We start from the raw sequence: 72089 nt of genomic DNA, 5'->3' as shown, positions 1-72089 counted from the left end.
AAGTATCATCATCTATAACGTTCTATCCATGTTATGTCTCTATATTCAGGATTATTAATGTGATATTTAATTGCCTTTAAACGCTGTCATTTAACCCACTTCCGGAAATTTGCCTATAAGCTTAATTAAAAGAACTCTGCACTTTTGAAGTTGCAAAAGTGCTGACAGTAATATGTAGGGGGCAAGGGAGCAGGGCTAAAAGATAACAGAGAGCACTTCGGGAAGAAAACCCATCTTCAGGGCACTGGTGGTGATGTGAGCCAGGGAATAAACCTTTATTTTAGCAACTTTGACAATGGCCAAATTCTGATGGCTAGACAACTGGTTGAGAGCATTTCCAATATGTCATAAGTGTTGCTGGTATGCAGTTGTTATCATCTACTAAAAGAAGTTCAAGTAAGAACTAGCAGTCAACCAGCATTGGGAATATAAGCACTCAAAGCTCACTAATACTTGTGAGTATCTGAGGCCAGCCTCAGGAAGAGCCTTAAATACGTTTGAAAGCTCACTATAAAATCATATCTTTTTGTTAGCCATTAAAAAGTATCATATTTACAAGATTACTTGGTATGAAACATATCACAACACACAGCTTATTGCAGCTTATTGCGTATTGAGGTGTGTAGACGCAAACTACTCAAGAGTGCCTATTCTAATTCCATCCGTCACTGAAAATGGTCTACACTGTACCACTGGGGCAACAGGAGAAAGTGGCCTGATCTAATGAATTATATTTCCTCTTACATTATGTGGATAGCTGGGTGAGTCTGCATCACTTACCTGGAGAAGAAATGGCACCAGGATGCAACAAGGGAAGAGGCAAGCTGGCAGTGTGATGCTCTAGGCAATGGTCAGCTAGATCCTAAGAATGTTTAGTATATTCACACACCCATAATGGAAAAAAATGTAACTACATTTACTTAAAAAAATGGATGTGCTAAAATGGCAAATGTGCGTGCCTTTTTAGCCCTCCTCTGATGTCATAACGACCCATCGGTACCCCGTTTCTGCAAATGGGGTAACAGTGCCTTTGTCGAAACCTTAGCTGTTGCAGTCAATAGCAACTGCAGCATATAGGCTGAAACCCACTGATGATAATGTGGGTTCAGCTCCTGAGTCATCACTGTACCATAAATGTATCGCAGGTGGAGCGATAACGATGCTAGATTCGGGATACCAAACAGCTGTTGTATTAAGCAAAGTGTACAGTATTTGTTTTAACACAAAAATAGAAATGAACAGGGCATAAAAATAATGATTAAGCAATTAAACTTTTTTTGTTTAAGTACCTAGGCACTATCTACCATTTGCTAAAACACAGGAATAATAATACCTTGTGAGCAATCTGTAATCACAGTAATTCTTTGTTAACAATATCAAGAACACTCAACCAATATCAGTACAATTTCACATAAAGACAGGTTACAGAATACAATGTACAGCTCCCCCTTTGGGCTCAGTCAGACGGGCGTTTTTTCACGCGTTTTGCGCATGCGCATGCGTTTCGCGCATATATGGAACCAATGGTTCACTATGGCATCGGTCACATGTCCGCTTTTGCGAAAAATTATAGGACACGGCGATTCGCAAATCGCGCCTATCGGCGTTTTGCGATTAATGTGCGCACCAAAATCATTTTTTTCGCCGGTCAGACGAAGTTTCATGCGCATTTTGATGCGCACGGCGATTTTTCTCCGGTCAGACGGGCGTTTTGCAGCGACGATAAACGCGGGTAGGTGCAGATTTTTCCCACGATTTTTCGCCTCCGGTCACGCGATTTGCGCATGCGCATCTGACATGCGATGCGCAAAACGCACGAAAAAACGCCCGTATGACTGAGGCCTTTTAGGGTAGTGTTTCCCAACTCTAGTCTTCAAGGCACCCCAACTGGTCATGTTTTCTGGATTTCCTCAGTATTAGACAGGTGATGTAATTATTTTCAGTGCCTCAGATATTGCCGCAGGTGTTCTTACGTTAGGATATCGTGTCTTTCAATGAGCTGTCTTTCGATATGCGTTTTCTGAGCCTTAGACATAGTGTTATATGATACCTACCATTTGTAATTTGATGATTTTTTTGGAATAAAGGAAGTGTTTTTAGGGGGCCGGCTTCTCTCATTTTTAGTTGACCTTTGACTCTTCCCTTGCCCTTAAATAATATGAATAGAGGCTTGAGCACCAGAAACTTGCCTACAGTTCAGTGTCCTTGCTATGAACCCTCTTTCCTACAGTAGGCCTGCTGACTTTCCACCACTAGTTTTGTTGATGTGCACACCTATGGTTTTAACGAGGCTGGTCTCATGATCTGATGTGCGGGAGTTGCAGCTTCAATTGACCTCAAGTTTTGGGTTGGTAGTTATTCTCTGCTCCTTGCTTGGGTCCTTTGTCAGTCTGTCCTGGCCAGTTAGATGTCCTTTCTCTAGGCCTCCCTTCCAGCACAGCCAGATATTTGTCACCTTCTCCTCTAACGTCCATGCAGCCCCTCCAGCTCTACTTTCAGGCCATGTGTTCTTCCTCTCTGTTGTAGTGTAGTTCTTAGTATTTATACAGGTCATTCTTAGCATCTGGTGATGAAGTACGTGTGCATTAAAATAAAGAATCTGTCTCAAAATGGACGCTAGATACAAAATGGAGCATTATAAGATATGAATAGGCTTGTGTGTAGTAGAACAATAATACAAAGCAGAGATAAGCTTAAGGCAGGATGTGCGGTACAGTGTCTCATAATTTGTTTCTCTTTTTCCGAGAACCATATCTGGATGCCTGATGTGCAACTGTTATCAGAAGAAGCTCACCACGCCTTGAGGTTTGGACAAGGAACTGACTGTACCAACAACAAGGACTGTCTAAATCACAAGGGAGGAACCAGACCACGCCGGATAAACAGATACTTGAAGGACATTTCATAGACTCTCACGCTATGTGGTTGCCGAACAATGCATAATTCATAACAACTGGCCTAATCCAATGAGATGTATGCTGTGACTAACAAGACATTCCTTTCCTGTATTCTTAAAAGCTATAAAAGGAGAATAAACGCTCAGTACATATCGCCTCCCTACAGAGAGAACTACCTGTCACCTGCCGTGGTTCCTCTCTACGTATCTGAGGAAACTGATAACTGTCTCAGTGTTTAGTTCGTGGTTTCTGGGATGCATCCAGATACGGTTCTAATTTGGACCTCTTGACCTGAAAGGTTATGTGACCGGGAGCGGTCCTTAACACTGGAAAGTTCGGACTAATTCTTTTGGTGGTCGGGGCTTAGCTCCATTCTATTCTATGTGGGGGCTGATCTTTATATCGGTGACATGCTAGTTATGTCACTGCTACATCATTGAGGAAACACAAACTTCTTTCCTGGTGCTGTGAGCACTCTAGTCTGATATTGTTGTGCATTTATTTTCTGGTGCACTGCTCAGCCTCTGCTCCCCTTGCCCTGTTTTACAGAGGGTGGAGTGAACCATGGAACTCTGTATGGAGTCCACAATCACTGTAATAAGATGGGACCTAGGCACAGCCCACCCCTCTAACAAATGTACAGCACAGTGTGCTAAACACCATGGGATGAGATGGAGTTAAAGCAGTTGCCCCCCCAATGGGGGTCCTGAGTGTGAATGGAGTGGTGGTCAAGCATTCGCACAACTGTTCCAACTACTAGAGATCATACAATTACTACCTATGCTGTATGCAGGTGATAAACATTGTTGATGGGCCAACCCCTTTAACAAAGGCAAGGAGAGTCGTTGCTGTATTTTTTTGTGGAAAATCTTCATCTGCATGCCATACATTACTACATCCAGAATTACTACTACATAGACTATTACTACATAAATGTGCTCAAGCACTTATCAGCAAGTTCTGCATAGGGGCCTTAGTCTGCCACTTTTTCTAAATCCCACAAATGGGATGAGATCACATGACTAGTTTACATGACTACTAGACATAATGCTACAATGTACAACTTGCCACCAAAAATGACATTGTTTTTATGTGTCCATGGGGTTTAACTCATTAAGGACCTGGCACAGTATATTTACGGCGCCTGGTCCTGGGCTTAAAGCACCACCGATGCTTTAAAGTCACGGTGATGCTTTAAGCCTCCTGCTCTGCAATCAATCAGAGGCAGGAACCGGTTATCAGCTGTTAGTAACAGCTGATAACCTGGAGAAGAAGGCAGGAGGAATTTTTAACCTTCCTGCCTTCTGCTTCCCCGAGTACACAGTGCTCAATGAGCACTGTGTACTAGAAAGTGAAAGTAAACCGTAACTTTCGCATCGGGAGCCCGGGGGGTCATGTGACTGCCTGGGTTCCCTGCTATAGCAGAGCTGCAGGGTCACACTAGACCCTGGATAGCTCTGCCAGTGACTATTGTCACTACGTGGGTTGTTTTCCCTGTAACTGGGGCTCCTATGGATGCTCCAGCTACAGTGGGAAAGTGTCAGATAAAAAAATATATATATATGAATGTGCCCCAGAGGTCTTACATGACGCCATGGGGGATATAGATAGTAAAAAAACATAATTACATAAATTTGTAAAATAAAATTACAGAATAAAACAACAATACATACATAAGAAACAAAATAACACGAAGCCGACGCCAACAAAAACCGTCGCCGTATGTGCCCTGTAAACCAAAACCATACATACTACGGTATATATCAAAATGTCCGAAACAAATAGAGGAACCCATTCCCATACTTTATTTTAGCATAAATATACTAAATAAAAAAATTTATATAAATGTTAAAAAAATTCTTTTTATTGCATTTACCCCTAATAAAACAAAAAAACGGGAAACTAAAAAATCGCCCTATATGTCACGGAAAAAAAAACGCTGTAAAAATAATTTTGATAGCTAAAGGAAACAAAATAGTGCAGTAAAACTGCCACATGGGTAAAATCCCTAAAAAGTGTCTGGTCTTTAAGGTACAAAACAGCTTCGTCCTTAAGGGGTTAAGGAGCATGGCAGACTGAGAGTCCAGGGCAAAGCTTCTTAATGTTTAATTAAAATATTTTACTGATTAATTTGTCTTTGGGAAGACATTCTATGATCTATTGTAAAATGTTATGCACTGTTTCACCTGTGCAAATAAAAATGTACAGTTAAAATATACTAAGCATTTTTTTATATCTGCAACTGATTTTGTAATAACTTTCCTACTGCGGAGGATTTGTATTTTGCTTTGATTACAGACGACTGACTGTTCATACCAAAGCTGAAAATTGCAGATAAATAATATAAAAGGTGATACATTAAAAGTGCACAATTACTGTTACTGTGAATACTGTGACAATGATTTACCTACAGCACTGCACACTCTAATTTTTACCAGTAGTTATCTATTGTTTGTCTGCAAATCACTGTCATCCATGCATCTACTAGTTTCAACAATGCCTAACTTTAAATTATATTGTGGCTATAGGTTTAAAACCTTTTAGATGTTATTTCTTCAGTTATTCGATGTTAAGTTAATGTCAAGCGCACACTTACTACACTTTTTTTTATTGCTTACATTTGTACTTGTAGTTGAATTTTCCATTTATCTCCAATGCTTTAACATGAAACAATTTTTTTCCTGCTTTTATAAGTATGGCCCACATAAATTGAAATAAGTTATACAATGAGTAGAGATAAGCGAGCACCCAAGTGCTCGGGTCCGCGTTATTCGAGTCGAGCTTTTCGTAAAATTCGAGAGCTCTACTCGAGTAACGAACCCCATTGACTACAATGGGAGACCCAAGTATTTTTGTATGTGGGACTCCGGGTCCCAAGCTTTTTTCTCCCGCTCTCCCTCTCTTGACAAAAATTTGCCATTGACACACGCTGCATCGCGGTGGGGAGGGGCCAAAACAGGCACATCACAGCAGGGAGGAGCCAAAAACTGGGGCGGGGTTGAACTCGGCTTGATGCTCGTTCGAGTAACGAGCACCATTAAGTATGCTAATACTCAAACGAGCATCAAGCTCAGCAGAGTATGTTCGCTCAACTCTAGCAATGAGTATTTTGTGATTTCTGTGTATTGAGGTTCCACTCTACTTATCTAAGTGCTCATCCATTCCCTTTCCTTTGGAAACTTAGCTACCAAAAATAAGGTCTGAATATCTTATTAAAAGGTTCAAATTTAAAGGTGAAAATTGTGAAAGCTAAAGAGGTGCCGAATTGCTGTAGAAATATAATAGCAATATTAAACTTATTTCTATTTTCCAGTTCTCTCAAAGCAGCCAGGAATTTAAACAATGGAATTATCATGGTTTTCATCATAGTTGCTATTTCCAGAAACATTTGTACAGTTTTAATCAAAATTATCCAACCCCCATTCAGAACCAGATTAAGGCTGGCCAGAGTATGAAGTAGTCGATATGATGGAGCTTCCCATGTTGCCTCTTTTTGACCCATGGTAACAGTTGTAAGCGGGGTTTTTTCCCCCTGAAGGTAATAATGCCACCTTTTCAGCCCCCATTATTAATAATGCCACCTTTTCTGCCCCTGTAGGTAATAATGTAACCTTTTCTGCCCTGTTATTAATAATTCTGCCTTTTCTGTCCCTGTTGGTAATCATGTTGCCCTTTCTGTGCATGTTACTAATAATACCACCTTTTCTGCTCCTATAAATAACCAAGCCCCCTTTTTATGTCCCCGTAATTATTAATGCAGCAGTTTCTGTCCCCTTTTTAACAATGCCACCGCTTCTGCCCCCTTTTCTGCTAGTATAAAAAAAATCCACCTGTATGCTCAGCTTGCACAGTGCCCCCAAGCCATTCCCGACTACTCTTTATGATCCTCCTTTCTTCTAGGGTCAATACCAGTACATGTCATGACATACGACCAGTGCTTACTCTAGCCTTTGTCTGGCCTCGCAGGAATTGGCCAGTGTCAGTAACATGCCATGGCACATACCGGTATCTGAGCTGACCCCGGAAGAAAGGAGGACAATGAAAACCAGCCAAGGTGGTTTGGGGCGTTGTGCAAGATGAGAATATAGGTGGGTTTTTTATACCACTACAAAATTAGGCCTAACTGCTTCTCAGGCAGTATGCCAAACCAGTAAAAAAAACTGTGTTTGGGGCCACCTCAGCCCTCTGAAGAGCAGACAGCCATGGGCCCCCCTAGGCGTAGGAAAATGTGAGGCCTGCAGCTAGTACTCCATTGGCACCATTGTTCATCTGGCTCTGCCCCTCAAAAAAAACTATCAAACAAGAACACCTTAAACAGCTCAATGCAACTAATATGACAAGTGGTGTCCCCAAATTCAACACAAAATGCCAATTTTAGTACTGCAGACTCAGAATTATTCAACCTCTTCATAACAAGCGTCTTTACTACTTTGTAGAGTACCCTATTACTGTTATGACCTGCTGCAAACATGATACATAACCAGACATCAGCTTTTGACAATGTTATTAAAATATTCTTGGGTTTGTGTGTTTAAACCACAATTCTCAAATTCCACCAAAGATTTTCTATGGGGTTCAAGTCAGGTGACTGTGACAGCCACTCCAGAATTTTCTGGAACCTCTTCTGAAACCAAGCATTAGTCGATTTTGAGGTATGCTTGGATCATTGTCCAGTTGGAAAGTCCAATAACTGCCAAGCTTTAGCTTCCTCACAGAAGGCGTAGCGTTTCAGTTTTCTCCTAGGATTTCCTGATACTTTATTGAATCCATCTTGCCCTCCGGAAGAAGTAAAGTAGCCCTAGAACATCACGAAACCAACTCCATGCTTCACTGTAGGCAGACTGTTCTTTTTAGCGTTTGCTTCATTCTTCCTTCTCCAGACATACCGCTGATCCATAGTCCCAAAAAGTTTGCTTCACCGCTGCACACAAAAGAATCTCAAAACTTCTGCAGATTATTTATATGCTTTGGAGCATGTAGGAGCTGACTTTTTTTGTGCTTTTGGGTCAGTAGAGGTGTAAGTCTTTGGGCATGAAAAGCGTCAGTGTTTAGTATGTGCCTTACTATGCAAACATAAACCACAGTGTCTGCTCCCACTAAATCTTACTGCAGGTCTTTTGCAGTCACTTCTCAGCAATCTGGTGGAAGCCAGTGATAGCTTTCTCTTTCTGCAGCAGAACAGTGCTCTTTTAACTCTGAACTTGTTAACTATGCTTCCAACTGTATCTCTAGGAACATTTAGTGACCTTGCTATCATTTTTGTATCCTCTCCCTTGATTGTGCAAGGCAATGATCTCTTCTCGTAACTATTTGGACTAATGTCTTGGCTCAGCCATATTTCTAACATGCAATCAAATGTCACAATCAACAAAGCCCTAGCCAGTCCAGGTACTTGATGCTTTATCTCGAGCACTCCAGATGCATTTATTAAAGTCATTGATTAGCTGCATCAGGTGTGGTATGATAAAGAATAATATGGGAATAACATACAACAGTATTATTTGGATATAATGCAAACACTTTACTAACATTCAATTAATACTATAGGGCCATATGAATTGCAGATTGCGGGCATTGAAAGGCATGCATTTTCGAATTTTCTTTCCCACTCACAGATAAGAATTGCACATTTCACTAGTTTTAAATTACGAAATGCTTGATTTTACCGCAAAATCTGCGCAGATGGCTTCCATTGATGTAACATAATGAATGGGCTATGGGTAACTGCATCATCACTAAGTGATGATGCAGGAAATATAGACAAGCAAATAAAAAAACTGTACTGCGCACGACCGCCTGACAGCCTCTGCAGTCCTACGCAATACGGTAAGGTGCCGTATGCAGGGTCACCGGCCGGGGTCACAGCCAGAATCTGCTACAGGCCTCCCACATGCGGAATCAGATCCGCTCATGTGAGCCCGGCCTAACTAAATCCTTATCCCATGAATAGGGTGTCCTTAATATTACGTGTACACTATCAGCGGGCAGCTCACTCCCTGCAACAGCAAAGTTAGAGTAAAAAATACAGTCATGTGACCTCTCTGAAAGTTCTAGAAGGAACATAAGTAAAGTCACGCAATTATATACACAGATATATATATACATGAGTATTTAATGCTTTACAATTGCACAAGCACAGAATACGTTCCACATACTATATACAATTACTATCAGATATATTTGCGTTAGGATGCAGAATGCATAAACATGATCTCCATTGTCAGTTCCAGGTGTGGAATGTCAGCAGAAGTCAGCAGGGGATGGCGCACCATTACATCTACCAGTGAACAATACAGGAGGTGAGTATGGATTGTTGTTTTTACATGGGGCTAATGGGGACAGTATTTCTGAAAAAGGCAAATGGGGCATAATCACTAAAATAAGTAATTATTACTTTTTTTTGTTGAGGAGCTCTATGAAAATATTAGTGAGACATTATTTAGTGGTCATGGTGTGGCAGTATCATTTGGACCATTTATAGTGGTAATATTGGTCTATGTATATTGCACTTTGTTCAATAGACAGTATACAATGTTATCATATAGTGTCTCACCCTCCGCCTTGCATATTTGCATACCTCCTATAGACTTCTACGGGGTCATTGCTGTGCAAAACCCAAGAAAATAGAGCAAGTCCTATTTTTTTGCACCCGTACGAAATGAGTGATCTGGGATGGTCAGTGGGCTGGCCGTCATATGCAAAGGGCTGTGTACTGAACATATCTATTTATTATAAGGTCCTCTTTGCCTGTCAGAAAGAAGGAAGAGGGGTAGTGTAGGTTGTCATCTCCAGGCGAGAGACTGTAAGCTCAAGAATGGGCAGAGGAAGAGAGTACATTAGGCTGTGTGGGAGGAACATTAGGGGAACACCTACATGCGGCAGTGCTGTCCTGCATGCCAACCTGCAAGGAGAAGGTATGAGCTGCTGCAGGGAGTAGATAGAAAAACCTGTTGCTGTCAGTCGGGGGCACCAAAATGAATAACTTCTAAGTGTTTATCAGTTCCCTCTGTCACTCATCAAACCCACAACATGATTACAAGGGACTCTGGGTCAGGTATCAATAGTGGCGTATTAGGTTCTACCAAAGGGTAGGGCTAATAGACTTGTAGAATACACGACAATACTGAAGTATTGTAGTGCACTCTATCAGCAATCAAAGTAAATTTAGCTCAGGTACCCTAGTAGTGAAAAGATAAAAAATAAAAGGCTAAACCACCTTTCCCTCCTTATTATGCCCCCCCCCCCCCAAAAAAAAAATAAAAAAATAAAAATCAGTGTGTAATAAGTGAAAGTTATTCTGTTACTTTGTGCCATTCCAGCTTTTTCCCCAATTTTGTCAGATCTCAGACAACCCCTGTAAAATACCAGCTCTCAGCAGGATACAGACAAGCCATAATACTACAAAAAGGTGGTCGCACAACTGCAAAAAAAAATGTAGATACTGATATTCGTCAATGGTGCATTGTTATGGGGCATCTGTGGCTGGCACACTCTGGTAGAAACATCTATGGTTGGTAAGCTGCCATGCGGGTGATCTGTGATTGATACACTGCTATGGAGACATCTATGGCTGGTAAACTGTTGGGATATGTGAGACTGGGGGACTTTTAAGAGGGCATGTTAAACTTGCAAACTATTGATCTCTGGATGCTAAGTATGCGCGTCCAGTCAACGGGTACCTGCAATGTTACATGCATGCCTCCCATGCCGTTGTACAGCGCCTGCACCAACAACAACAACGCCATTACTCTATTCCACGATCTCTGTGGCCTACACAGTGCTACCTCCACAAGCTGGACAATTCCCGGACAGGGGACAGGACTCTCTATCCAGGGCTCAGCTCTGTTAATTAATCCTGATGTGGAGCCGCACACTTATGACCAAGCACAGTGACATCACGACACCAAACTTGTATTTCCAGGGATTCACTGAAGACTTCCTAGAACAACGGAACAGCAGCCAACATCCACTAACATGTCTATGTAAAACTTTTCGAAGCCTTATATATGTGCAATTAATATACTAAGCATGCACCCTGTTATGAATGAAGTAAGGCATATAAGTAGATGTTCAATGGGATATCTGTGGCTAAAGGTTTTGAACGGAACACCTTAGTTGACTTTCAGACTTTCCCAAGAATGTTTTTTCTAAACCAGAGAATCCCTCTAATATAAGTATATAGATTTTTTTAAGCTGGTTTGGTTGACTGTTATCAGCCACTGCTATTCCTTTGCACTAGTTTTTACCATTCTCCTGTGATATATTTAATGCATAGAGCTGGGAAAGAACTAGTAGCAATTGTGTCCATATTCATTAAGAGGAGTTTATTTCCCTCTAAATGAAATAGCCTGTCTCACTGTTACTGTATTAGTTCTTCTCTTTCTACATTACAGTTCTTCTGGGAAGTAGCCAGACTATGTCAATTAACAGTAAGCCTATCCCCTAAGAACAGAAGCAAGTCCTGTGATCATGTTCAGCTAAGATCAAGGATTAGTAAATCAGCATGGCACCAGATTGCAGACAGTATTTAAACTCCACATGCCTACAAGCTAACGAAGCTGTATTAAATGCCGATTAGATGTGTAGGGAACAGAATCTCATAGCTATACGGAAGCTTACTATACCACTACTTTACAATCAATTACAAGTCTACTTACACAAGCACTGATTTAATCACTGGTCCCTGATTAAATACCCAAGAGCCAATAGAAGAATCCACCACCATTAATATCTCATCACAGACTTTGTAGCCTATTAGACATATTGTATCATACATCAACACATTATGGAATGCACCTATTTACTATTGTATCAAACAATGCCAGTCTATTTTTATAGTATGTTGTTGGATTTGCCATTTGGTCCTAGAATTTCCTGACAAACCTTTAAATTGTTTTCCAAAGAGAATTTGTTAACGTCACTTAATTTGGGGTAAGGAAGAGACATGCATGCAATAGAAAGACTAACTATTTTTGCAAAACCCGAATTCTAGAACTGAATAATTAAACATTACAGACATCTTTATTGTTTTTGAAGAATAATATCAAGTTGAACTTTAGCCCTTTCAGATTACTGTCTGTAAGGTGATATTATGATAGTTAATGCAGTTAAAGGGACTTCCCAGTAGGAAAACATTGATGGCTTATCTCTAGGACAGGCCATCAGTGCTTGATCTGTGGGGTCCGATCACTAAGACCCTCACCTATCAACAGTATGAAAGTGGCAGTCGAATGGGAAAGTGCTCCAGTATGATGATGGGACCTCTTTATTTAAATCTATAGGGAGTCCTAGAAGTTAGACCCCAACAATCAAGTATTAATGACCTTGAATATTTTACTCATGGCAGAGTTATACATTATCATCAAGCTCTGGTGATTGGAAAGGCTGCTGAATACTTTAACATGAAATTTAGCTTTGTACACTTTTATAACTAAACCATGAACAAATGAATGTAGTCCAGTAAATACAGCATTTGAGACACATTTAAAGGTCACATTAGGAAGCTGTACCAAATAGGAGTTTCCTGATATAATTTTGTTTTCACAATTGTTCTTCCTATACAAAGGAGCATGCCAAAAATAACCCACCGGGCAGCAGGAAATAAATCCTTCTTGGGCTTCAGAACCACACAAAGGTTTTGATTATTCATCTCAGCATCTCGGACCTAATAATTTTACCTTACGCTAACAGCATTACAGTCCATCTTTAGTTTTCTGCTGCCATTAAAATGCAGCTGCAAGAACTGGACGTATTGTGGAATGGATGGACTGAAAACTCCATTATTAGACACTTTGCTCACTTGGCTAACAAATAAGTAACTTTATCATAATAGGATATGTGCACACTGCTTGCAATACCTAATGTGCGCAGGGCAGCACTACTGCCAGAAGCATATAAGTTGGGCTGCCCATTATAAATAAGTCTTACATGCACATGGTAGTATATATTTTCCTTTGCACATACAGAAAATTGCCTTAGTCATACAAAATCATCAGAGTATTCATGATTTTAAAAGCCTTATAATATGCAGATCACCTGAATTTGTGTTTTTCCATCTGAAATACTAGAGTAAAATAGTGTTGCAAAGTAAGCGTAATATATAACTTTCTATCTGAAACTGAATTCATAGTAATCAAAGAAAACAAATGGTAGCTACACAAGGCAAGAGTGAAAGCAAAAAGTCAAAATAAGCATATATATATATATATATATATATATATATATATATATATATATGTGTGTGTATATTTATATATATATGCTTGGCCTAAAAGAAATACATAAAAATTAAATAATGGTGTTATCTATGTCCTTTTTAAAATCTGAATTGAATTATTGCACTAATATGTGGTATTATCTTGTCTCTAAGGCCCAATGTCCACGGGCACATCTGATTTGCGGAATCCGTGCAGGTAGGGAAGCATGAGCATCCGCACATGAATTAAAGGGGTTGTCCCGCGGCGAAATCGAAAAAAAAAATTTTCTACCTACCCCCACATTGTGCCCCGTTAAAAACAATCCCTTTGTTATTTTTTTTTTTTAAATCGCTTACCTGCATCCCCATTCAAGCAGTTTCTTCTTTTCTTCTTTTAAAGATGGCCGCCGGTCCTTTCCCAATGATGCACCGCGGTTTTCTCCCATGGTGCACCGCGGGTCTTCTCCCATGGTGCACCGTGGATGTCTTGCGTTCCACTGCCAATTACAGCCACCTAATTGGCTGATCGGCACCACGTGACGGAGGCGGAGCTACGATGACGCGGAGAAGACCAGCTCTCCGGCGCGAGCACGCCAGAGCGGCCCCATTCAACAGAGCAGAAGACCGGACAGCGCAAGCGCGTCTAAAGAAGACAGAAGATGCAGAAATTAGTCGGAGCCATGGAAACGGGGACGCCAGCAAAGGAGTGGGTAAGTGAATAACTTCTGTATGGCTCATATTTAATGCACGATGTATATTACAAAGTGCATTAATATGGCCATACAGAAGTGTATAACCCCACTTGCTATCGCGGGACAACCCCTTTGTTTTGCGGACATACTCCAGCTCAGTGCTGGAAAGCAGGAGGTTTAAAAAAAACTCCACTATGCACTTGCGGTGGCACGCCAGCCGGCGCTTCCACACACATCTGCAGTGAAGAAAATAGAAGACCCGGACAGCACGCAGAAGACCCGGATGGGTAAGCAGTGTCATCAGGCACAGGCAGGGTCAGATTCCGCTGCGGGCTCCCGTATACTGAATCTGATCCACCCGTGGATATTGGGCCTAACAATGTCAGTAGTCATACAATTGCTAAAGCCACCATGTGGTCGTCAAGAGTATAGAATTACTTTGAGATGTTTTCATGTTGAAGTGTGCATGCATTTTTTCGGCCACAGTGTACATATGTTTTTGTTCTGAGAAGTCTAAAAGTTTATAGATGCAGATACCAACTCTGGGACCCACAACTATCTTCAGCTAATCCCCCACAACCCCCGACTGCGGTGGTTAGGATTATGAAGGCAGCAGAGTGGGCTGTCTTACGCAGTTTTCGGAACTCTCATAGGAGGGAATAGGTGTTACAGAAACAGCATAGCTCAGGGGGCTTCATTGTTTCCACAGCTCCCCAGTTACAGATACTGCATAGTTCACTGTATTACGTTGTTTTCGTAGCTCCCATTCACTTCCATGGAAGTTACAGAAACAGCATAGCTCAGCCCAGTTGATGGTTACTGTATACTCGGCCACAGCAACCGTCACATATAGAGGGCTATTCTCATGAGAATACACCTTTAAGTAATACACTCAAAGTGGCTACATCTTTTAAAATCTTATGAATCCTCTTCTATTATAGCTGTTATTGAATGGTTTTAGCGTTGCTATTATATACTAAGTATGTTAATTTGCTAATATGTACAGCTGTCTATAAGATGTGGTTTGCCTCACTCCAGGCATGGTGAATTACACTCTTTGTAGAAAAAAGGCAAGCACCTAGAAGTTTTCATTTTTCTGCAAAACATGGCATGCAGTTACATCTCAGGCAGATATGCAAATGATTAGAGTTGTGGTGTGATTAGATGAATGATCTTGCCACCTGAGGCCCTAAAACTCGTTCCATCCGTGGCCTATGAAAAGGCTCTCAGAGGCTACTTGTATGTACTGGTTTGTGTAGAGCTTGTTGACCATTAGACGCCTCTACAATACAAACACAGAGACTTCATCCAATTAACAAAGTTTGAGAGGATGCATTATTGTCCCCTTTTGTTAATTGGGTGATTGATGCAATTATGCCCCCAAAATTCTAGACTTATGATCCTTTGTCATACACCAATTATTGGGCCATGTAAAGGGACCATTGATCAGTAAATGCTTGCTCATCGGCTGATCGGCTCATTTATGCGAGTAATCCCCATGCAAATGGGGAGACATGCAGCCAACCAATGGCAGCTGTATGGAGATAAATGATTGTGTTAACAATGGGTCGTCCCCATATTGCCTATGTGCACAGAGGTAATGAGCACTGACTGACATGCTCAGTATTGGTCAGTGGTAATCAGCATGGGCTCATTATCTGCCCATTTAAAAGTACTATCAATGTGAGCAAAAATGAACTAATCCTGCAAATTGTTGGACCTCTTGCACATTATTTGGAGTTTAACTATCTCTAATTGTTTGAACCTTGGTAGAGTCCTTGCGAAGCCCAGGGGAGTAATTATATAACCCAATAACTGGATTTCTATTTGATGGAATTCACACTTCTCCTTGACATAGAGTTGATGTGCAATTCTGATGTTCTGCAGGATTAGAAAGGATTATCATTAAAGGGGTTGTCTCGCGGCAGCAAGTGGGGTTATACACTTCTGTATGGCCATATTAATGCACTTTGTAATGTACATCGTGCATTAAATATGAGCCATACAGAAGTTATTCACTTACCTGCTCCGTTGCTAGCGTCCCCGTCGCCATGGATCCATCTAATTCTGATGTCTTCTTGCTTTTTTAGACGCGCTTGCACTGTGCGGTCTTCTTCCTGGTGAATAGGGCCGCTCGTGCCGGAGAGCTGGTCCTCGTAGCTCCGCCCCATCACATGTGCCGATTCCAGCCAATCAGGAGGCTGGAATCGGCAATGGACCGCACAGAGCCCACGGTGCACCATGGGAAAGGACCCGCGGTGCATCGTGGGTGAAGATCCCGGTGGCCATCTTGGTGAAGGAAGAAGAAGGAAGAAGGAAGACGTCGCAGAGCGGGGATTCGGGTAAGTAATAAATTTTTTTTTTTTTTAACACATCCTTTGGGGTTGTCCTGCGCCGAACGGGGGGGGCCTATGGAAAAAAAAAACCCCGTTTCGGCGCCAGACAACCCCTTTAAGGCAAATGACCAGTAACTGATCTAAAAAGTTTCTGAAAATGTCTTTAATAAAATGCTGGAACGTTGCAAGACATCTACAAAATCCAAAAGACAGGAATAGATATTCATAATGTCCATAAATGTGATCTAAATGCTGCTTTCGATTCATCATGTGGTGTAATGCAAACCAAATGATATGCACCTTGCAGATCTAATTTAGTGAAAAATCTTTTCTTGAAGAACTCTATCCAGCAGCTCAGGGATGATTGGCAGAGGGTAAAAGTTTTTAATGTGACTTTGTTTAATTCTCTACAATCAATGCAAGGTGTCACGGAGCTGTCTGTCTACTTACAAAATAGAAGTGCACCAATGATGAATGAGTAAAGTTTTTATCTAAATTTTCATCTATGTATTCTTTAAAGGGAATTTGTTGGCTCAGACATGCTATCCAAACTGCAGGCATGATGTTATAGAGCAGGAGGAGCTGAGCAGATTGTTATATAGTTTCAGTATAGCTTGTATTTTATTTATTTATATTCCTGCTCATTCTGAGCTGAACAGTCCAGTGGGCGGTCCTATCAGTGATTGACAGCTACCCCCTGTACAGTCATACATAGCTGCCAATCACTGATAGGACCGCCCATTGGACTGTTCAGCTCAGAATGTTCAGAGATTTAAGTGAATAAAGTTCTAGTTATATTGAATCTTTTCTCATAAATCTATACATCAATCTGCTCAGTTCCTCCTGCTCTATAACATGATGCCTGCAGTTTGGACAGCATGTTGGAGCTGACAGATTCCATTTAAGCATTTTCCATTCAAGATCTTCCAATGAGGATCAGTTGACATAGATCACCGACCCACAGACTGCTTTGGCTTTGGCCCAAATCCTGGAGGAACTCCTAAGGAATCTTGGTCTTCACCTTTTAACCTCACCAATCAGGATGTAGGCTTCACTGAAGGGCCCCCAGACCGTTAGTAAGTGATCCCGGTACTATGGCAACTGATTCTACTAGTAGCCTCTGCCTTGAGGGTGTGAACAAGTGTTCAGTCAGACCATCCAGGTCAGGGTAGGCAGCACACTTCAGCATGAAAATAATACCAGAGGTCTGGTCACAGAAAACAGGCCAGAGGTAAGGGCAGGCAGCGAACAGAAGTATAGTTAATATAAAAATCCGGGTTCAGGAGTGGAGATGTAAACGTAGACAGGAGTAGCTAATTTCAGGAAACCAGGAAGTCAGAACAACCTGAAAGCACCTTGAGCAGTTAAAAAGGACCACAATGCTCAAGCACCCTCCACAGGGGAAGTATGCCTGATATAGCTAAGGCTCTCAGACTATTGGTAGGGGAACACAGTGATTGGATAGCACTGGTCCACACCCACTGGGTCGCTGACAGTGAGTGAGCAGACACAGGAAGAAGTAGTCTGCTACAGAAGGAGGCAGACTGCAAGCCGTGACCACCAAGAATGCTAAGTAGGCAAAATGCAGCAGTATATGCCAAAAGGGTATAGCTGCTCCAGGCAACAGTTCAATGTGACAGTCATACAGTTAATTTGGAGGACGTTTTCCAGTATTGTTCACATCACACACAGCAATAAATTATTAATATCCAGGGGTTAATTTGGAGAATAAGAGTTCTGAGTTTGCAATTCCAAAATGACTGGAAAATGACGCAAAATGCCTGTGGGGATGAAATTAATAAGAAAAATAAAACCTCACTGTGATTGGGTTCCATAATTGTCTCCAAAGGTTCAGTCTCCTGAACCTTAGCTTAGTGGGGATTTTTCTGAAGTTTCCATTAGAATAGGTAACAGTCTGGAAAATTCTATAGATATGGCTTGAGTAAGCTATTAAGATACTGGTGAAACACTGTGAAAATCCAATAGCCTGAAAGAAATTAGCAGAGCACTGTGAATTATTCGGTAAACATCCTCAGAAGAAGAGTTTTGGGGATGGATATAATATAGAAGTAAATCCAGCAAAGGAGAAGGTACAACCTGTTCAGACAGTTCACAAGAGCAGGAAACTGCAGCTAGGCAACAGAGCTACTCAGCCTTTGAAGAATATTCCGTTTCTCTTGTTTTTTAGTCAATATCCATCAGCATTGTGAAGAGCTTTTCTATAAGTTTTACAGCTTCACAAATCATACTGCTACATCCATCCACAGTTACATCATAAACAAACACTAGTAAATAAAGTAACAAATTCTCCGGAGACCTGAATTAAAGCTACTCCTACTAGGCCTCCAAAGTTATCAGATAGACATCAAGAAAATACTAGCCCACATTCTTATGTCAGCAGCCAATTTAATTGCCAAGAATTGGTAGGCGCAATCATCACCCATAGGGAGTGACTTCCACAATATACTTCACGCCCATGCCACTATGGAGAAATTGATGGCAATGGGATCCAACACCCTACACAAATATCAGAAAATGGGGAGTATCTGGCTCACACATTATCTAAATGAACTTAAGGGAGCAATTTAATGTTATGTTCTGTTATGTTATTAAACTGTTTTTTATTTTAAAGCTATACGATTTAATAAAGATAAGCTCTTGAATAAAAACTTATCAAAAATTTGTATGGAGGAGCAGGAACATGTTGAGCAAATAAGAGGGTTTAAGAGGGTTGGAACCCCTCATATGTTTTCCGTTGCAACATAATTGTAATGTATTTCCTGTCTTCTCTAATACCACGTTTCGCCAAAAATAGGACCTCCCCCGATTTTCTGGGAGAGCTTGAAATATAAGCCCTACCCTGAAAAAAAAGCCCCAGCTACATTACATGAAAAAAAAGCAATACCCACCTAGCAGGCGCCGTTTGGGTTCCTCCCGCTGGGCCAGCGTGCTCCGACTGGCTTCCCTGCAGTCCTCAATGTCGACAGAGCCTCTCTTGTTGGTGACTGGGCTTGAATACCCCGCCTCCAGCAAGCGATTGCTCTGATTCGTTCCGGAGCGCCACCTGAGCTAATCAGAGCCAGCGCTCAATGAACCAATCACAGCCATTCTTTGAATGACATCATTGAATGGCTGTCATTGGTTCATCGAGTGCCGGCTTTGATTGGCTGAGGGTCTGCTAAACAACCTCACCCTTTCCGCTGGCTCTCAGCAAGGGGAGGAGGCGGGGTGGGAGCTAGTGTGCTTTGCAACTTAGCAACTAGCTCCCGTCCCGCCCCCTCCCATTGCAAACAGCCGGCAAGGGGTGGAGAGAAGAAGAGAAGACATGCTGTTAAACTCCCTCCCACCTCCCTTCACCGGCAGCTACCATTGGCTCCCATAGGAGTCTTTGGCAGTATATACACTGCACATTTTCCATGCAGAATTTACAGCCAGAAAATCTGCAACATACTACAGAAGAAGAATAGTGGATGAGATTTTAACAAACCTCATCCACGAACACTGAACAATTCTGCTCAAATCCACATGGAAATTGACCTGTTCTGTGGATTTTAAATCTTCAGCATGTCAATCTATGCTGCGGATTTTCCATATTGAGCACAATAGGGAAGTCAAAATCTGTAACATATGCTAATTGTTTTTGATTTTGCTAAGGACTGCCTATGGATCCACAGCAAAATCAGCAACAATTTGGATATTGTTGTATCCATGCAGGCTGTGGGAACAATGACATACACGAACACAACAAATATTATCACTGAAGAAGAGAAAGAGGAGTTGAGATGTGCAAACACAAACAGACACCAACATCAAACAAGCAAAAATTGGTGCATAGAGACATCTACAGGGAAAACAGGGACATCAGACCCAACAACATCACCAGGCATCCAAATACTTACCAATGTACTAATCAACCAGACAAATGGAAATATCTATAAGCAAGTACAAGGTATTGGTTTGTATTTTGGCAAAAACATGTAAGTTCACAAGGCCATGTAAGGCATCTTTGCTGTCTTGTGAGCGGGGCAATAGTCCCGATAGGGACGGCTTCACGTTGCAACCTAGGGGCCAACTGTTCCGCCCTAGATGGTAATTAGCAGAAGCACCAAAGGGAAATACAACATAATACACAATGAACAGGACAGTTCACACCTAGTGTAGTCAACACCTACAGACATACACAGAACACAGCCCTGCTCACACCAAATGACTGCAAGAAAAAGCAAACACCACATAGAACATGATATTGTTCACACCTAACAAAGCTCACACCTTTAGACATACACTAAACAAGTCATTGCTCATACCTAAAATCTGCACACCTCACAGACAGAAGGAAACCTCACTCACAACATCATGCATGCATAGACAAACAGGAGCTAGTTCAAGTGTCCACACACCGATAAAGGAGCAAGAGCATCAAACATTACCCATCTGATGGCAGCAGGGAACATGGTGTCAGATATCACCCATCTAACAACATACAGGACATCAGATGTCTGGAGGCTGCATCTGATAAAAGGGAAGGAAGCAGAAGCCACAGAACATGCAGGCAGGGAGATCAGGTATCCAGACCATCTTCAACATAGGGGGAAGCAACTTAAACAAGCAGCATGCATGACACTAAACACCAAGTATTGAGAGGGAATGATGTCAATGGGTAAATATCCAGCACCCTTTAGCAAACATGGCTGGAACTTATAGGCACAGACCGGTGGTGATTGGTTGGCTGGAGCAATCTCTACACCCAGCCAGCTCAATCATCCCAAACCAGTGGAAGTGTGCTCCTGGCAACCCATAAAACTACAGGTCCCAGGAGCAACGCATAACAGATATGTTGAGGGTTTTGACTTCCGCATTGTATTCAATGGGGAAAATCCACAACAAATAATTACATTTTGTAAAATAAAAAAGCTGTTTATTAATACTTATAAGAACAATAAAATTTAGGGTGGTTTCACATCTGCGTTGGAACCTCTGGTTGCTTCTTCTTCTGTCGAAAAGCCAGGCCGCTAAGCGGAAATCAAATGGACCCCATTTTAGTCAATGGGGTCCATTCGGCAGTGTTCGGTTCAGTCTTAAGACGAAGCCATTTGGCCATGGGGATTCCCTTTTCCTGCTTCCCAAACAGAGCAGGAAAGCAGAACTCTAGACGAAGGTGTGAAACCACCCTTACTTTCTCCACCTTCACTTAGTTCAGAGACTTGCCTGCTCCACCCCTGGTCTCTGCATTCTTGCCTCCAGTGATGACACATTGTATAGACATGTGACTGCTGTAGCAAATCACAAGCATCAACAGTCATATGGGTGGAGACCTCATCGCTGGATGTCAGGAAAGTCTGGCAGGGAGTAGGTCACTGGCGTAACTATAGGGAATGCAGGGAATGCGGTTGCACTCGGGCCAAGGAGCCTTAGGGGGCCCATAAGGCCTCTGTTCTCCATATAAGGAGCCCAGTACTATGAATAAAGCATTATAGTTGAGGGTTCTGTTACAGGTTTTGCATTGGGGCCCAGGAGCTTCAAGTTACGCCTCTGGAGTAGGTAATACTCTGTACAAGAGCAAAGTGAAGCTGGAGAAGGTGAGTATACTTTTTTGTTTTTGAAACTGATCCGCAATAGCAAATCCACAAACAAATCTTTACTAAGATGGTACAGATTTGCCCTTGTGGAATTCACTGTATATTTGCTGCAGAAAATCTGGAGGGAATTTCTGAAGCAATTCTGCCCTGTGAAAACGTACCCTAATGGGGTCTCAGATTCCCTTTAATAGCATTTATCTGTGTGTGTATGTACTGTATATATCATATGCATCTTTGAGAGATGCACACAGACATAGATATTACATGATGCACACAAATACAGTACATACACATGCAATATATTGTATTGCTCACATCTTCCTCACAGGCTTTATTCAAAACTTCAAGTACAGATACGAAACAAAATCCTGGATGAAATAACCCAGCATGCTGCAAAGTTTTGCATAGGACAATGCTAAAGAGCATGACATAAACTCAACAGACCCCATTCTAGTCAATGGGGTCCATTGGAAGGCATTTGTTTCCATCAAAGAATGGATATGTTTTCAGCTGGAATTTTGTTTTTCTGTTGCTATGATGGAACAGGAAAACAGAATGCCAAACACAGGTGAGAATCCAGTCTTATATAACGCTTACATATACAGCATATACACAGGCATATACTCAGAGGAAGGGGCAGTTTAAATAAACATATTCACCAGTTTTTCCTCTTTCACTCTTTCAGAGCTGCTGCTACTCCAACTTTAATGCAGCCCAGGTGTTCTGTATGTATACCTGCCCTCAGCTGTACATAGAGCTTCTCTCAGCCCTCCATGGCCTGTGCGTGGGCAGCTGGCATATGGAACAAAGCTCCATCCCTCTCCCTCCACATACTGATTAACCCAACATTGGACCAGTCACTGTTATAGAAGGATGTGTCAGTGATGTTTAGCCTGGCCGCTTGCTTCTAATGACTGAGAGGCTTCTGGACAGTAGCAACAGGTTCTTATTGTAATGCCCATACTCCAGTCCCATCTACATCTACCATTCTTTTACATGAGTACTGCCTTTTCCCAGCAGCTGAGCTACTCTGTATCTTTCTGCATCGCCATCCTCACCAAGGCAATCAGCACCTAAGGCAGTTGTGCCCCTGCTTGGTGGTGGAGGTGGCCCTGGTGGCAGCACTATAGTGCAAGCTTTGGCCATGCTAGGGCTACCATGCAGCCCTAGCCTTAAATGCAGTATTTCCCAAACTCCAATCCCCACGGTCCATCAATGCTTATGTTTTCAGGATTTCCATAGTATTGCATGGGTAATTATTATCAGCACATCAGATATTATCACGGTGTAATTTCTATAGAATATCCTCAAATCATGACCTATTGGGGGTGTCATGAGGGCTGGAGTTTGGGTAACACTGTCTTAATGCAATATTCTTATTAAACTCCTTGGATTAAAAGTAAGCATTCTACACATTAATCACATCTTTATGCTTTATCTTTATCTTTAAGCTTTATTTCCAATCTATTGTGGTGGTCCTATTTAGGTGATCTGCAGAGTGGAATGGTGTAATCTAGCCCCCCTGTCAAGATTGGAACCCAGAATCTCCTCTGCACTAGGTAGTAACTCTTCTCACTGATCTACTGCTCATCCTAGATAGCTCCTTTGCAGAACCTGCTGTCTTAAGGCCCATTTAGACACAACGATTCTCGCTCAAAGCCGTCTTTTGTGCGATAACCGTTGCATCTAAATGCATGGACATCGTGCACTTTTTGTGCACGATTCGTTCCTCGCTCAATTCTAGTTTTCTAGAATTGAGCGATGAACTATTATCAGTGGTGTAGGCTGTTATCACAGTCAGCAGCGCTGATAAGATTCTTTCAGCTTGTGTCCTGCTGGTAGTTCACAGTGGGGCGCGAGCAGTAATTGCGGAGAACAATGCAGCTGTTTGCTTATGCAAAACAGCTGTATTGTTCGCCAAGTGATAGCAGCGGTGTCCTGCTCCGTCTGCATAGCTCTTAAGTAACTACTTAGCTACTATAGACTATGCAAAGATAATCACTCAAAACTGTCACTCAAACTATCGTTTGAGCGACTTTTGAGCGATCATCTGTCAGTGTAAATGGGGTCTTAGTTCTTTGCCTTGAGTGTTTAATTATCCCCACCTCCATTTTCCTACTTTAGCCTAGCCCTAGTATTTCCTTTTTGCCAGATTAATGAGCTTCCTGTCTTCAGTCTAGCTTGTTTATACTGTTTCTGCCTCTCATTAGAAACTGCTGTGCTTGGATTGCTTTTGACTACATCTTTGCCTCATGCTACAAATAGCTGTGCTTATAAGTGTACCAAACCTGGACTGTTATTTGACTATATTTACTACTGTAACAACATAATTCAGCGTGTTTCAGCCACTGGACTCCAAATCCCACTATGCAGCCAGTTGCAAATACAGACAGCACATGGTCTTGTTTGTTGTTTTGAATATTTTTGATGGATTTCTTGAAGCGGAGGTTAATAACTGGGAGAAAAATGAGGGCTTGAGTCTAGCCAATCAGAGGGGCTCCAAGTACTTAACGATGCAGCAGAACATAGCATTTTGTTGATAGAATAATTCCATGCTGTGAAAGCAACCAAGAAGAACAGAAACAGTGTCTTCTACAAACAGTGGAAAAGCATCCGAAGCGATGCCCAAATCCAAACAAACTGACACTTGTGCAGGGGATGCAATAAAAATGCCAATATATTGAAAATATTACCATTTATTGTCATCATGATTAGAATTTATAAAAGTTCAGTTGCTTTGAGGCACATCGAAATATTAACCAATTGTCTTCAAAGATTGTATCTAGTATTTTAATATTAGAAAGGAACACAAGTAGAGGGCGAGACACTGGTTTTTCCAAAATGTAATTTTGAGTGCCACCCTAAATACATACCATATAATCTTCATAAGTTGATTAACTTCTTAAATACTTTGCCTTATTTATCTTTTCTTGATGCTGTGTGACAGTCTGTATTATAGCCCAGAGCTGCATTCATAATTCTGCTGGTTCTTATTAAAACCAGTCAGCAGCTTCTTGACAGACATATCGCTTAGCTGAGCATTTCTAATGCAATGTGTTCTGCTGCACTTCATTCTGAAACAGCTTGTGTAACGCCTGATATAAAGACTACACTTCTCAAAATGCAAATGACAAGAGCAAGTAAAAAATGAACTAAAAATGTCCAAATACAGCATTTATAATTCAGACTTAACATATTTTTAGGTTGGCCAGATATGCAAATTCTTTGACTGTGGTTAAATGGTTTTACATGAATTGTATAAAATGTCATGGATTCTTTCACACCAAGAGGCTATAGCACATCCTAAAAAGCCACTTTCTTACAACATGAAAAAATCAATGGATATTGATGAGTCCGTGCTTGTAATTTCGCCTTGTCAATGACCTTACTAAAGTGTCATGAATCTGAGGTCTTTAACAGCACTTGCTAGTTAGTGGTTCTCCTGTTCCTAAGCTCCCGTAAAGTCAATGATTTTCTTTTTCGCCAGCCTGTAATGGAAAATTTGGAAAACAGCAAAATATAGTTTACATAAACTGGGATTTGTTCTTTTAAAAAGAATGTCTGGCTGTTTAATACGATTTTCTGAAAAAAAAACAGAGAAAATAGTTCCTTAATATATATTTATTAAATAAGTAGTTTGCTGTAATTGCAGAAGGAACAATGCAAAACTGGATCAATGCAGACAGAGAAGTGTGAACGTGAATCCGCTTGGGTCTTTTTTTTAGAGGAATACTTAAAAAGTGTAAAATTAGAAAATTAATATCGGCTCTGTGTTTATCTATGATGTGGTTTCTGTTCATAGGGGGAATCACAGACAAAGGACAGCAAGAGCAGAGTCATATGATGATCAAATAAGTCAATGGCAACAGGATGTAACAGGACACTTATGCTCTTGTATTCTATGTTACAGTAACTTAAACAACATGCAAAGATGAACAGATCCGTAGTGCTACCTGTGCTGTAAGTAGTAACACAATCTAAGTAGTAAACTGTAATATTTAGTGCAGTACATGGTATGTACCTAATTTATTACATGTTTTAAACATTTTTTTTATTTCCTCAACCGCTTCGAAACATGTTTAGAAAAAGATACTAGGGTAGGGCTCATCCAGACGAGCGTGTTTACGTGAGTACATAGGTGCGCATCTATTAGAACCATTGGTTCCCTATGGTGTGTTCACATGTCCGTGTTTTACTGGCGTGCAAACACACGTACCTGCAAAACATAGGACATGCGTGCACCATAGGTCCGTGGTGCATGTCAATATTCCCCAGCGGGAAGTCCCCTTATCACTGAATACTGTGACAATACTGTCACAGTGCTCAGTGACAAGGTGACTCCCCGCGGGAAGTAAAGAAGGATCGCAATATTCTCCCATTGCTTTCCATATGGCCGTCGCTGTTGCCGACGGACCCATTGAAAGCAATAGGATGCCGGCACCCTGCCTGCAGTGATTTTCGAGGAAGGGCTTTAAATATACGCCCTTCCCTGAAACTCATTCCTAGCTTGTGTAAAAGAAGTAAAATATATATATATACTCACCTCTCCGCCACTGTCGGGGCTCAGGCACGTCTAGCCGCTTGGGTCCCAGCACTGTAATGAAGTTCTTTCAGCAGGCGGGATTTAAAATCCCTGCCTACTGAAAGGGCTGCATCTGATTGGCTGAGTGCTCAGGCAATCACAGGCAGCTCTCAGCCATTCATTGAATGACAGCTGAGCACTATCTGTAAAAAGTCACAGCCCTCAGCCAATCACAGGCAGTGCTTGGCCATTCATTGAATTTAATTTTTATTTTTTACACAAGCCGGGAATGATTTTCAGGAAAGGGCTTATATTTAAAGCCCTTCCCTGAAAATCACTGCAGCAGTTGCCAGCAGACCATTGCTTTCAATGGGGCTGATGTCAGCAGCCGCGGCCACGTTGAAAGCAATGCTGCACGGACCTGAATTCACATATGTCTGTGCACATATGTGGGTGCGCTGTGGAATAAGTTGGCGCTATACAAATAAAGATTATTATTATTATTGTTGTTAATGCGTGCATCATTTTTGGCACACAATCAAAGTACTAATGATCACTTGTCTGTGAGTGACTGAGTGGGTGCGTTATATGCTCCTTTAGATCCCTACTAGAAAAACACATATGTGCATGGAAATGATTAGTTACAAGCACAATGCAGGGCCCAAGTTTCTGGCCCTTTTGCTTTTCTGTAAAACAGCGCATCTAGAAAAGTTATGGTAAGTTCAGCACATATAATGGAACATGCTGCAAATTCCAAAATCTGCTGTGTACTAAAAAATATGTAGATCATTTTTTCACTTCATGTCAATAAGGATTTACTAAAGCAATCCCCACTTGCATTGCACTGTACTTTGTACAGTTATGCAATGTGTGCACTCGTCCTAAAAAAGCCAGACCGGGCTTAATGGTGGTATTATATATAATCAGGCACTTATGTTTAAACATAAGACATGCAGGCGCCTGTTTTGGGGCTGACCTTAGGGGTTGGAGCTATATTTGCATACAGTATTGCCTGAAGGGATCATAATAGCAATGGTACAACTGAGGAGTAAAATACAGACCACTACGGCTCTGTTTACATTACTGTATTACTGCCATGGCTTCCATTTTTAAACATCTTCAAATCAATTTGACTTCACTGGGGCAAGAATAGTATATGTAGATCCTATTCACTGATTCGGACTATAAAACATAACTTTTAATTATACTTGTTAAAATCTTAAACAAAGACTCACAAACATCTCATATTAATGTGAGATGTTTGTGAGTTTTTGTTTAAGATTTTAACAAGTATAATTAAAAGTTATGTTTTATAGTCCGAATCAGTGAATATCTTCAAATCAATTCCAACCAATACTGATAGTTCCAGTTAACTAATAATGTAGTCTGTCTGGTGGATCTCAAGGTTACAATGTTTTTGATACCCCCACAGACAATACTGTTCTTACAATCCAAAACACTGGAATCCTGACAGAACTGTAAAAAAATGCCAGTGTGACCAAGCCTGATACATCTGCACCTCCGTCACGCACACTTTTCTTTACCTCAGGTTTTGTGCTGTCTTTTGCAAATTCTTAGGCTTGAATGAAGGCAATGCCCATTTAGTTCAGCTTGTTTCAACCCCACCTCCCCCCTTGTTGATCCAGGGAAAGGCAAAAAAAAAAAAAACTAGCCAATTTAGCTCATTTGGAGGAAAAAAAATTCCTTCCTGACTCCATAATGGCAGCCAGTCTAATCCCTGGATCAAGATTCGAGATCAACAACCCCACTGATTACCGAATGTCTATATCCTGTAATTTCATAGAGCTCTAGAAAGACATCTAGTCCCCTCTTAAACTCCTTTATGGATTTTGCCATCACCATGTCCTCAGCCAGATAGTTCCACAGTCTCACTGCTCTTACAGTAAAGAACCCCCTTTCTGTGTTGGTGATGAAACCTTCTTTCCTCTTGTTACTGTCGCAGTCCTGGGTATAAACAGATAATGGGAGAGATCCTTATATTGTCCCCTAATGTATTTATACATAGTTATTTGATGGCCCCATAGCAGTCTTTTTTCCAGTGTGAATAATCCCAATTTTGTTAGTCTCTCTGGGTATTCTAGTCCTTCCATTCCGTTTATTAATTTTAATTGCCCTTCTTTGAACCCCCTCAAGCACTGCAACATCTTTCCTAGCACCGGTGTCCAGAACTGTACACAGTATTACATGTGGGGCCTGACAAGTGTCCTATATGGTGGAAGATTAATGTTCTCGTCCCTCGCCCCTATACCTCTTTTAATGCACCCCAAGACTTTCTTTTATTTTGCAGCAGCTGTTTGGCATTGATTGCTCCAGTTAAATCTACAGTCCACTAGTACCCCCAAGTCTTTTTCCATATCACTTTTCCCTAGCAGTACCCCATTTAGTGTGCATTGGAGACACCCGATTCTCCTGCCCATGTGAATAAACTTACATTTATCAATGTTGAACTTCATTTGCCATTTTTCTACCCAAGCCCCTAGTTTATCCTTCATTGCATTAATTATTTTGTATGATTTTGTATTGTATGCAAATATTGATATTTTACTGTGTAGTCCCTCTATCAGGTCATTGATAAATATATTTAACAGAATGGGACCTAATACTGCATCCTGTGGCACCCCACTAGCGACGGTGGCCCAATCAGAGTACAAACTATTTATTACCACCCTCTGTTTTCTATCTGTGAGCCAGTTCTTTACCCAGATGCACACATTTTCGCCCAGACCGAGCTGTCTCATTTTATATATCAACCTATTATGTGGCACGGTGTCAAATGCTTTAGAGAAATCCAGATGTATGAGATCAATAGACTCTCCCTGGTCCAGCCTAGAACTTACTTCATCGTAGAAGCTGAGCAAATTGGTCTGACATGATCAACCCCTCATGAGCCCATGCTGATAAGGAGTTATACCATTGTTTTCCTTGAGGTATTCTAGGGTGGCATCCTTCAGAAGCCCCTCGAAAATTTTTCCAATTATTGAAGTGAGACATACCGGCCTGTAGTTACCAGGCTTTCTTTTGGACCCCTTTTTGTATATTGGAACCACATTGGCAATGCACCAATACAGTGGTACCACCACGGTCTTGATAGTGGCCATAAATATAAGAAATAGTGGTCTAGCTATTACGTCACTTAGTTCCCTTAGAACCCTTAGGTGTATTCCATCTTGGCCCAGTAATTTATCAATTTTAATCCTCTTTAACAGGCTCTGCACTTCCTCCTGTGTTAGGCATGCAATAATTAGCGGGGGATTCGTTTTATTTCCCTGCATCTCATGTGGCATTTCCTTTTCGCTCGTGAATACACTTGAAAAGAAATTATTTCATAGATTTGCCTTCCCCCATCATCTTCTATGATTTCTCCTGCATTATTTGTTAGAGGGCCAGTGCTCTCAGTGTAAATCCTTTTACTGTTTATATAATTGAAGAATAGTTTAGGGCTATTTTTGTTTTGTTTGGTGATCATTCTTTCTGCCTCCTCCTTAGCCATTTAGATTTTTTCTTTGCATATTTTGTTTTTTTCCCTGTATGATTTTAACACTTATTTGCTGCCTTCTTGTTTTAATAGTTTAAATACTTACTTTTTTTCATTTATTGCCCCTTACAGTCTTGTCGAGCCACATTGGTTTGCTTCTACTTGTAGTTCTTTTGTTTTTAAAGGGTATGAACCGCTCATATGAGGTGATTAGGATGTTTTTAAACTTCTCCCATTTATGTCTGTACTGTTATTTATGAGGACATTATCCCAAATAATGTTACCGATAATAGTTCTGAGCTGAACAAATTTTGCTTTACTAAAGTTTAGTTTTCTTGTCGCTCCCTGATAAGGCTTCCTATTGAATGACAGCTGGAAATTAATTATATTGTGGTCACTATTTCCCAACCTGCACCCCCGATTATTTGGTCCGGTTTGGTAGTTAAAGGGGTTGTCCCGCGAAAGCAAGTGGGTCTATACACTTCTGTATGGCCATATTAATGCACTTTGTAATGTACATTGTGCATTAATTATGAGCCATACAGAAGTTATCAGAAATTATTCACTTACCTGTTCCGTTGCTAGCGTCCTCGTCTCCATGGTGCCGTCTAATTTTCAGCGTCTAATCGCCAGATTAGACGCGCTTGCGCAGTCCGGGTCTTCTTCTTTTCTGAATGGGGCCGCTCGTGCCGGAGAGCGGCTCCTTGTAGCTCCGCCCCGTCACGTGCCGATTCCAGCCAATCAGGAGGCTGGAATCGGCAATGGACCGCACAGAAACCCTGCGGTCCACCGAGGGAGAAGATCCCGGCGGCCATCTTCAGCAGGTAAGTAAGAAGTCACCGGAGCGCGGGGATTCAGGTAAGCGCTGTCCGGTTTTCTTGTTTAACCCCTGCATCGGGGTTGTCTCGCGCCGAACGGGGGGGCTGTTGAAAAAAAAAAAAACCCGTTTCGGCGCGGGACAACCCCTTTAATACTATGTCCAGAGTGGCTCTCCCTCTAGTTGGCTACCACACAAGTTGGGTAAGGTAGTTATCTTTAATTGTTTTCAAGAACGTATCACCTTTGTGAGATTAAGTGTTTTTGATGGCTTTTTTATCACATTTTGTGAATGTATTTTTCCTGTCATTTTTGAGGATGTATAAAGAAGAGTATAGTAGCGATGTATCTGGGGACAAGATGAAAACTGTATCATGTGCTAACAAAAAAGCCTGTAGTCTCCCACAGTCTGTGTAAAATGCTTACCACCCAAAAAATAAAAAAATACAACAGTGAGTACATCCTTAACATACTCTCTGGGAAAAAAAATAAATTAGCTGGTATGGAAATCCATGTGAAGGCTTTATTACTTCATTAATTTCAAAGGTAAGCTTAATAGCTCATGTCAAGCTATTACGGTAATGTAAAATATGTTAGCCATTTAAAGATAACCGTTTACATTTAGAACTGCCCAAATAATAGACCAAGAAACAAATACAATATATACATTTGGACCCTTTGAGGTGCCAATTAGGGCACAAAAAATTAATCCTCATTTTAGTTGCAATAAATTAGATGACTCAATTAGGGGATTATATTTTGAATATGTTCATTTCACTAGAATGCCCACATGTGAAAAGTGCTGCGTTGTGGTTGATGGTAGGGGATTAACCATTTCAGAGAACTGATAGAGAGAATGTGTTAACCTAATACCATAATCCTATTAAAAGCATTATTAATTTGTAATTCCTTATCTGAACATTTCTTCTTCAAATAGTGCAGAACTGCCTTTTCATACACTTCCTGCCAGAGCAAATAGTCTTTTTGTATATGAACTGGTTACAGTTTACATTAGAATTTTTTTTTTGCTTGTTTTTATTTCGTTTTTTTTTTTTTTTTTCAATTTTATCGTGAAGATTAGACGATATAGAGGTGTTAGTGGAAAAGTTTCAGGGAGAAAAACAGATACATACTTTCTATTTTTTTTCTCTTTCTTTTCTTTCTGTCTTCAATTTTTTTTCTCCCTCAGAATCAATACAAGCATATTATCACAGCAAGATTATAATTCAGGTGTACAATACCTGCATTTTCCACAGTACAAAAATGAAACTGTCTTGTACCATGTCTCCCAGCTGGAAGCTAATATTAATATGGAGCATAAATGCCCCCAGCGCTCAGTCTTCTGTCTCAATATTGAACTCTCCTCAAACCCCCTTTGTTAAGTGTTTTTCCATGGTCCATTAAGGGGATGTTTTCTTCTTCTAAGAAGGTTTACAACTGTAAAACAAACACGTCTTAAAATAAAATCATACTACAGCATCTAGAATAAAATACTGCATGTTTTAATCTATTTCAAATTGTAAGATCCTCTAGGTTAAATGAAGCCGTTTACAATGTATTTCCGAAGACCTTCTCATAGACGTTCCGTACATTTAATGACTTGGTTTATAGGTAATCTAAGTACTTTAACACTTATATACAATTTAAAGCCAGAATCATTTATAGGCAGTATGTGTAAATACATTTAGCATAATTTCTTAGCATCACTTGTATTTTGCAACTATGTATTCAGCTTTCTATATGTTTCATCCAAAAGTGGGTATTTTTATTTCAGATTTTTAACCCCTTAACTCCACACAACATAAAGTTTAAGTCTTGGGCGCATTGTATTTGACACAACTGGACAAACTTACGCCCTGTGTGGCAATCATGGCAACACTGTAGTAATAGCTGCTACTATAGTTAGTAGCCTATAACTACTTACTGCTGGGGACCATTCACAGAGGTCCTGCTCCAGCGATCTCTGTGATTGGTCAGCTAGCACTGACTGACCAATCAGAGCATAGCAGCCCGAGTTTGCGCTATCTGCAATGCAAGCTCTCTCCCTCCAAAGACCACAGCGTGTTATCGGTGATTGGAAAGAGAGGGGGCTGAGGAGAGAATTGTGTCCACAAAAGAAAAAAAATATAGCGAGCGGGGTTAGTGTAGGTAGTGTAGGTGTGATTAGTATATTAGTGTAGGTAGTAAAGTATGATCAGTCAGTGTAGTGGTATTGTAGCATGATCTGTCAGTATATTAGTGTAGTTAGTAAAGTGTGACTTTTCAGTGGAGTTAGTGTAGTGTCTGTACTCTCTCTACCCCCCGCTTACACCTCCCGCCCCCGACCACCCCCGCCGCCCCCCCCGAATCTGCTCGGACCAGTAAGCAGTTACTCAAGAAGAGCGATGCTCGCTCGAGTAACTGCTTTATCCGAGCGTGCTCGCCCATCTCTAATGATAACTTATATAAAATCAGGCCGATAATAGAGCATCTTAATGCTACGTTTTTCCAGACGTACACAACATTTGTGTAGATGAGTTCATGGTATGGCATGAAATCGTACAAACTGGGTGAGAGTACATCAGGAGACACCCATAAGTTCAGTATTTATGAAGCGAGGCCACACATATTGTACCAGAGCAACACTTTACTAGTGAAATCCCCTCCTCTAGTAAGAAATGAAGGGTCTAAAAAAAATGCAGTCTGTTACAAACGAGGGATAAGGAAGGACTCCATTTATCACTGTGAAACATTACCCACACAGCCCAGACTGTGCTTCAAAATACACCACATGTCCCTGCAATTTTAAGCCAATTACTGTGTTGAACCACCACTTTAGGTTTACCACGATGTACTCTGCACAGCTTATACATAAAGCCAGATGGCGGTCCCTCCCTTCTGAGCCCTGCCATGTACCCAAACAGCAGTTTACTTCCACATATGGGGCATTTCCATGCTTGGGAAAAAATGTTGGGTGCTTTTTCTCCTCTTGCCCCTGGCAAAAATTAAAAATCTGGGGCTAAATCTACATATTACTGGAAAAATTGGAATTTTTGGATATGTTAAAATAATCGTAACACATCTGTGGAGTCAAAATGCTTACTACACCCCTTAATGAATTCCCTGAGTGCTCTAGTTTCCAAAATGGGGTCAGTTCTTAAGGGATTTTAAATGTACTGGTACCTCAGGAGCTGCAAACCCAACATGGCATCTGAAAATGATTCAAGCAAACTCTGCATTCCAAAATCCAAATAGCGCTCCCTTCTGAGCCCAGCCATGTGCCCACACAGCAGTTTACATTTATACATGGGGTATTTCTAAAAACTGCAGAGTCCAGGTAATAAATTCTGAGTTTTGTTTCTCTGCTCAGTCCTGCTGTGTAATAAAAAAATGGTTTAAAATTGAAAATCTGAAAAAAATGGAACTGTTCTAATTTCTGATGCAGTTTTCTTTAATTCCTGTGAAACATGTAAGGAGTTAATGAACTTCATAAATGCCATTTTGAATGCTTTAACCCATTCCCGCTGCAGGGCGTAAGTTTACGTCCTGGCAGCCTGGTACTTCCCGCAACAGGGCGTAAACTTACGTCCTGGAGATAGCGCTGGATCATATGTGATCCAGCGCTATCCCGCAGCGGGAGCCGGCTGTCAGTCACAGCCGGCGTCTCGCTGCAGCAGCGGGGGGACATCGGAGATGCGCCCGCCACTTTTAACCCCTTCCCTGCCGCGATCTAAGTAGATCGCGGCAGGGGAAGAGTTCATAGCGGGAGCGCGGCTCCCTCTGTGTCTCCGGCCGGAACTCGCGATGTCATCGCGAGAGCCCGGCCTGTCACCATGGCAACAGGACGCCAGACACTGGCGTCCCGTATTGCCTATGCCTGAGATCGCTGTATGAGCGATAAGGCATGGGAGAGCAGTAGCTCTGCCATGCCTTATGACAGCGATCATCAGGGCAGTGATTAAAGTCCCTCAGAGGGACACAAACAGTGTAAAAAAAAGAAAGATTTAAAAAATGAATTTAAAAAAATGTTAAAAAAAAGAGTAAAAAAACCATTTTTTATGCTTTTTCTCAGATTAGCATAAAAAAAGGTAAAAAAAAAATAAAACCCCACATATTTGGTATTGTCGCGTCCGTAACAATGCGTACAATAAGTTGCACATGCTTTTGACTGTGCACCGAAAAAACCGCTAAAAAAAAAGCTAAAAAACTGAGGCAAAATGCTCATTTTTAGCATTTTGCCTCACTAAAAACGCAATAAAAGTGATCAAAAAAGTCGTATGTACGCCAAAATGGTACCAATAAAATCTACAGCTCGTCTCGCAAAAAATAAGCCCTCATAGAGCTCTGTACATCAAAAAATAAAAAAGTTACGTGACTTTGAATGCAGCAATTTAGAATAGAAAAAAGATTTCCAAAAAAAAGGGTTTTTATTGCAGAAAAGTGGGAAAACCTAAAAAAAATGTTAGAATTTTGGTATCGTTGTAACCGTACCGGTCTGCAGAAAAAATGGAAAGTCTCATTTATGCTGCATAATTAACAGTGTAAAAAAAAAAGAAAAAAATCTATGGCAGAATTGATGCGTTTTCTCTCTCTGCTATCATTAAAAAAAAAAATAAAAATTTACAATATAGTCTATGTACCCAAAATTGGCATCGATAAAAACTACAGTTCGCCACGCAAAAAACAAGCCCTTATACGGCCGCGTCCACGGAAAAATAAAAAAGTTATGGCTTTTGAAAAATGGAGATGGAAAAATACCAAAAAATCGCTTGGTCCTCAACGCCAAAATAGGCCATGTCATGAAGGGGTTAAAGGTTGCAGTTTTTAAAATGGGGTGGTTCATGGGGAATTTCTGATATATGGTCTCCTAAAATACATTTCAGAACTGAACTGGTCCTTTGAAAAAAATCAGCTTTTGATATATGCTAGTACATGTGAAAATTACTGCTAAACATACAGTTTGTGGAGTCCTAAAAAATCAAACAACACTTAAAAAAACTATTGCAATATAAAGTAGGCCTATGGTATATGTTAATTACTAACTATTTTGTGGTATATGACTCTGTCTTGCAGGAGAAAAACGCAATTTGAAAATTGTGAATTTTTCCAAATTTTCAAAAAAATTTGATTAACAGCTTAGTGACCAAGCCTGTTTGTGCCTTACTGACCAGGTCAAGTCTTGGAAATCTGACATGTGTCACTTTAACATAGAATAACTTCATAAAGGTTTTGCATATCCAAGTGATTCAGATTGTTTTTCACCACATATTGTACTTCGTTTAGGTGATAAGAATAGACCGATAGAATATGTGTATATTTATTAAAAGCACCAAAATTGGGAAAAAATTTAAAAAAATTGCATTTTTTCACATTTTCAACTGCAATATCTCAAATATGTGCAAACATACTGTACAAATTTTTAATGAGATATATATTTCCATCTGTTTACCTTATTCTGGAAGCACATTGGAAAAACTTTTTTTAACTATTTAGGAGACGTACAAATTTAACATTACTTATTAACATTTTGAGGAACATTTTGTTTTCCTGCACCAAGCCAAAATTGCAAAGGCTTATAGGTGTCAGGATGATAGATACCCCCACAAATGACCCCATTTTGAAAAATACACATCTTAATGTATTCACTAAGGGGAGTACTTTGACCCCACAATTTCTTTTCAGGAGTTAATGCAATTTAGAGGAGAAAAAATAAAATTTCATATTTTTGCAAATATGTCATTTTAAAGACAGGTTTTTTTTTATGGTGCATGAAAATGAGGATTTGCACCCCAAAATGCATACCCCTGTTTGTCCTGAGTTCAAAAACATACCTGTTGTGGCCTTAATCTTATATCTGTAAGCCCAACAAAGCCCAAAACGAAAGGAGCAGCCGGTGGCTTTCAGATGGGACATTTTGCTTAAAGGTGTTTTATGCCCTATTGCCCAGATGTAGAGCCCTTGAGTGGCCAAAACGACAGAGAACCCCCATAATTGACCCCATTTTGAAAACTAGACCCTTTAACGAATTTATTTAGGACAGTGATGGCGAACCTTTTAGAGAGAGTGCCCAAACTGCAACCCAAAACCTACTTATTTATCTAAAATGCCAACATGTCAGGGGCGGGGCTTATCACGCGTATGATTATTACCTCTGTCGTTATAAATAGGACAGGGCCGCTTCAAAATAGACAGCATGCAGATTTTGACTGCTTTTTGCATGCAGAAATGCTGCAGAATTTGCCATGGAAATTTCTGCTGAGGACATTCTGCAGCATTTTCGCCACGTGTAAACATACCCAAGCAGTAAAAGTGATCCCCCACAGCGACCCCAGTGGTAGCAATGACCCCCCACAGCAGCCCTAGTGGTAATAGTGAGCACCCCACAGCGGCTTCAGCGGTAATAGTGACCCCCTCCACAGCAGCTCCAGCGGTAATAGTGACACCCTCCACATCAGCCCCAGTGGTAATAGTGACCCCCCACAGCAGACCCAGCAATAACAGTGACATCCCCCTTAACGCCCAGGCCCCCTGAGACCCATATACTTACCCCTCTTCCTCGTGGAAGTGCCGCTGCTCCTCTGCTCTGATCCCAGGTGCACACTGTGACGTCAGTTTGCTAGCGGACGCCTCCCCCCCTGCTATTGCAGAACCTAAGAGGAGACGTCAGGGGAGGGGAGGATCCCAGCTGCATACCTACGTCACACTGCTGGTATTTACTACCATGGTGAGTGGCTGACGGCTGCGCATGCCAGCAGGGAGAGCTCTGCGTGCCGCCTCTGGCACGCATGTCATACGTTCGCCACCACTGATCTAGAGGTGTACTCGTATTCTGATCCCACAGTTTTTGAATGAATCTAAGCGAATCTGAAGGAAAAAAATTACAGTTTGGGGTTTTTTTTGCAATTGTGTCATTTAAAAAACTCTTTTTTTAGTAGAACACACATATAAATGAAGACTTTCACCCCAAAATGGATCTCCCGGTTTGTCCTGTGTTCAGAAACATACCCGTTGTGGCCCCAATCTTATGTCCGTATGCACAACGGGACCCAAACCGAAAGGAGCATTAAACTTCAACTGTTTTTTAACTTTTAAATGACCACCATTATCCATTGGATAACAGTGATCACATGACCGGAGACCATTCACTGCGGCCCTTAGTCACTGCTCCAGGCTTTCGGCTTCCTTTAGTACCTGGAAGCAAGGAGATTTTAAATTTACCAGGCCCTCCCCAGCTTCTGCGCTTGCGTCCACCATTTTGTCGACGGGCGCATGAACCAAAGCTGGGGAAAGGTCTGTGAATAAGGATTCCAACGAAGGACATGGTCGGAGGCCTTAGGTAAGTAATTTCAGCTCCCCTCACATTTTGAATCCGTGACGGGAGGTGAAACTTTAACGTGATCTCTGTTATTCACTGCATAATGGTGATCACGTGACCATGAACCACGTATCGCTCTCTCCTGTGAAATCTCCAGGCTCTCAGTTATGTCTTGTAGCCAGGAGCATGGAGATTTTAAATTACTCCAGAAATGATCCGAGAGGGAAGATTAAACTTTAAGGGGTTGTCCCGCGAAAGCAAGTGGGGTTATACACTTCTGTATGGCCATATTAATGCACTTTGTAATATACATCGTGCATTAAATATGAGCCATACAGAAGTTATATACTCACCTTCCCAGCGCTGGCGTCCCCGTCTCTATGGTGCCGTCTAATTTCAGCATCTAATCGCCCGATTAGACGCACTTGCGCAGAAGGGTCTTCTCCCTTCTGGTCGGTCCGGGCACGAGCGGCGTTCTGGCTCCGCCCCCTTCTACGCGTCATCACGTAGCTCCGCCCCATCACGTGCGCCGATTCCAGCCAATCAGGAGGCTGGAATCGGCAATGGACCGCACAGAGCCCACGGTGCACCATGGGAGAAGACCCGCGGTGCATCGTGGGTGAAGATCCCGGCGGCCATCTTGGAGGAAAAGAAGGAAGAAGTTGCAGAGAGGGGATTCGGGTAAGTAAAATTTTTTTTTTTATTTCAACACATCCCTTGGGTTTGTCCTGCGCTGAACGGGGGGCCTATGCAAAAAAAAACGTTTCGCGCAGGACAACCCCTTTAAACTTTTTTTTTCTTTTCTTTTACACTTTTCTTTTACTTTAAATGACCACCATTATCCATCGTGTCACGTTCACAGGCCACGTAACTTTAATCCGCAGAGTGAGCGTATTTTTACGGCCCTAGGGATTAAAGCCCACTTAGGCAGGACGGAAAAGGTCTATGGCATAATAACTAAGGGCGTAATGAAATTTCACAACTAACATCGTATTGATTAGTAAAAACATTCAAACATTATCATCACATAAAATGACAGTCAGGTTTGAAAAATGAGGTTTGGTCCTAAAGGCCAAAATAGGCCCTGCCCTTAAGGGGTTAAGAACAATTATCTTTATTGCTCTCAAATTTTTCAACAAAAATGTAATGTTCAAAAAAAGAAAATACAGTGCAATCATCTTATAGATAATGAGGAGCTGAAAAGAATGCTAAGTATTCTTATGTGCTTATTTTAGTCTAAGGAGTCCAGTGGGAGGTCCTACACAGTGATTGCAAGAATATCTGCATGCATAGTCGTACAGAGAAGACCGTCAACCAGTGAGTTGGGCCTCCCACGGGACTCCTTAAACCAAAATAAGCAGATATTACATGTTAAAAAATGACAGAAAATGACCATATCCTTACTGACAGGGGCGTCACTATAGGGAATGCGGTTGCATCCGAGCCCAGGAGCCTTAGGGGGCCCATAAGACCTCTCTTCTCCATATAGGGAGCCCAGAACTATGAATAAAGTATCACAGTTGGGGGCTCAGTTACAGGTTTTGCATTGGGACCCAACAGCTTCAAGTTACACCTCTGCTTACTCATATACTGATACAAGAGGGCAGGCATATACACCACTTATCCCCCAACATGCAAGCAGCCAGACTGCTAAACGGAGGAGCAAGTAACACGTGAAGGGCACTGATGAGCAGCCACTCACAAACCCTCTTTAAGGTAAATGCACATGGGCAGAAATTCTGCGTCAAGATTTCCCGCAGAATTTCCGCCTGTGCTTGCTGCCATGGAATTGCATTGGTTTATGCAATCCTATGCAGACAGCCATGATTTGACCGCGTGAAAACTTGCGCAGTAAACAAATTGCAGCATGTCCTATTTCTGTGCGAGCCTCGCAGATGTCCGCACAAAAACGTCACCGCTGACACGCCGCTTCTGCTCTGCGCATGTGCGACTGTGCGCCAGCCGCACATAGCAGAGCAGAGACTAGACACCAGGAGGAGGTGAGCCGTGGGTCAGTGCAGGAGCATGGCTTGCATCCCGCTGCTAGAATTCGGGACCAACCTGGCCATCTGCATTCACCCTTATACTAAGCGGGGCGGCTGTTAGTGCTTATTCCCGCACAAGAAGTAAATCCAGGGTGTCAGACTGCATGAGACATGTAGTACACCATGCAGGCTCACAACCTATTAGTGACACACTATTTCAATCCAGCGGGCTGCCCTGAACACTATAGGTGCCTCTTGTATCAGTATATCAGTAAGTATATGGCCGTTTTCTGTGATTTTTTTGTCTGTTTATATTTCCATTTTTGTGACATAGAAATACATATCATTCTGCTCAGCTCCTTCTGTTCTATAACATGCTGTCTATAGATTGGACTCCATTTTCAATGTCACAGATTCACTTTAAAGTGGTTCTCCCACTTCTTTATATTGATGACCTATCCTCTGGATAAAATTATCCAGATTTCTGGTGATCAGATTTGCCCAAGGCTCTTGTCGTTGTGTGTATGGAGTTCTCTTACTACGAGACAGACAGGTCCGTACAGTGTGCAATGGCCTCGTCTGGTATTGCAGACTGAGTCCCATTCACTTCAGTGGTACTGAGCATGCAATACCAGCTGAGGCCACTATGCAATGTACAGTGCTGTCTGCTTCTTTAGAAAGACAGCTCTATACACGCAAATATCAGCTCAGAGAAACAGCTTATCACCATGGATCATGGGTGGCATACCCCCCACCACACACACATAACATAGACCTGTTATTAATTATTACCTATCCCGAGAATAGGTCATCAATAGCTAGAAGAGGGAAAATGGCTTTAAGCTATAATGAATTTAAAAATAGCAGCGTCATTGCTCAGAAATATGTACCTAATATAAGAGTGTTAAGTAATAGATATTCTTTATCTAAGAAACCAGCTTTTAACATACTTAATAAGGTTGTGATTAGAGATGAGCGAGCGAACTCATCCGAGCTTGATACTCGTTCGAGTATTAGCGTGTTCGAGATGCTCGTTACTTGAGACGAGCACCACGCGATGTTCGAGTTACTTTCACTTTCATCTCTGAGACATTTGCGCGCTTTTCTGGCTTTTCATGGAAGGCATTACAACTTCCTCCTGTGATGTTCCAGCCCTATACCACCCCCCTGCAGTGAGTGGCTGGGGAGATCAGATGACACCCGAGTATTAAAATCTGCCCCGCCAGCGGCTCGCCACAAATGCATGGTGACAGAGATCAGGGAAAGTGCTGTCTTGGTGGAGCTGCTATAGGAAGAGTGTTAGGAGTATTTTAGGCTTCAAGAACCCCAACGGTCCTTCTTAGGGCCACATCTGACCGTGTGCAGTACTGTTGAGGCTGCTTTTAGCAGTGTTGCACAATTATTTTTTTTTTGTATATCGGGCATGCAGACCATTGCGTCCTCAGTCTGCAGTCATTGTACAGAGTATAGGGGCAGTACTGGTGAGGCAGGGAAAGAGGGAAAGGTGAAAGAGATAAACTGTCTATATAGGCAGTGGGCTTTTTCAAAAAAATTGGGGAAAAATACTATCTTTGGGCTGCCTGTGACCGTCTTCAGTGTACTGCGTGTCTGCTGGGGGTAGTAGTCCTAATTAATACGCAGCAAAGCGTTACAGCAGGCTTGCGCAAAATTGTTTCCTGGCTCTGCTCTGCCCGTTACATCACCGCCGTCATAGCACCAGAGGGAAACAGTATACAATATATACGCTGCATACAGTATCTGTCTGGTGTTTCAGCTCACCATTTAAAAAAATTGAAGCAAAATACTTAAGGCCTACCACTGCCCTTTGGCCACTTGACTGCTTCTGCGCTGTGAATTCCACTAGCTCAGTCCTACGCACCTACGTCTCACTGCAGGCGTGCGCAAAATTGTTTCCTGGCTCTGCTGTGCCCGTTACATCACCGCCGTCATAGCGCCAGAGGGAAACAGTATACAATATATACGCTGCATACAGTATCTGTCTGGTGTTTCAGCTCACCATTTAAAAAAATTGAAGCAAAATACTTAAGGCCTACCACTGCCCTTTGGCCACTTGACTGCTTCTGCGCTGTGAATTCCACTAGCTCAGTCCTACGCACCAGGCGTGCGCAAAATTGTTTCCTGGCTCTGCTGTGCATTCCGTAAGCGAAGTCAGCCTCCAACCACAGGCCAATAAGCGGCACATTTAATTACAGCGTTCTGTTTCTGCTCTACTCGTAATACACCATGCTGAAGGGTAGGGGTAGGCCTAGAGGACGTGGACGCGGGCGAGGACACGGAGGCCCAAGTCAGGGTGTGGGCACAGGCCGAGCTCCTGATCCAGGTGTATCGCTGCCCACTGCTGCGGGATTAGGAGAGAGGCAGGTTTCAGGGGTCCCCAGATTCATCTCACAATTAATGGGTCCACGCGGTAGACCTTTATTAGAAACTGAGCAGTGTGAGCAGGTCCTGTCGTGGATGGCAGAAAGTGCATCCAGCAATCTATCGACCACCCAGTCTTCGACGCCGTCCACAGCTGCAACTCTGAATCCTCTGGCTGCTGCTCCTCCTTCCTCCCAGCCTCCTCACTCCATGAAAATGACACATTCTGAGGAGCAGGCAGACTCCCAGGAACTGTTCTCGGGCCCCTGCCCAGATTGGGCAGCAATGGTTCCTCTCCCACCAGAGGAGTTTATCGTGACCGATGCCCAACCTTTGGAAAGTTCCCGGGGTCCGGGGGATGAGGCTGGGGACTTCCGGCAACTGTCTCAAGAGCTTTCAGTGGGTGAGGAGGACGATGACGATGAGACACAGTTGTCTATAAGTGAGGTAGTAGTAAGGGCAGTAAGTCCGAGGGAGGAGCGCACAGAGGATTCGGAGGAAGAGCAGCAGGACGATGAGGTGACTGACCCCACCTGGTTTGCTAAGCCTACTGAGGACAGGTCTTCAGAGGGGGAGGCAAGTGCAGCAGCAGGGCAGGTTGGAAGAGGCAGTGCAGTGGCCAGGGGTAGAGGCAGGGCCAGACCGAATAATCCACCAACTGTTTCCCAAAGCGCCCCCTCACGCCATGCCACCCTGCAAAGGCCGAGGTGCTCAAAGGTGTGGCAGTTTTTCACTGAGAGTGCAGACGACCGACGAACTGTGGTGTGCAAGGTTTGTCGCGCCAAGATCAGCCGGGGAGCCACCACCACCAGCATGCGCAGGCATATGATGGCCAAGCACCGCACAAGGTGGGACGAAGGCCGTTCACCGCCTCCGGTTTGCACCACTGCCTCTCCCCCTGTGCCCCAACCTGCCACTGAGATCCAACCCCCCTCTCAGGACACAGGCACTACCGTCTCCCGGCCTGCACCCACACCCTCACCTCCGCTGTCCTCTGCCCCATCCAGCAATGTCTCTCAGCGCAGCGTCCAACCGTCAATAGCGCAACTGTTTGAGCGCAAGCGCAAGTACGCCGCCACGCACCCGCACGCTCAAGCGTTAAACTTGCACATAGCCAAATTGATCAGCCTGGAGATGCTGCCGTATAGGCTTGTGGAAACGGAGGCTTTCAAAAACATGATGGCGGCCCCGCGCTACTTGGTTCCCAGTCGCCACTACTTTTCCCGATGTGCCGTCCCAGCCCTGCACGACCACGTCTCCCGCAACATTGTACGCGCCCTCACCAACGCGTTACTGCCAAGGTCCACTTAACAACGGACACGTGGACAAGCACAGGCGGGCAGGGCCACTATATCTCCCTGACGGCACATTGGGTGAATTTAGTGGAGGCTGAGACCGAGTCAGAGCCTGGGACCGCTCACGTCCTACCCACCCCCAGAATTGCGGGCCCCAGCTCGGTGGTGGTATCTGCGGAGGTGTATGCTTCCTCCACTAAACCACCCTCCTCCTCCTCCTACGCAACCTCTGTCTCGCAATCAAGATGTGTCAGCAGCAGCACGTCGCCAGCAGTCGTTGTTACGCGGCGTGGCAGCACAGCGGTGGGCAAGCGTCAGCAGGCCGTGCTGAAACTACTCAGCTTAGGACAGAAGAGGCACACGGCCCACGAACTGCTGCAGGGTCTGACAGAGCAGACCGACCGCTGGTTTTCGCCGCTGAGCCTCCAACCGGGCATGGTCGTGTGTGACAACGGCCGTAACCTGGTGGCGGCTCTGCAGTTCGGCAGCCTCACGCACGTGCCATGCCTGGCCCACGTTTTTAATTTGGTGGTTCAGCGCTTTCTGAAAAGCTACCCACGCTTGTCAGACCTGCTCGGAAAGGTGCGCCGGATCAGCGCACATTTCCGCAAGTCCAAGAAGAACGCTGTCACCCTGCGGACCCTGCAACATCGGTTTAATCTGCCAGTGCACCGACTGCTGTGCGACGTGCCCACACGGTGGAACTCTACGCTCCACATGTTGGCCAGGCTCTATGAGCAGCGTAGAGCTATAGTGGAATACCAACTCCAACATGGGCGGCATAGTGGGAGTCAGCCTCCTCAATTCTTTACAGAAGAGTGGGCCTGGTTGGCAGACATCTGCCAGGTCCTTGGAAACTTTGAGGAGTTTACCCAGATGGTGAGCGGCGATGCTGCAATCATTAGCGTCACCATTCCTCTGCTATGCCTCTTGAGAAGTTCCCTGCAAAGCATAAAGGCGGACGCTTTGCGCTCGGAAACGGAGGCGGGGGAAAACAGTATGTCGCTGGATAGTCAGAGCACCCTCATATCTATATCTCAGCGCATTGAGGAGGAGGAGGAGGAGGGGGAGGAGCATGAGGAGGAGGGGGAAGAGACAGCTTGCCCACTGCTGAGGGTACCCTTGCTGCTTGCCTGTCATCCTTTCAGCGTGTATGGCCTGAGGAGGAGGAGGATCCTGAAAGTGATCTTCCTAGTGAGGACAGCCATGTGTTCCGTACAGGTACCCTGGCACACATGGCGGACTTCATGTTAGGATGCCTTTCTCGTGACCCTCGCGTTACACGCATTCTGGCCACTACGGATTACTGGGTGTACACACTGCTCGATCCACGGTATAAGGAGAACCTTTCCACTCTCATACCCGAAGAGGAAAGGGGTTCGAGAGTGATGCTATACCACAGGACCCTGGTGGACAAACTGATGGTAACATTCCCATCCGACAGCGCTAGTGGCAGAAGGCGCAGTTCCGAGGGCCAGGTAGCAGGGGAGGCGCGGAGATCAGGCAGCATGTACAGCGCAGGCAGGGGAACACTCTCCAAGGCCTTTGCCAGCTTTATGGCTCCCCAGCAAGACTGTGTCACCGCTCCCCAGTCAAGGCTGAGTCGGCGGGAGCAGTGGCGTAACTATAGAGGATGCAGGGGATGCGGTTGCACCCGAGCCCAGGAGCCTTGGGGGGCCCATAAGGCCTCTCTTCTCCATATAGGGAGCCCAGTACTATGAATAAAGCATTATAGTTAGGGGCCCTGTTCCAGGTTTTGCATTGGGGCCCAGGAGCTTCAAGTTACGCCTCTGGGCGGGAGCACTGTAAAAGGATGGTGAGGGAGTACGTAGCCGATCGCACGACTGTCCTCCGTGATGCCTCTGCTCCCTACAACTACTGGGTGTCAAAGCTGGACACGTGGCCTGAACTCACGCTGTATGCCCTGGAGGTGCTTGTTTGTCCTGCGGCTAGCGTCTTGTCAGATAGGGTGTTTAGTGCGGCTGGGGGAATCATCACGGATAAGCGTAGCCGCCTGTCAACTGACAGTGCCGACAGGCTTACACTCATAAAGATGAACAAAGCCTGGATTTCCCCAGACTTCTCTTCACCACCAGCGGACAGCAGCGGTACCTAAACAATACGTAGACTGCACCCACGGATGGAAGCATCGTTCTCTCTCACCATAAAAAACGGAGACCTTTTAGCTTCATCAATCTGTGTATTATATTCATCCTCCTCCTCCTGCTCCTCCTCCGGAAACCTCACGTAATCTCGCCGAACGGGCAATTTTTCTTAGGCCCACAAGGCTTAGTCATATGACTTTTGTAAACAATGTTTATACGTTTCAATTCTCATTAAAGCGTTGAAACTTGCACCTGAACCAATTTTTATTTTAACTGGGCTGCCTCCAGGCCTAGTTACAAATTAAGCCACAGTAACCAAAGCGATTAATGGGTTTCACCTGCCCTCTTGGTTGGGCATGGGCAATTTTTCTGTGGTACATTAGTACTGTTGGTACACCAATTTTTTTGGGCCCTCGCCTACAGTGTAATCCTAGTAATTTTTATGGGCTTCGCCTGCACTCATGCTACAGGAAGGTATGTGGGGTTGGCCCACACTTTTGCTACATAAATGTAACTGGGGCCTTGTCTATACTGCAACTACTGAAATGTGCAAGAGACTGTTATCTCCCTAAACTGCTGCAACGGGAATGTTACTGTGTCCTGTCTTGACTGCTACTACTACTGAAATGGAACTAATACTGTGCTCCCCCTATACTGCTGCTTCGGAATTGTTACTGGGGCCTGTCTTGACTGCTACTACTACTGAAATGGAACTAATACTGTGATCCCCCTATACTGCTGCTTCGGAATTGTTACTGGGGCCTGTCTGGACTGCTACTGTTACTGAAATGGAACTAAGACTGTGCTCCCCCTATACTGCTGCTTCGGAATTGTTACTGGGGCCTGTCTGGACTGCTACTACTACTGAAATAGAACTAATACTGTGCTCCCCCTATAATGCTGCTTGTGATATGTTACTGGGGCCTGTCCCTAATGCTACCGCTGAAATGTTACTAATTCTGGGCTCTGCCTATACCGCTGCTAATGCTATGTCACTGGGGTGTGGAAACAGAGGCTTCCCAAAGACATGATGGTGGCGAGGCCATTTCCCACCAATGCGGTTACTGTTAAGGTGCATATAACCACGGACACATGGAGAGGACACGTAGTGCCTCAAAAACATCCCCCTCCTCCTCCAACAATGAAAACATTCTTGCCAAATACCTTTGCATTGGTCCGTCTGGTGGCAGTCAAAGAATTTCACCTTTACCGACACAACAAGAGAGCCCACCCACCATCCCCCCGCCACGGCCCACTTAATCCTGGCCACATTCCGAAAAGCAACTAAATAACACCACGCTACTAGGTCCGCAGTCGCCACCACATTCCCACCAACGCGGTTACTGTTAAGGTACATATTGACTGGGGCATGCACTGTGGGCCGAAGCACACCTGTATTGTATGTGACGTTAGCTCTGCTGAGCAGGGCACTGCAATGGGATACGTTTATGTACCGCCGATGGGTTCCAGGGAGCCACCCATGCTGTGGGTCCACAGGGACTTCACATTAGGGATTTGTACCTGCCAGTGTCTATGTATTAAAAACCCCGGTCAGACTGGGGCATGCAGTGTGGGCCGAAGACCACCTGCATTTAATCGGACGTTACCTCAGCTGTGATGGGCAATGCAATGGGATATATTTATGTACCGGCGGTGGCTTCCTAGGACCCACCCATGGTGTTGGTCCACACGGAGTTGTAACTGCATGTGTCTACTTATAAAGAACCCCAGTCTGACTGGGGCATGCAGTGTGGGCCGAAGCCCACCTGCATTAAACCTCACGTTACCTCAGCTGTGCTGAGCACTGCAATGGGATTTATTTATGTACCGCCGGTGGGTTCCAGGGAGCCACCCATGCTGTGGGTCCACAGGGACTTCACATTAGGGATTTGTACCTGCCAGTGTCTATGTATTAAAAACCCCGGTCAGACTGGGGCATGCAGTGTGGGCCGAAGACCACCTGCATTTAATCGGACGTTACCTCAGCTGTGATGGGCAATGCAATGGGATATATTTATGTACCACCGGTGGCTTCCTAGGACCCACCCATGGTGTTGGTCCACACGGAGTTGTAACTGCATGTGTCTACTTATAAAGAACCCCAGTCTGACTGGGGCATGCAGTGTGGGCCGAAGCCCACCTGCATTAAACCTCACGTTACCTCAGCTGTGCTGGGCACTGCAATGGGATTTATTTATGTACCACCGGTGGGTTCCAGGGAGCCACCCATACTGTGGGTGCACACGGAATTCCCATTGCGGAGTTGTACCTGCCTGTGACTATTTATAAAAAAAACCCGATCTGACTGGGGCATGCAGACCCCTTGACAGAATGAATAGTGTGTGGCACATGGGTTCCCCATTGCTATGCCCACGTGTGCAGCTCCTGATGGAGGTGGCACAGGATTGGATTTCTCATTGCTTCTGTACAGCATTGTGGGCTATTGCCGTGCACCTTTTAAAGAGGGTCGCTGCCTGGCCCTGCCAACCCTCTGCAGTGTGTGCCTCCGGTTCCTCCTCATGACAGACGCACTTATAAATAGACATGAGGGTGGTGTGGCTATGAGGCCAGCGTGTGGCATGAGGGCAGCTTAAGGCTGTGCAGGGACACTTTGGTGTGCGCTGTGGACACTGGGTCGTGCAGGGAGGGTTGGGCAGCATGTAACCCAGGAGAAGTGGAAGCGGAGTGTCATGCAGGCAGTGATTGTGCTTTGTTGGAGGTAGTGTGGTGCTTAGCTAAGGTATGCCTTGCTAATGAGGGTTTTTCAGAAGTAAAAATTGTTGGGAGGGGGGGGCCCACGCTTGCCGCTATTGTGGCTTAATAGTGGGACCTGGGAACCTGAAATGCAGCCCAACATGTAGCCCCTCGCCTGCCCTATCCGTTTCTGTGGCGTTTCCAGCACTTTCTTGGGTTTTGCAGATTTTCACAAATGAAAACCTTAGCGTGCATCGGCGATATACAAGAATGCTCGGGTCGCCCATTGAATTCAATGGGGAAACGAACCCTCAAGCATCGAAAAGTTTGTCTCGAGTAACGAGCACCCGAGCATTTTGGTGCTCGCTCATCTCTAGTTGTGATGCTTCCGATTTTTAATATGAGCAGGAGCATAGCCTAGGGGATGTGGCACATAAGTCCCTAGTACTGGGTGCCAGGATGGCACCCTCAAGCCACTCTGCCTTGGCCTGTGCATTTAGATACAAGGTTAGAAAACGGAATCATTGCCTGAGTGATGGCTAGCCTACAGTAGATATGAAGCAGATATGGAACACTGTTTTTTTCCCACACTCACGCTGGGGCTGATCTGTTTATGCCTTTCATATAGATTGAAAGCATCTGTTTATAGATTACTCCTACTAGTAGTGGCAACAGGGAAATAATATTCTGTATTGAAGAAATAAAGCAAGTATATAAGAAAAGCACTCCAAATTTATTGTGCTGGTTTCTTAGGAATAGAAAAATGGAATAGTGGCAGACACAGTTTAAAGTTCAACAATAAGTAAAACTATAAATAAAACCCACAAGAAATAATGAAATAAGACAGTATAAAAAAAGCTCTAATAGTAAAATAATAACAATAAGGAATTTACTTTCTTATTGAAAAATTACAATTTATTTTTCTAAAAATGCCTGGCATCTTTATGTAATTATGAGCTGGTATACAAGGCTTCACCCAAGATAATTTGATACAGTTGTTTACGTGTTGTTCACACAGAACATTTTATGAAATCAAGGTTACTTTAGAGGAACTGAGGAATAAAATATCTACACACATAGAGAAGCGTTAGATTCTCATCAGGCTACATATACTGATGTCCCTCTCCAGTATGTTCCACCCTTCCCACTCTCGTAACTTAGGACTTAAAGAATGCTTGCACCAAATTTCATGCTTGCACGATACTGGGAAGTTATATTACATAGGGATGCACTTACTTTTGCAATAAGCACTGAATATTCGAGTTGTGACCCTGTTACTTTTCTTATTTAGGACCTATAAAATGCTTGTGCCAAATCTCACGCTTGTACGACACCGGGAAGTTACATTACATAGGGGTGCACTTACTTTTGCAATTAGCATTCAATAATCGAGTTGTGACCCCTTTACTTTTCCTATTTAGGACCTAAAGAATGGTTGTGTCAAATTTCATGTTAGTATGACACTGGGAAGTTAGAAAATTAGATTAGGTACATTACACAGGGGTGCCAGTAGTATTACACTTAGCATAGAATAGTCGTGTTGTGACCCCTTTACTTTTCCTATTTAGGACCTAAAGAATGGTAGTGCCAAGTTCCAAGTTTGTATGACACCAGGAAGTTAGAGAATTACATTAGATGCATTACATAAGGGTGTCAATACCTTAGCACTTAGCAGTCAATAATCAAGTTGAGACCCCTTTACTTTTGCTATTTAGAACTAAAGAATAGTTGTGCCAAATTTCATGTTTGTATGACACCGGGAAGTTAGAAAATTAGATTAGGTACATTACATAGGGGTGCACTTACTTTTGCACTTAGCATTGAATAATCAAGTTGTGACCCCTTTCATTTTCCTATTTAGGACCTAAAGAATGCTCCTGCCAAATTTGATTGTACGACATCGAGAAGTTGGAGAATTAGTGGCGAGTCAGTCAGTCAATCAGTGAGGGCTTCCACCTTTATATATATAGATGTAATGATAAGATCTAATATAAGGGACAGTACACATATAAAATGCACCAAAAAAAAAACTTTTCAGCATTTCCTCCGTTAGTCTGATTTTCTTTGTTTCTATTTTGTCTCAAATTGTAAATTACACTGAAATATATAAAGAAATCTTCACAATGTGTCCCAAAAGATCTGATATTTGCCCTTATATTCTTCACAACCCTGTGTGTCTATGGCTGAATGCACATGGCACGTCCGGATTCCAACTGCGGAATCCCGCACGGAATCCGTCCCTGACCTTGGTGGGTAACCCTGCGTACCTGTCATCTTCTTTCCCAGCATCCGTGCGGACCTGTCTTCTTCCGGCTTCTCTGTACTGCGGATGGTCCGTACAGCTCGCCGTTGGACGTGCGCAGTACAGATTTTTTTTTAACTCCTACTTTTCCCGCATAATCTGCGGACTGCGGGTCGGACAGCTTCCATTGACTTCAATAGAAGCTGTCTGTGTGGAAATCACAGTAAAATGGAGTAAGCTACAATTTTCCATCCGTGAGCGGAAACCGCAATTGGTTTTCACTCGTGTGCATTAAGGATCCTTTTTCCATAGCATGCTATGGAGGGTTACTGCTGTGGAACCCGGAGGCAGACACAATCCGTGTGCATTAGGCCTAAGACAAGTGGCTGCAGCAGAGGTTTTCCCTATCTGTCCTATCTACAGTAGAAGAAGAAAACCCAAAGTATCTACAGCCTGCTGACGTAGGAGTTCAGTGATAAAGAAGAACAAACTAATGCATAACACGTTTTAGCATTAGATTGATACCTTCATCAGACAAAATATAATATGGCAGATAATTAGACTTAGAAGTGCGGTAAAGGACAGCTGGTGACATTGTTGCGGGATTCAAGACAACGAGGCAGATTCTTCAGTATGCATAGGAGTTTATTTGTCCCAGCAAAGGCTCAGAGGAATAAAATCCAAAGTCTAAACCCAGAGCACAGCGGGGCATACACTTTTATATACAAGGCTGGTACAACCTATACAATTTTACTCCCTTTCCTTATCTATATATAAGCTGATTGATTACAATTTGCTACATTGCCATGCAAGCGCTGTGAGCTTCTCTCTACACCAACTGCTGTTTTATTGCCTTCCTTTATTAGTCATACTTCCACCCTCCCTTTTATGGCATCCGCCCTCTTACTTGCTTAACACTTTCTTACCCTGATCCCCCCACAACATCACTGGGGTCAAAAAAGGACAATATCGCTGTGCTTTAAAACATTTATCACATCACCATCGGTCTTTTCCCGTACTTCCTTTAAATGTGGTTTGTGGTCTGATGAAGGTGACACTTAAATGTGGTAACCATTAAAGTTTTTTCTTCATCACTGGACTCCTATATCTGCAGCACTGTGAATAACCTGACTTTTCTTCTTCTATTCACAGCCCTTTATGAAGGTTATTCATCCATCCGTTTCCCAGGCAAGGCAGCATTTTTTTTTTGTGTTCTCTCAGTTCTGTGCCTGGTGAGTGTCATCACTCCTCAGTCTGTGGCATATTATATATACACACACATACATACACAGTACTGTTCAAAAGTTTTAGGCAGGTGTGGAAAAATGCTGCAAAGTAAGAATACTTTCAAAAATAGAAGTGTTAGTAGTATATTTTTGTCAACCAACGAAATACAAAGTTAATGAACAAAACAGAAATCTTAATGAAATCAATTGTTGGTGTGACCACCCTTTGGCTTCAAAACAGCATAAATTCTTCAAAAACTTGCCCACAATTGCAGTGACCGAGAGCCAGGGCTTCAGCCGGGAAAACAATGGGGTACAAGATGGCGGTGTCTCACGGTGGCCCTACTGTCTCCTCTCCTGAGAGCCAAAGTACAGCCCAGCTTAGCCGCTTGCAGGGGGATAAGATTTAACAGTCCTTACTACTGACGATTAGTTCTAGATTGTCTTCGTGACTCCAGTGCCCCTAGATGAGTGACAAGTCACTCGCAGCAAATGAATGTCTACAAACTCAATGTCTTTCAAAACTGGAGGCACACAGTTTCCCTTTACTCACGTTTTCAACTCTCGATTTTCCAATACAAAGTAAGTGCTTTTACTATTCAATGACAAACAAGTGCTCTTGAACAAACTAAGTACCACATTTCTGTACACGCTTTTTTCCCTTGCACACCTTTTTGACACACTTGAAAACAGAGACATCCCCCCCCCCCCAAGGCACAGACATCCTCAGTCATAGTTATCTGATGGACACTCTCTTGGGGCAGTCACTCCTGTCTTAGAAAGAATTTTCAAACGCTCTTTCTCCTTGCCCCTTACTTCCCAGCAACCTGTGCTAGCTGTAGTGGCTTTTGTTCTTGCCTTGGTGATGCAGTTCAGCCTGGGACTGTGCGACACCCATACTCCAACTTCTCACCCAGGTTGCGTCCCCTGAGCTCTAGTCCCCAGAGGGGATAAGTCTTCTGGCATGTGAGACCGAACAGAGGCTGAGCCCCGGCAGGAGCGTCAATGCACACCACTTACTCCACTGACTACATCCTATGCTCTCTCTCGTCCTTCTCTTAACTCCTCTCTAACCCTACAAAGCCAATCACATCATCTACAGTAGGTTAGGAAGACAAACAAACAGACTTCATCAAGGTGGATGACATCAACACATACACTAAACACAGACTAACTTTCACACAGACGAACAGACCACAAGTGCTGGAGGGTCCCTAACTCTGGGTCACTACACAGTTTTTGAAGGAACTCGGCAGGGAGGCTGTTCCAAACATCTTGGAGAACTAACCACAGATACTTTATGGATGTAGGTTTGCTCAAATCCTTCTGTCTCTTCATGGAATCCCAATAAGACTGTATGAGGTTGAGATCAGGGCTTGGTGGGAGCCAGATCATTACTTCCAGGACTCCTTGTACCTATTTCCGCTGTAGATAATTCTTCATAACATATTGGCTGTAGGTTTTGGGTTGTTGTCCTGCTGAAAAATAAATTTGGAGTCAATCAGATACTTTCCTGATGCTACTGCAATGATGGATAAGCATCTGCCTATATTTCTCAGCATTGAAGATACTATTAATCCTGATCAAATCCCCAACTCCATTTGCTGAAATGCAGCCCTTAACTTGCAAGTAACCTCTGCCATGCTTCACTGCTGCCTGCAGACACTCATTATTGTACTGCTCTCCACCATGCTTCACTGCTGCCTGCAGACACTCATTATTGTACTGCTCTCTGACCCTTTGGCAAACAAACTTCTATTACAGTCCAGAGAAGCTGCTGCCATTTATTTGCACCCCAAATCCTATGCTTTCATGCATCGCTGACTCACTTCACCTTGTTTCTATGTCAAAATGTATGGCTTTTTGGCCACAATTCTTCCACAAAGACCACTTCTGGCCAGACTTCTCTGACCAGTAGATTGGTGTAACTGGGTCCCCACTGGTTTCTTTCAGTTCTGAGCTGTTAGCATTGCTGGACATCTACTGATTTCAAAGGAAAGTAAGGGCTTCTCCACACTTCTCACACATTTTATTCACGCGATTTTGCTGCGTTCTTTTAACGCGAAGGTTAATAGGACTTTCTAATGTTAAAAACGCATTGCATCACACGAAAATCGCAATGCTTTTTTAACATTAGAAAGTCCTTGTGCATTAAAAAAACGCAGCAAAATTGTGTAACAAAAATGCGCGAGAAAGACACAAGTGTGCAGGGACCCTAAGGCTGGCTCTACACAGGCAACTGCGATTTTACTGTGAGAAAATGGCAGCAAAATCACATCTTTATTCATTGTGATTTGTGAGCGTCATAAATGTTTTCGGAGAATAGTCTCACATCACTGCCGCCCGCGAGAAAATCACACAATTTTTTATTGCATAAGTCAATGGGACTTTCTAATGTTAAAATTGCATCACATTGCAACGCAGGTTTATAGCGTTACGATGCAATAAAAAGAAGCCTCAATAGGAATACATGGGAGATTAAAAAAAATAGCACATCGCAAAAAGATAGAGCACCACACGATTTTTTATCCCCTCAACATCACATCAGTGAAAACATCGCAGATGGGATTGAAACCATTGTAAATCATTGGTTTCATGTTCTGCTTTTGTACTGACTATCGCAGCAAGCAAAAATCGCGTGATTTTCTCGCCCATGTGGAGCCAGCCTGATGTGTCTTATCTGCTGCACTAAGTTTCCTTGGCTGATCACTGTGTCTACGGTTCTCAATGTTGGCTGTTTCTTTGTAGTATAACTGATACTGATAGGCTGATGTCATATAACTACCTGGCGTCTTGTTGCTGTGTTCAGTCCTGCCAACAGATAAAGTTTTTACATAGTACTGTATATTGGATGGATGGATGGATAGATAAAGAGTTATTTAAAAAAAATAAAAGGGGCAAATTTGGGGATTTAATTACAAACAAACTAAAAAAGACAGGTACACAATCCACACATCACTGAAAAGAGAAAGAGTAAGGCCGGCTGTCCACGGACGATGCGGTATCCCGCGGCGAAGCTCTGCCGTGGGAGCCGCCGCCCAGGAGCAGGAGCTGCCGCCGAATTTCTGCCAGTCACCCCTATCTAATTCATTGAAAAGCATTGGTTCTAATAGACCAGCTTTTTAAGCGTGGCTATTCATGCACCAAAAAAATCGCTCGTCTGACCGAGCCCTAAAACTGTAAATGAGACACTGAGCACTGCAGTGTGGCAGAAAATGGAACTTACTAGCATGTCATAAAAAACTTTCAGTGATGTGCAGACCGTGTTTGCAATTAAATCCCCAATTCTGCTCATTCCTTTTGAATAACCCTATACATTTTATGATTACTGCACAATAGAGTGCTTATTTTGTGCTCTACAGTGACTTTCTGTAGTAGAGTCTGTGATAGTAATAATATTGTGTATATATGTTTCTTACATCAAACACGTGTGTATATATATATATATATTTATATATATATATATATATATATATTTGTACATCTACCTTCTTAGTAAGTAGCTGGCAAATTAGTGGTTAATGTGCTCAATATTATACACTGGTATGTGCAAGCAGCATGTTGTAATACACTCCACCGCGTCTTTCCCAAAGAAAAAGTATCTGAGAGCACTCTTGGGCCCCCACTACCAATAAGGAAAAGCTACTTGGATACACAGTATAAGTTTGATTTCTTCTTACTTAGTGAAAGATGACATGTTTAGTAGCAACATCCACCTTAAAGCGTTAACATATGTTGATCATTAGATTCATTACATATTAAGCGAATCATGAGTTTTTAAGACATTGAGGGCATGTATTGATGCGTCATTTCCACTATATCTGTATTGTGATGTTAATAAAGCAGAAGTGTACTGATAATTGACCAACATGGAGTCAGACTCAGTTACATTGCATGCATGCTACTTCTCATTATAATTAATTTGGAGCAGACAGTGAATTCAGCTGGAATATGATATTATTCCCATAGCAAGTCCAAAATAGGTCAAATTAGCAGGAAGTAACCCCTAGTGTTTTTGTAAGATTTCTACAAGTCTGTTTTCAGAATATGCAGTAAAACCATCTGAAACAGTGCAGTAAATATTGTCCCTTATTTACTTATAACATTCATTTCTAGGTTTAGACCTCCTCATCTACTAATGAAAAACATAGAACAAAGTAATCTGGAAACAGATCAAATTCTCTGAATTCTCAGCCTATGACTATGATGACCTTGTGAGAGCCAATGGTGTACAGCGACAAAATTAAGAAAGTCATGACCATTTCCAAATATTTCTGTTCCAACTTTTTATTAGTAAAGACTACATATGAGAAGTGCCGTGCTATAATTTTTAACCAGCTTCTGACTGCCCAAAGACTATAAATGTCCAGGTGGCCCATGCCTGGTAAGGATGGAGGTAAAACATCTCATCAGGTAGTGACTGAGGGGCAAACCAGACATTTAAACCGCTCTGAGAAAAACATTGTTTAGTAGTGTAAAAAGTAAAAATATGCTTCTGAGCTCGTTATACTAGGACTTAGCAGGGCTACTGGAACTTATTTTTAAATTATTTAATTAGCAAAACAATGAACATATATTTTATATGTGCAGAAAGTTCGGTTAAATAGTACAAAATACTTGGACAGATATGGTAATGGACGCGTTCCAGTACACAGGAGGCGCCTACATCAAGTATAGAGGGTACTTAGAGTGACAGTTAAATATATAGTTTACATGAAGTTACTTCATCTTACCAGACAATCTAAAGTAACTTCATGTAAACTATATATTTAACTGTTATCTATTTTTTAACTAAACTTTCTGTACATATATATTATATGTTCATTGTTTTATTGCAGTAGCCCTGTTAAGCCCTAGTATAACGAGCGCAGAAGCATATTTTTACTTTTCACACTACTAAACCTTATTGATTGCGCCCATTTTTTACAAATGGGCATATGTGCCTATGCGCGCTCCATGTTACCCTAACCTGGATCTATGCAAGACCTTGGGATCACTGGATTATTCTAAACACCAGCCAGGACTCTGAGGTGCCAGCGGGTTGTATCCTACCCAGGTACTGGGTACCAGATAAGTTCTTTTCTCTATATATATATATACTACTTCACATCAAGCTGCCGTCCCGCTTACACTGGTAAAACATTGGTTATTGTTGTGAGTGATGTAGTTTATAAAGCTTTATTGCCTAATGACGTAAACCTGTCAAGTTCATTATAAGTTGAATAACCCAATATAATGTTACATTTTCTAAAAGTACCAGAACTGCCCAAGTAATTGTAAAAGCCAAGCAAACGGCATGCTTTTCTATGATTGGCTGCCTGTTGAGTATCCCATCTTTGAAATGTAATTCAGCTCATACTATTGACTCTAGAAAATCATATTATATAATTATTTATCACATTTATTAAATAATCCTCATAAAATAATTTGCTGGCCACATCTCAGATACAGCATATTACAAGAAATAGTATTATCAGCTTGTAAATGAAGTAAATCATTGTCTACCACAATACTCCTTGTTTTTATAACATTTTCTTTATCAAGTTGCCATTAAATTAACCTTTTCCAATCCAATTTGTATCCTGGTTTTCCTAGGGGGCTTACTCTTTTTCTGCCGTTATATAATGGCGCTATATGCTGGCTAAAGCCAGTACTGCATGAGGTGGCATGTTGGATAGGCTTCGACAGCAAAAAGGCTGGCAATATACAGTAAGAGAACCCCGATGGACGTCTTCCAACATCGGAGCTGTACAACCTTAAATCATAATGTCTTCAGACATCAGACAGTGGATTGGAAAGGGTTAACCAGATATTACAGTCAATACAATGACGGTGTCCCACACTCCTGCTCTATCGGACAAACCTTATATTAATTAAAACCTTTTTGGCTCATTTATCCTGGCACACTCTATAAGACTGGGCTCACATGACAGCATATTATATACTTGGGTTGTGTGCATGTAATACTCTGTAGCAATCTCCCATTGGCGGCTATGTTGCCGCTAACACGCATTGTGCAAAATACACACGCAAGAAAAATTGCAGCATGTTCTATCTTGGTGCATATTAGGTGCGCATACATGCCAAGATAGTGCATGGTGATGGGCAGCACACAGCTAGTATGCAGTGTCATTGCATACTGGCTGAGTGCCGGGCGCATATCTCTCACAGCTGACACACCACAAGATACACTCCTGTGAGCCGGCTTGAATCCTCACTTTACCACCAAATCAGTAGCCCCATAACATTACATTATTACATTACCTTCTCTTTGTATAACAAAAGCATCAATAACCAGCATTGTTTCATTTGCCGGAAAATGAAAACAAACTCAACAGACACAGCAGTAACCAGGCAATGTAAGACCGAAATCAAGCTTGTAAGACTTCAGGCTCAGCATTTTGTTAGTGCAATGTGGATCCTGAAGAAAGCAAAAAATCCCATGAGGTAGAAACCATATTTTCTTATCTTAGGGAAAATATTCCTTCTCAACTTTTAATGTAATATTTAGAATAAATCCCTGAAACAGCAACCCACCTCCAGTAACCAAGTGGCTATAACTTGTAATGTTATGCTCAAGACAGGTATTCAGGTCACTTTTGAACCCTTTTAGTGAATTCGCCATCACCACATCCTCAGGCACAGAGTTCCATTGTCTCACTGCTCTTACAGTAAAGAACCCCCTTCTGTGTCAGTGTAGAAACCTTCTTTCTTTCATTTACATGGGACAAATGTCAGGCAAACAGAGCCAGACACTCGTCTCCGCATGTACTCGCTACTGTGCTGCTGCACAAGATCGATTATCATTGGCTCGCAGTGGGTGGCTGTAGGAGATTTCACTCCTCGCTCTCCTCCACCCCTCTCCATTCACCTAACACAGCAAATGGACTTAATGGCTGCTGTTTACACTGAACAATCACCATTCAGGATTTTATGCAGCCTAAACGATGAAAGATAATCATTCAGTGTAAACAGCAGACATTCAGTACTGAATGACCACTGTGTTAAGTGAATAGAGAGGGGCGGGGGAGAGCGAGGAAAGAAATCTCCAGCCGCCCCAGCTCCCTGCTGGCCGCTCTGTCAGAGAGCCAGTGATACTCGCTCCTGTGTAACAGCACGGGAGCGAGTATACACGGGGATGAGTGTCAGGCATTATTTTCCTGACAGTCGTCCTGTGTAAATGGGGCTTTACAGAATGCCCTTTTGTTAAAGTTACCATCCATAGCATAAATCGGTCCTTGAAAGCACTGTATTGTATGCCATTTTTTAATGGGCAAAGCTCCTGTAAAACTAACACTTCCAACTTTATTTCTTTAACCCCTTAGGGTGGATTCACACGAGCGTGTTTATGTGCGTGCATGCGCACCACAAAAACACGCGTCTATTACAACCACTGCATTCCCTATGGTGTGTTTACATGTCCATGTTTTACAGGCGTGAGCATGTAAAGTATAAGACATGCGTGCGCCAAAGGTCCTGCACGCATTGCCTTCAATGGAGCCGCGACTTTAAATATAAGCTCTTCCCTGAAAATCATCCCTTTCAGCGTGAAAAAAATAAATAAATAAAAATATATATACTTACCTGTCCGCCGCTACCGTGTCCCCTGCAGAGATGAAGAACACATCTGCCGCATGTGACAGATGCGGCAAAGGAGTTTTTCATCCCCGTGGGTAATAAAGAATTCCCTAGCACAGCTGTCACAGATGACAGCTGCGGTAGAGGATCCAGCTGCCAGCACCTCTTAATTGTTTTTCAGGGAAGGGCTTTACATATAAACCCTTCCCTGAAAAGCAAGCCAAGCCTGGTGTGAAAAAAAAAAATCATACTCACCTTTCTTCAGCTGCTGGGGCTCAGCCACGTCCTGTCTCCACTGTCCCTGGCTCTGCACAGAAGTTCTTTCAGCAGGCGGGAAATTAAAATCCCTGCCTCCTGAAAGAGCTGCTTCTGATTGGCTGAGGTGCTCAGTCAATCACAGGCAGCTCTCAGCCATTCAATGAGCCCTGGCTGCTGAAGAAAGGTGACTATGATTTTTTTTTTCTTACCAGTTTGGCTTGTTTTTCAGGGAAGGGTTTATATGGAGCCGCGGCTCCATTGAAGGTAATGCAAGGACCTTCATACATGCGTGTTTTTGCACTTACAGGGGTGTGCACCTGGTGTGAAACCACCCTTAGTACTGAAGCTTGTTTGCACCATAATGAGCCACTCATTTTTCAATTTTTTTTTTATTGTCACTTTTCTAGAGCCATAACTTTAAAATTTTTCCATCATCATAGCCATAGAAGAACTAGGTGTATTATTTAATGGCATATTGGGTACAACTTATGTATTTTATAACTTTTAATATATTTTTTTTTAGAGGGGGACTTGAAAATAAAAAAAAATCCACCATTGCTTTTTGGATTTCATTTTTACGGTGTTCAGCATGCAGAATATATTATGTGATAACATTATTTTTTGGGTCAGCACTATTCCAACAATAAAAAGTTTATACAGTTTTTGTTTAAGTTTGCTATTTTTCTATAATGAAATACTTTTTTTTTATAGATTTGCTTTTGTGTCACTGCATTCCCAAAGCCATAACATTTTTTATTTTTCTATTGAGGGAACTCTAACAAGGCCTTGTTTTTGTGAGATGAACTCTAGTCTTCATTTATCAAATTTTTGGAAAGAAAAAAACAATTTGATCATTTTTTATTCCATTTTTTGTAAAGGCAAAAATAACAAAACCCGCAATTCTGGCAGGATTTTTTATTTTATTAACTGTATTCACGGTATGGTATAAGTAAGATGCTACATCAATTCTGTCGGTCAGTATGATTATATCAATACCAAATTTATATAGGGGGGGGCAACTTTTTCACTTGCATTTTTTTTAAAAAAAGATTTGTTTTTTTTCTACTATCACTGCATTTAAAAAACCCTACCTTTTTCTTGTCAACAGTGCTGCATGAGGTTTTTTTGTGGGACAAGTTGTACTTTTTAATGGTACCATTTGGTGATCCATATGACTTTTTGATCGCTTTCTATAAGAGTTTTTGTGAAGTGAGATGTGCAAAATTAACAATTTTTGTCATGTTTTTTATTTTCTTTTTTATGCCATGCACTGATGTTTCTTACATGGGTCATTATGATACAATACCAAATTGTGGCAATTTTCTTTGCTGTTTTTTTTTTACATACCAAGCTGGAAAACATAGTATTTTGACTTTCAATATCATTTTTTACTATTTTTTACAGTGTAACTTTTGGTTTTTGTCCCATTAGGGAACTTGGCACTACATTTGATCATTGCTATAATACATTGCGACACTTTAACATTGCAGTGTAATATGTGTTATAGGCAACCACAGATGGCTGACCAGGGGGCCATCTTTAAACCTCCAGGTGCCAAAGCAACCCATCTGGACCCCAAGATCACATCATTTGGTTCTGATGGGTGACAGAGAGTCTCCTCCCTTTGTCAGCCTTTTACATGCTGTGGTCGCATTGACAGCGCCATGTAAAGGGCTAAATGGATGGGATTGGTGGTTTCTCTGCTCTGCACCATTCGAGCTGGTGCACAGCTGTCATTAGACAGCTGAGTCGCTGATTCCTCTGGCACAGGAGATCCATTCCAGGCTTCCGATAGAGTGCTGTAATAAAGTACATGCATAGGAATAAGGCCCCTTAACGACTGCTGTAAAAATACATATGGACGGTCTTTAAGGGATTAAAGGGGTTCTGCAGCTTTACAGCATTAATGACTGCTGCACAGGATCCCCAGTGATCAGCTGTGTGTTGGTCCAGTGTGCTACAACACAGAGCTGTGGTGTTACAGGAAACACACAGCTCCATTCCCACTGCAGTGGCCTGAGTTGTTATTGCTGGCCAAGCCCCCTGGTAGCAGCTTGGGTCAGTTAGGGTCCCAGAGGTCAAACCCTTACCGATCAATAAGTGATGGCATATCACTTTATAAGATGGCAATACCCCTTTAATACTACTACACTCTTCAAATGGTGTGCCAATCTCACCCCTGGGAAATTGAGCATTACATTCATAAACACAATGCACACACTGTTGATAAATATGGCGTTGGGTAACAACAATGTCAGGTAGAAACTAGTGTTTTTAGTCCTTTTTTCATTAGAAGAGTAGTGGAAAAACTTTACCATTGCGTGGTATAGAGTTTATCTTTGAAACTCCATCTAAATTTTCCAAAAAATAACTAAATGCTAACATTCATAATCTGCCCCAAAATGCTAAAAGAACAAAACATTCAATTAGAAGTTTGACTTTTAAATCATGCAAAATGTAAAAGTATGCGTGAGAGAGATAGATAGATAGATGAATAGATAGATGGTAGAAAGTAGATAGATAGAGATGAGATAGATAGATAGATATGAGATAGATAGATAGATAGATAGATAGATAGATAGATAGATAGATAGATAGATAGATGGATGGATAGATAGATATGAGATAGATATGAGATAGATAGATAGATAGATAGATAGATAGATAGATAGATAGATAGATAGATAGATAGATAGGAGATTGATAGGTATGAGATAGATAGATAGATAGATAGATAGATAGATAGATAGATAGATAGATAGATAGATAGATAGATAGATAGATGAATAGATAGATGATAGAAAGTAGATAGATGATAGATAGAGATGAGATAGATAGATAGATATGAGATAGATAAATAGATAGATAGATAGATATGAGATAGATAGGTATGAGATAGATAGATATGAGATAGATAGATAGATATGAGATAGATAGGTATGAGATAGATAGATATGAGATAGATAGATAGATAGATAGATAGATAGATAGATAGATAGATAGATAGATAGATATGAGATAAATAGATACATATGAGATAGATATGACATAGATAGATGCATTATGTAGCCTTAAAATCAGATATAGCTTATAATAATATCTTGTTAAATTACGATAACTACAAGTCATGACCCTCTAGTGCACCTGTTAATTAAAATTGCTAATCACAAGCAATTATCTTGCCAAGGTTTATGGCCAAGTGAAACTGTTTGACCTCTGCTTCATTAGAAGACAAATGTTTGCTGTCTATTGATGAAGCGCTTAAGCAAAGCTGCTATCCTTTAAGTAGGTGCTAATTGAAAGGGAACAAAAGATTAAATCTGGCATATGCGTAGTGACCTAGAGGACCATGTCTTTTAGTACAGGTGTTTCATGCAGCATAGCAAATATGGGAATGTTATCATACTAAAACAAATTGATAATGAAATATTCTTTTGTAGTTTTGGCTTAAATATATATAATATCAGAATAATAGATACATGATCAATGTACATATTATGAAAAAAGGCATTTTTAATTACCTATTGCTGAAATGCACATACATGTGTGTAAATGAAGTCAATGTCTCATAGTGCCATTTATTTTCTTGGGAAGCTGCCTTTCAAGCTCTGCAATAAGGAGCTCATGATTTCTTACTGAAATAGTGTCAGGGGTGTTGCCATACGTACCCTGACTGAATATTACTGGGATTGAAAAATGTCATTAAACACTGGCTTATTAATACTGCCAAACTATGACCAGTTATTACTGTTATACAATACAAGCCAAAAGCAGTACAAACTATTTAATCCAATGACATTGTGAATTATGATGATGACTAGAGATGAGCGAGCACGCTTGGATGAGGCAGTTACTCGAGCGAGCATCGCTCTTCGCGAGCAACTGCATTCTCGTCCGAGCAGGCTTGGGGGGGGGGGGGGCAGGGGGCGGCGGTGGGGAGCGGGGGGGAGAGTAAGTGAGATATCTCTCTCTCCCCCTCCACTACCCACCGCTGCCCCCCCCCCTGCATTTGCTCAGACGAGAATGCAGTTACTCGAGAAGAGCGATGCTCACTCGTGTAACTGCCTCATCCAAGCGTGCTTGCTTATCTCTAATGACGACCATTTAGATTTTGACCAAAGTTGTGAAGCTGCGTATGACCAGGTTTACCAACCGTCCTAGAAATTCAGGGACAGTTAAAAAAAATACTGCACCAGCATCTGTAAGAAAAAAATTGATGTGACCGTGATATTTTGTGAGACTGCAGCCATTGAGCAGGTTATTGTGCTTGTAATTATCATAAAGCTCATAGTAAATGCTGGTGGTGAATTCATATAGGTATTTGTTAACCCATAAACATGTATCACTTATATTCTTTATCATCCATTCTTGTTTTCAAATGTTTCCATAAAAAATGTTGGTTGTCCCTGATTTTTGAAGAAGTTCTTCAGAAAAAAGAAAACTTCAGGTTGGTAACCCTGTATATGAATCCAAAGGTTTACTTGCCTAAATGGCTGCATCCTAGAGATCTCCTCTCCACTTCTAGACTACAACTGGAGTCAGAGCTGGCAATCGCGATCAAAATCACTGTTAGCCATTAGAGAGTTGGCTAAGGATCACTGCCAACTGGCAACCAGTGCATCGAACAGTTGGAGTATTTCCTATATAAATTCCTGGAGCTCATGACAGATCTGCTCAATTGTCTTATAGTTACTGACAATGCAGGCTTCAGCTACAGTGTAAAAAAGTTCAATGATACTTTAAGAAGTCTGCTCACAAGTATCGGACATGCTGCTGATTTTCTGTCCGGATTTGCAAGCGGAAAATCTGAAGCCTATTACAGCAGAAGTAAGGTGGATGAGATTTTAATCAATTGCATCCACATGCTGGGGAAAAAATTCTGCATGAAAACTGACCTGTTGTGCAGATTTTAGACCCATAGCATGTTATGTGATCATTTTTAACGCAGATTTCACCCTTTGCAATGGATATTGTAGGATGAAATACTTGGAAAACCCATGACAAATCTACGTACAAACATGCCAATTTTGCTGCAGATTCATTCTTGGAATTTGTGGTGAAACTCACAACTGACTTTTACTGGTACATGAGGATACTACCCTAAAAGTAAAGACCCCAGGTGCAAGTACAGAGTCAATGCTAGGTGCCACTGTCATATTGTTCTGTAGATCCCTCCACAAGAGGGAGAAAACTAGGAGCATGTTCGAAAATCCATTTTGAAATAGCAGTAGAATGATGAAGTTATCTTTCTTCTAAAATGCACTTATTTTTGTTTCTCCCATGTCTGTTTTAATTTTTTTATTTTCCCCTATTCCCCTCTTAGCCAGCCCAGCTTATAGTCCTACAGTTAAGCATCTAAACACAAACTAGTATTGGAAGAAGCTCAGAAAACCATACAGATCAGTATACAACACCCTTATCAAATAACTAGAGATTATATGGAGTTAACCCTAGCACCCATGAAAAAAAGTGTTTCTAACCCTGCAAAAGATTTTGCTGTTGGTCTTTTTTTAGTGCAAGTGGTGAGTGTAGTATATGCTATATTACTGCAAGCACATGGGGTCTGCACATTAGGGTCTAAAATAAGCAAGTTGGCAAAATCCAAATGATCAGTGTTTTTGAGCATTCATTAGAGGAACAACCCATTTATTATATTAGATAACAAAGTCATTTCTAGGTTCACATCATATACTCAAGGTAAACAATCTTAGGATAGGCGTAGCAATGATGTCTCTATTGACAGGCTTTAAAAGGAGCTCAGTGACCTTGCTTAATTAGCCATGTAATAAACCAGAACTAAAAGAGCCTATTCCCACAAAACATAGCTCAGCGGCTCTTCACCCCCCCCCCCCCCTTTCCCTTGTCACAGAAGCAATGAATAGGAAGTAAGCAGAAGCAATGCAGAGTGCGGCCACTTAGCATTGTACCCCCTTCTTTTCCATATACTTGGAAGAAAGATTAACAAAGAAATCCAACTGCTGATTAGCAAGCTTTCCTTCAATGCGGAACTCTCATAGTTAATACCACGTCTATTGTTTCCTTCTTCTGATTTGTATTTTTGCACGTTCTTCGCTTATTCAACAATTAATGCTACGAATATGTAACGCCACTTAATAGCAATTGTTTAAAACAAATTCAAATCTGGTGACCATTATCCATGTCCAATCCAAATGAACTGCAGGCAACACTTACAGCATAAATTAGCCTGACGTCTCTGAAATAAGTTGATGATTCAGGTATTGTAGATCCATCCATAGTAAATCAGTGTTTCTCATACAAAGTATGGGTGATGATCAAAAGTGGAGCAGGAATATTGAGATGAATAATTCGCTGCTATTCCTTTTAATAATTATGCAAATTCAGATTTATTTTGGCAGTAATCTGCTTATTTTGTGTCTTGGGCAAAAAAAAAATGTGTTAATCACGTATCATCATTAAAGTGTGAATAAATATATCCAGCATCTTTATGAACCAGTGAATGATCTGCAATTACCCGACCTCTGTTAATCTAAATTTCTAAATTAAAAACTAAATATCATTCATTCTGTTCTAGCACATGTGCAATATGAATCGTAAATAGAAAAGATGGGATTAATGTGTTTAATGTCATTTGATAGATTTTGCATGCTAGTTTCTTTATTTAAATAGAATTCAAGCTGCTTTCCATGGTCGGCTGCAGTTGGTGCCTCTTAGATCAGAAGCTCTTTCGAGGCAGTTTATTATTACTTGTGTTTGGTGAACTCTACAATACATTGTGCTCTGCCTGCCATGGGATCACCAGCACTTACCATAAACTTACAATCCATTAATCAATGTACTGATTGAATTTACACACTATGATATCACAAAGGAGCAACTTTCACACCAATTATGATGATGGTTGGGAATGATTGGACAAGATGAATTTACACACAGCAATGTGTTCACTAGATGTGAACTGTTCCCTTACTGCAATGTAACGTTGGACCATTCCTCTGCTGACCAAGTCGTTTACAAGGTGCAATTAATACTACTGGACCTGTTCGAGAAAGTTGGATCATTTCAGATCAATTATTGTCAAAAACTATCACTTCAGGTCATTTACGTGTAACAATTGTATAACCACTCAAACACATAGTGGGCAAACCCTCCACAATTATTCTTAACATTACTAATTAGTAAGAGAGGAACATACATTTTAATATAGGCAAGTACTGTAAATATTAGATTTCGTCTTCTATAGTCTTATTACATAGGAATACTTGGGTTCTAACGTGGTATAAAACACAGTTTAATATATCTCATGTTCACTGCTTAGCTAACCTATTACACATAGCTAGTACAGATATTACAGTAATAGATGCGGACTTAAAGGTAGAATTATTGACCAACACTTTATTAACACACGTTTCCCTTCTCTAATACATAATAATAAAAAGCACAAACATTTATATATGTATATATATATATATATATATATATATATATATATATATATATATTCAGTTTGTGCACCCTTATGAGTCTGTAAGCAATGAAACGCACTCACAGGTTGATCTTTGTGTGGGTTCTCGTTATTGCACTCTTTAGATGTTCTTCTACAAACCATGGAGAATAATGCCCTCTGCTGGCCTCAAAGCATAATTTCGGGAGCTATTAGAATGCTACATATTCAGGAAACTAGGGACAATTACATGTGATCGATAGCACTAAATATGAATCCAAGTGCACTTCATCCATGTGGCTTAGAATCAGAGACATATTGTTACTTATGGAATTCAAGATGACCATGGCAAATTGGACATAAATTAGCATTATATGTCTGGCTTGGGATAATATACAGATGCACATATTAAAGACAATAACTAAGGTATTAAACAAAAGAAAAGCAAACTGCAGGGCAGGAATTATAAAAATATATATATTTATTAAATATAGAAAAGTCATACATCCAAAAAGTATAAAAACACATTAAATCAAAGAATTCCCACATAATGATATGAGTCCCTGAGAGCATATAACAAATCCATACAGATGAGTACCTTTAGGTATATCCGGGGCAATAGTCATAAATGCATTTCTAGTATAACCCCCAGCCAGGAGGAAAACACAAAGTGAACGTTACAGATAATGCAAAGAGGTTTAATTAAAGCCCCTTGGGCTTTTTTTCCCCACGAGCGCATATACGGCATGATTTTCACGCCCAGGAGCATATACGGTACCCATCTTTAGCATTGGTTTCCAATGCAGCCGTTCACACTGGCGAATATATGGCACATAAATACACCGGCAGCGCAAAAAAATAGACATATACGCGGCTGGCACATATACGCTCAGCCAAAACATAGTTCTGGAACTATGTTTTGGCTAATATACGCTGGCGGGTCCTCTAGACTGCTATGGGAGCAGGGAAAGAGAAGGGAGGGGGAGGCATTTTTGCAGCATCCAACGCTGCGAAAAGCTTACAGGTGCCTCTACATAGGCACTGGAAGGCATCCCGAGGATTTTGGGAGAGCGAGGGTTTTCTGGGCTGCGGCGTATTTTTTTTGCTAAAAACGACACTTGCAGTCGTGCGAATGGACGAGAAAACACTGGCCGTGATCGCGGAAAAACGCCCATTCAGGCGCTTACATGGAGTGGGCGGGAAAAAGTAAAAACACCGTCGCCATATAGGTGCTCGTGGGAAAGAGCTCTTAAATAGTGTCCATATAATTAAGCACACTTGTCAGTAATGCACACCCCTTGGTAACCATAGTAGAATAACTAAATAGGGCCTGAAACATACTTTATAATTTGCATTTTATCTTTATTAATGATATTCTATTATTTAATATTAGTAGATATAGGTATGAGAGAAATTTGGATTTGTATAGTCAACACTAAAGGCCCATTTACACGCAAAGATAAATGATTGAAAGATTAAAAGTTTTAGTGATCTTTTTGCATAACGTGTTAATGGCCAAATGGCCAGTTATGTCTATCTTCATTTGCACAGATGTTGTAGTGTTTGGGGGGGGGGGGGGTTCAAAGAAGGGCAACTAAATTAATAAACGGAATAAAGGGACTGGAATACCCAGAGAGGCTATCAAAATTGGGATTATTTACCCTTGAAAAAAGACGGCTGAGGGGCAATCAAATAGCTATGTATAAATACATGAGGGGACGATACAAGGATCTCTCCCAGGGTCTGTTTATACCCAGGACTGCGATGGTAACAAGAGGGCATCCTCTACGTCTAGAAGAAAGCAGGTTTCATCACCAACATAGAAAGGGATTCTTTACTGTAAGAGCAGTGAGACTGTGGAACTCTCTGCCTGAGGACGTGGTGATAGCAAAATCCATAGAGGAGATTAAGAGGGGACTAGATGTCTTCCTAGAACGCTATGATATTACAGCATATAGACATTAGGTGACCAGCGAGGTTGTTGATCTCAAACATTGATCCAGAGATTACTCTGGCTGCCACATGGAGTAGGAAGGAAAGATTTTTCTTCATAGGAGCTAGAGATGAGCGAGCATACTCGTCCGAGCTTGATGCTCGTTCGAGTATTAGGGTGCTCGAGATGCTCGTTACTCGAGACGAGCACCGCGCAGTACTCGTCTCGATTAAACGAGCACTGACAATTGAATTCAATGGAGCCGGCAATACAGCCGGCTCCATTGAAAGCAATGGGCTGCCGGCGAGCGCGGGATGAATTTTTGGGAAGGGCTTAAACATATAAGCCCTTCCCTGAAATTCATCCAGAAATGTGTAAAAAGTAAAAAAAAAAATATACTCACCTTGTCCCCGCAGACGGAGTTCAGCCGCGGCCGGCCGGCAGTTCTCCTGAACTGCTGTGAGTAGTATTCAGCAGCTGGGGATTTAAAATCCCCGCCTGCTGAATGAGCTGCCTCTAATTGGTCACAGCCTCACCAATCAGAGGCAGCTCTCACTCACCCATTCATGAATTCATGAATGGGTGAGTGAGTGCTGCCTCTGATTGGCTCAGCGCGGGGACCAATCAGGGGCAGCTCTCAGCTGTCATTCAGCTGTCATTTTAAATCCCCACCTGCTGAATACTACAGAAAGCAGTTCAGGAGAACTGCCGGCCAGACGTGGCTGAACTCCGGCTGCAGCGGAAAGGTGAGTATACATTTTTTATTTTTTTTTTTACACATTTCTGGATGATTTTCAGGTAAGGCCTTATATTTTTAAGCCCTTCCCAAAAATTCATCCCGCGCTCGCCGGCAGCCCATTGCTTTCAATGGAGCCGGCTGTATTGCTGGCTCCATTGAGTTCAATGGGCTAACATTATTCTTCTCTGCCACAGCTGTCACAGCTGTGGCAGAGGAGAACGATCTTTATGCTGACAGTGCGGGGAGGGGGGGGGTCTCACTCTTGCCACTATTGTGGCTTAATAGTGAGACCTCGGAGCCCGAAATGCAGCTCTGCATGTTGCTCCTCGCCTGCCCTATCCATTTCTGTGTTTTTTACATGACTTTGGTGATTTGCTAAGATTTTCACAAATGAAAACCTTAGCGGAGCACCAGTCATATACAAAAATGCTTGAGTCGCCCATTGACTTCAATGGAGTTCGTTACTCGAAACGAACTCTCGAGCATCACTGAAAGTTTGACTCGAGTAACGAGCACTCGAGCATTTTGGTGCTCGCTCATCTCTAATAGGAGCTAATTGGCTCACAGGGGTTTTTTGCCTTCCTCTGGACCAATAACAGGGAGGTTAAACCAGGCTAAACTAGATGGACATTGTCTTCATTCAGCCTAACATACTATGTTACTATGTTCATTTGCATGTAAAAGGGCCAACAGGAGCTGTTTGCAGAGCTCAGCATATGACTAATTACACGCACAGCTGCATTGTTCTTCACACAGCTCCCGGCAGAATACAACGTAATATCCTGGCTCCCATGGAAAACACTCTCTGAGGCTGAATGATGTATTTTAAGTTCACCTTAAAATCATCAATCAGACGAAAAGTGCACGATGGCAGTGTTTACACGTAACGATTATCGATCATTTTTGGTCATTTGAACAAATTTTGAGCGATAATCGTTACATGTAAATGGGCCTTAAAACATTGTAGTTCTGGTACAGCTAAGATATATTCAGATGCTTCTGTTATTTTTACTAGCCTATGAATCCAAATACAGGGAAAATAGATTACATTTGCAAACTCATAAAATATTACCTTGACTGCTCGCCTAAAATGTTGATCTTTAACTCATTAAGGACCAAGCACTGTAAATTTACCAGGCTTGGTCCTAGGCTTTAAACCCAGCCAATTGTAAAAATATGGCATGGGTTTAAAGCCCATGCTTCTGCAATCAAGCAGGAGCATGACAGGTTGTCAGCTGTTAGTCACAGCTTATAACCCAGAGGAGAAGGCAGGAGGGGTTTTTAACCCTTTTTGCCTTCTCCTTTCCCAAATACACAGCGCCCAATGAGCACTATGTACTAAAAAGTGAAAGTATAACTTCCACTATGCAAGCCGACAGTCACGTGACTGCCGGGCTTCCCTGGCACAGCAGTGCTACTGGGTCGTAGCAGACCCTGATCAACTCTGCCAGTGACTATTGTCACTACAGGAGGATGTTTTTTTCCTATAACTGGGGCTCCTATGGATGCCCCATTTACAGTGGAAAAGTGTCAAGAAAAAAAAACATGCGAATGTCCCCAACAAGTCTTACATGACGTCATGGGGGACATCGATGGTAAAAAAAAAAGTAATTACATAAATAAGTAAAAAGAAATTACAGAATAAAATAAAAACATATACATAAGAAAGAAAATAACCCAAAACCGTCGCTGTATGCGCTCTGTAATCCAAACCATACATATTATATATCAAAATGTCCAAAACAAAATGAGGAACCCATTCCCATACTTTATTTTAGTGTAAATACACTAATTTAAAAGAAAACAACTATAAATGTTTTTTTAAAAAAGTAAAAAATAATTTTTTTAGCTTTTTACCCCCAATAAAACAAAAAAACTGGGGAAAAAGTCAGAGTAAAAGATATTTAAAAGATAGATCTATATGTCACGGAAAAAAATTTGGGCAGCTGAAGGAAAAAAAGAGCAATTAAACCACCATGGGTAAAATCCCTAAAGAGTGTCTGGTCCTTAAGGTACAAAACAGCCTGGTCTTTAGGTTGGCTTCACACGAGCGTGTTTTTGTGCGTACATAGGTGCGCACCCATGTACGTGCAAAAACATGTGTGAATGCAGAACCGTGCATTGCTTTCAATGGAGCTGCTGCAAGCAGATGTTTCCTTCATCCCCGCTAGTTGAAAGAATTCCCTGCTGCTACATCTACCACATCTGTGACAGATGCGGCAGAGGAATTCTTCAATTCTCTACCGTAGCTGTCACACGTCAGCTGCTGTAGAAGATTTTGCTGCCAGCAATTGATTTCAGGGAAGGGCTTAAAATATAAGTCCTTCCCTGAAAATCAAGTAAAAGTGGTTTAAAAAACAAAAAGGATACACACCTCTCTTCAGCTGCCTGGGCTCAGCCGTGTC

Source organism: Eleutherodactylus coqui, chromosome 1 (assembly GCF_035609145.1).
Source record: "Eleutherodactylus coqui strain aEleCoq1 chromosome 1, aEleCoq1.hap1, whole genome shotgun sequence".
Lineage (NCBI taxonomy): Eukaryota > Metazoa > Chordata > Amphibia > Anura > Eleutherodactylidae > Eleutherodactylus > Eleutherodactylus coqui.
Note: the sequence above shows the minus strand (reverse complement) of the source record.